The 70,946-nt window shown below is 42.8% G+C and overlaps 1 protein-coding gene and 1 long non-coding RNA gene across 8 annotated transcripts in view; both read left to right on the top strand.

The window, feature by feature from the left end:
• The first annotated feature begins 14,018 nt into the window (after positions 1 to 14,018).
• Positions 14,019 to 53,404, top strand: LOC149123015 (uncharacterized). The gene is made up of 3 exons (XR_016218518.1): positions 14,019 to 14,147; positions 30,734 to 30,834; positions 53,102 to 53,404. It is a non-coding gene; the product is annotated as an uncharacterized LOC149123015 (long non-coding RNA).
• A 15,021-nt stretch (positions 53,405 to 68,425) lies between these two features.
• Positions 68,426 to 70,946, top strand: part of NPAS3 (neuronal PAS domain protein 3) — a 926,676-nt gene continuing 924,155 nt past the window's right edge. For 3 of the 7 annotated variants that reach the window (XM_070053764.2, XM_070053762.2, XM_070053759.2), the window contains exon 1: positions 68,429 to 69,396. In XM_070053764.2, the coding sequence (XP_069909865.1) occupies positions 69,239 to 69,396 (158 nt within the window). In that variant the 5' untranslated portion in view covers positions 68,429 to 69,238. Of the gene's footprint in view, positions 69,397 to 70,946 lie in introns of all 7 variants that reach the window. The other 4 variants (XM_070053763.2, XM_070053761.2, XM_070053760.2 and 1 more) reach the window with 3 other exon arrangements.

The raw sequence follows: 70,946 nt of genomic DNA, 5'->3' as shown, positions 1-70,946 counted from the left end.
TCCGTTCTGGTGCTTGAAAGGCCGGAAGCTTTGTTGTGAAGTTGCGGATACTGGGCAGCGGGCACGTGGTAACCCAGTCCACTACAAGCTACAGTGTGAGGCAAAGCACGTAGAACACACTGCCTAGCACCCGAGGTCATTGTGAGATTGTTTGTGAAAATTAAAAACCAAAAGACACCACTTTCGTTATTAGATATATCGGCTTCCACGACAGAGACAAAAATGACCCAAGAGAGGGTTGTGTGGGCCAGGCTTAGAGCTGTACAAAGGTGCACAGACAGGATGTAGAGACCATGCACCCTCTCCCAGCTGTCACACCCCGTGATAAAGCATCTACACAAAGAAACCACTCTTATTCAAAGCAAGTTTGGAAATACTATTTCAGGAGTCTAACCCTTCTTTAATCATATACTTTGATGGAAGAATGTTCTTATGCACATCAGCTCAGCTCAATTCCTTCCAGAAGGACTGACATCTTAAACTGCACTAAACAATGAATCACCTTGTCAAATAAAGTGCAAAATGGAAAACCTGTTACCAAACTCATCTGATATAATGACATTTACAACAACATGTTTGAGGTGATAAACCGACAATAATAATTATATTTCCTTTAGACTTTGATTGTACTTTGAAAGTTCGATGCAATCATACTTTCTTCCTTCAAGAAAATTTTACACCCCGACATTTAATTTCTGAAACTTCAAACCATCTATGAACATGCAAATCACAGTTGGCATTAAAAGAAGCACTCTCGGCTCCCTTTCGGGAGTCTGGAATAATGATGACGACGATGATGCAAACAATAGCGGAGTCTAGGAGACTTTTCCTGTAATTCAAGGTTGATGGAAGCATTTCAGTTCAGAAATGACAAATAGAGCACTTTACTCTCCCTAACAACCAGATTTTGCTGGTGGACTCTCTGGAGGAGAATAAAAGCACAATCAAGGTCATGCACAATGCCAGATGCAAGGCAGAGCTTTTGCACGTAGTAGGCACTTAATTATTATCGCATGAATAATCTCTTCTGGGAATTTGCAGAATCAGGAGGGCTGAGTCACTCCTCTCAGTGTGGGGTTTTAGTGACCCCACCCCCGGCCCCACGCATGCTGAGATTCCTCCTGATGTGTGCTCCCGGGGCTGAGTTTCTGCACCACGAGGACATCCCTCACTCCCTATAACCCTGCTTGGTGAGCAGGCCCTCCCCAGGTTCCTGGGCAAAGCCTGACTTCACACTGGGGCAGCCAAGCCTGGGATCCTCGCCTGTGCTCCTCGAGTTCAGAGGCCTGTGGGGTTGTGTGGACCAGCATTCGCCATCTATCTTGCTGTTTGTCAGGAGCCCCGGCCACAAGTTTCCAATTGGAACACGGAGATACTTTTGACTGAAATGAGGGTGGGTATGCTATGTTCAGGGACCAGTGAACCAGTTTCTGCTTCAGAACTCCCCAGAGAATTGTATTTGCTGTGATCTCTTCCCAGAATGTTTGCAATTACAAACATCGACTTAGAACCCCAAAATTCAGAGGTTAAGGAATACTATAAACTGGCCCATTCATAAAATTGAGATTTTTATTTTTAGATATAGTTGAAGACACAAGTATTTCAGGTGCTGTACTGCATATAAAAATTGTTTACTTCTGACTGTCTAGGAAGTAGTAACCTTAGATAAAGTGGAGGACATACTATTATTTTTTTTTTAACTTTTATTTGATGAATATAAATTTCCAAAGTACAGAATATGGATTACAATGGCTTCCCCCCCATAACGTCCCTCCAACCCACAACCCTCCCCTTTCCCACTCCCACAGGAAGGTGGTCCTGTTGATAAATGAGTAAATCAGGGTGCTGTGAGGGCATGGGCCACAGTACAGGCAGCAATATTGCCAGCTTTGGTTACTTATGACATGGCAAGAGCTCTATATATCCTGTCTCTAACACCTTGCAAGATGTTTATTGATAAACCCATTCCACAGATGGAGACAAACCACTCTGCCAAGGTCACGCAGCGACAGCGGGCTGAGCCAATATTTGAAGTTAGGCCCATCTCTTCTAAAAGCTGTTATTATTTTCCCACTGCTCTGCCCCACGCTGCTGCTCACTTGAAGTGTGCAGAACCAGTGAGAGTAAAGGGTGTGGAGGCTTAAGGAAAAGATATGAGGAGATAGGCACTTCAGAATCGTTATGGGCAATGGACGTTGGACGTGGTGAGGACAGCTGGCCGAAGATACTAAGATTTTGTTGATTCTAAAAACGAAACTTTTCCACATATGCATGCATATGACTCTAGCAAATTTTTAAAAATTTCTTTTGACCCAAAGTGTAGAATAACACTTGCCCATTCTTTGAAAACAATAAGAGATGATTGGTGGCTACATGCTGAAATGTTATCTTCCCTCTGCTCTAGACATCATTATTTGTAAAATCATTGAGAGGGGAAAATCGACAGACTCCGTATTGTGCAAGACACTGATGCATTCAAATAGCTTTGTCTCTTTCTTAAGAAATCAGGCAAGAAAACTTGGCTAATTAGAGGGCCAGGAGGCCCTTGAAGCCCACATAATGAATTTCAGGAGCAAGGACACATCAGGGTTCATATTCCAGTTAGGGTTTTAACAGCAAAGAAATCAGAGGTTGTCTTCCCATGTGTGGTGTCTTCAGGAACAAGAACAAGAGCTGCATGGAACCTGCAGGAAACACGTCAGAGAGTCTGGGCTAATGTCTGTATTAATTTACCTTTTTGCGGGAACTGGTATTCAACTTTTTCTTTTGAATGAGTCACTGCCTTGCAAAATGAAAAATCTATAAAATGTAACACAGTCTCTATGACAATTAGTGCTGTATGCTCTTTTTAAATCCTCTTTTGGAAACAGAGTTTTTCATGGTTCAGGTGCTGTTCCAATAATTACTTTGAAAAGTTGCCATATTCTTCTGAATTAGTGTTCTTCATTTTTTTCTCCAGGGAAAGAAGCCGAAGACTGAAAACTGCTTCCAGTTATAGCACACTGGATGAAACCACAAAACGTGAGCAGTGACGATCACACTTCTTTTGTGACCCGACTTCCTAAACACATCGCTGCTCGGAATACCTGGGCTTCCTGATTGAGGCACCGAGAAAGCAGGGTGAGAACAGGGGTCAGCGGTGTGCGAAGGCTCTGGAAAATTGGGTCCAAAACATTCACGGATGCTTTTCAGTTGTAGGGCGACTAATTTGATCCACCAAAGTCTGAGCTCAGGCCAGTCACTAATTTGACAAACATCAAACAATTTTTAGGGCATCTGTCGTGTGTCCGACTGGACAGTAACAATAAGACACAAGTCTCTCAAGCCAGAACTCTGGAAGTCAGCTCTAGTTAATAATGTGCCTTCATCTCCCACATTCAAGCCATTAGCTGGCCTCGCTGATTCTGTGCACAAAAGCAGCCATTATTTTCCCCAGTTTTTTGATAAATGTCCAAGCCGCCATCACTTCTTGCCTATGTGGTGGTAGCAGTTGTCCATGCATCCGCCCATCCATCCATCTGTCCATCCATCCATCTGTGATCACTTAAAACACTCAGCAAACTTTTCATTGGACATCCACAGTGTGCCAGGGCGGATGTCACACTACTGAACAAGACAGATGAGCTCCTGATGCCCACGGAGCAGCTGTCTAAAAAAAGAATACAGAAATGATAGTACAACAGAGTTCTGTTGTGGAAGCAATGGTGGTCACAGACGCTATAATTTTTGTTCAGACTTCACACTCAGACAAAATCTGCTGTTTGTCTTGGACTTCAGCCTTTGCAAGCCACTTGCTGAATGTCTGCATCAAGATACTTTTTGGCAATCTCTGCACTTGTCAGTCTATAATGGTTGGGTGATCACATAGGTTTCTAAAATCATTATCAGAGTAACAACATCCGTAGTACGACAAGATATATCATTAAGGTGTATTGTTAATATCTGAACACTTATTTCAAACCCTAGGTAAATATTCTAGATAAAATTTAGGATGAAAAATCTGATTGTGCTTTAAGTTCTATAAGGAATCCCTTAGAAAAAATTATTACAAATGTAATTGCTATAATATATGATGCAAACTGTTCATGTTGCTTATCAACACAATTGTTAAGAATTTTCAATAAAATAAATATGTAAGGCAATAAATTAACAGATAAACAAAAACCCCTTTAATATGTGTATTTAAGTTTTAGTTATCAAATCCCATTAAGGTGGAAATTTGTGACAACATCCTCTTTTGGGTTTCTTTGAGTTTTGTGAAGGTTAATTAAAATCATATTGCCAACTTTCACACCTTCAGATTTAAAAAACCTTGAAAACCTTGCTCAAAACCATGACAAACCACCTTCAGTCCAGACGATAAAGAGCGTGAAGACAAGAGGCTGTCAGAGAAACATCAGGAAAGCAAAAACTATCTTTGTCTTCTATTGAAGTTACCAGGAAGTTGAATAGTCCAGTGGCTGACAATGTCGACAGCTTATTGGGTCTGTGCTGTTTCAGACTTTCGAAATTCACTACTATAATCTTGCATCATAAAATTCTAGAAGTAATCAAATGTATTTATTCCTACGTTAGATTTATTATGTAACCCAGTAAATCATTTTAGAATGAACTAACTACGAACTCTTAGGGATTCGGCATGGGACCACAGACGATACTAGGTGTGCTGAGATCTGCGCCGCAGGTAGGGAGTTAGTTGAATAAGGAGCATGCCAGGCAGAGAGCCAAAGTCAAGCCAAGGTCCCCAGGGAACAACAGTCAATGATCCTGTCTGAGGGGGCAACAGGGAGAGGCTCTTAGGAGGGGCTGGGGGATGGGCAGGATGCAGGTGCTAGGGCAGCCCTCCACGCCTGTCCCTCTCCACGGTCATCCTGCCTGCCCCCAGGCCCAGGCCTTGCCTCCTCAGATGGCCTACTCCTAGAGGAGCTGTCTGTTACCACCCCTCTGCTTCGCATCCTTTCGTGGTTTCCCACAGCACTCAGAACAGAGGCCATCCTCCTGGCCAAGCTGCGGGGCTGGGAAGATCCGTGCCCTGCAGATTGCCTGGGACATCTCAGGACCGTCTGCCTGCAGCAGGTTTGTTCCCAGCCCTTCCTCTCCGCCCCATCCCACAGGCTTGCCTGCTCGGGCAGCCCACTGTCTACCTTATTCCCTTCCCTGGGAGTGTGACATCCTGCTCCTCATTCCTCAGGTCTCAGCCCCACTTCTGAGATCCCTTCTCCCACAACTCCAAAATTGAGTCTCCACCCCCACCCCATGCTGATAGCCCCCTTCAGTTTCTTTTCTTGTCTGTTGACTGTGTTCACCCACTGCACGGAGAGATACTTAAGGGCTGGTGCCATATAGAACTTCCTCACCAGTGTAGCTGCCAATTTCAGCCGGCTGCCTGGCAGTGGTGAGCATTCGATACCTACCCAGTGCACAGACCAGGTAAAAGGACAATAAAGACAACAGCTCTCCTCTCCTGTACAACCCAGGTGAGGAAGTGATAAACAATATGTAAATAATAGGAACACATCAAATGAATAGTTCCCTTCTACAGACAATTTAGTCTATGCCACGTAGCCTATTGTGCCCAATGTTTTCACTCGTGTATTGCCCACAACAAGTCTATAAGCCAGAGAGCCCTGTCCCAGTATATTTCTCAAAATAATGAAGAAACTCAGACAGGAAAAAAGTATGTTGGTCCAAGTCACAGTTTATAAGTGGTAGAAACAGGTGTTGGTCATGGAAAACCTTGAGTTCCACACTGAGAATGAAGATTATTTGCCATCTGGAAGGCACTGAGGGTCTTTGGCAAAGTGAAATAATTCTCAAAACATTTTATCAGTGGGAGTGTTCATTGCCTGGATGACAACAGATCATTTGCACGTTTCAGTCAGTGGAACTTTCATGGAACTGATATTCAGTTTCCCTCCTAGGCTGTGACCAATGACTGAGTTTCTGATTCTGTTCCCTCCATTAAAGAGAATTGGGTTGACTTTTCTAATGCAAATGACTCCTCTGGCACACAAATAATCACAGGAACAATTAAAACTATCAAGTCTTAGACTAAATGTGAAATAAAGTAAAATGTAATTTCTTCTTTGTATAACTATTTTAACCATAAAATCATGGACTGTGCAAAAATTCATGAACGTGAATTTTCAAGGAAGAAAATAGCACAATCACAGTAAACTCTACCTAAATATGTTCTTAACATGTTAGAATTCATACCAAATTTTAAAAATAATTTCGGTGATTCTGTTTTAGTTTGATTCTGTTAAAAAGACACTGGTGCTGCGGCTCACTTGGTTAATCCTCCGCCTGCGGCACCAGCACCCCGGGTTCTGGTCCCAGTCAGGGCGCCGGATTCTGTCCCGGTTGCTCCTCTTCCAGGCCAGCTCTCTGCTGTGGCCCGGGAAGGCAGTGGAGGATGGCCCAAGTGCTTGGACCCTGCACCCGCATGGGAGACCAGGAGAAGCACCTGGCTGCTGGCTTCGGATCAGCGCGGTGCGCCAGCTGTAGCGGCCATTTGGGGGTGAACCAACAGAAGGAAAACCTTTCTCTCTTTCTCTCTCTCTCACTAACTCTGCCTGTCCACAAAATAATAATAATAATAATAACACTGCAAGCTGTCTCCATGTGGCTGCATATATTCTCGTGTAGTGAAGTAACAGATCACATACTTATGTTCTTCTGTCTTCCCAATTATAACAGAAACTCAGGCACGAAAAAAAAAATGTATCCTTGGGCCACACAATAATTTGTGAAAAGGTTATGCAGTTAAACAAGCATTTTGCCAAGATCTGAAAATTTAGCAGGAAAGCATGCAAGCACAAAGAAATTAAATTTCAAGCTGTAAGGGCTGATTTGAAAAAATTGGAAGAGAGGTAAAATTCTCATATAGCTATTTGATTCTTTTTTCCTTAAAGTCCATTTTGATCATTTTCATATGTCATTAAATATTCTTCATGCTTTGTCTAATAAATATATAATACTTTAACTTGGGGCTATGCCATTATTTCCTTAGCAAAGTTTCCTCTTGTGTGGCAAAACTTTTTTCAATTTTTTGGTTTTCTAGCCTCAATAATGCAAAATAAATCCCACTGAGATGAAAATCTTCTTTAATAATCAGCTATTTTTTAGATATAATTTGCTTCCAATATAATAAACCCAATTTTAAGTTTAAAGGAGTTTTTTTAAAGTATATCCTCATGCAACTTCTATTTCAATTAAGATATAAAATATTTCCATTAAAGGGAGGGTTTCTTTGTGTTCCCCATCTCCTTGGCCCAGACAACCATTGATCTGTCACCAATAAGCTGCATGTTCTAGAATTTTGTAGAAGGGGAATCACACGATGTACACAGGCTTTGGGGTCTGGCTTTTCTCACTCAGTGTGTTTTTGACATCCATCCCTGTTGTCATGTGTGAAGTAGTTTGTTGCTTTTTATTGCTGAGTACTGGATCGACCACCAGTTGTTTATTCTTTCTCCCACTGGGATATTTCTGTCGCTTTAGGTTTTTGGCTGCTTTGAATAAAGCTGCTCTGGGCATGTATTTATGTTACCAGGTTTCCAAATGAGATCCTTTCTCTGGAGCAAATACCTAGGAGTGGGATTTCTGAGTCATGTAGCAGGTGGGTGCTTCACATTGTAGGAACCATCAAACTATTTTTCTGAAGTGGTACCCTACTGAACAGTGGGCTGGAGTACACATGCTTCCAGTCCTGGCCGACAACTGGTTTGGTCAGTGTTTGCAACCTTAGCCATCCTAGTTGGTCTGATTTGAAGTGGTATCTCACTGTGGTTTTTAGCTGAATTTCCCTAAAGATTTGCCATGCTGAGTCCTGTCCTATGTTGTTTGTCTTTCGTATGTCTTTGCTAATGTGTCTTTTCCACATTGATGCTTGCCTGTTTTTTTTTTTTTTAATGAGTTAATTGTTTTACTGAGTTTTGGGACTCAAAAGTCCTAGATACAACTCCTTCTGTCAGATACACAAGAATACTTCAAAGAATTCATGGAAAAATTTCCATGTTTGTGATGAAAATATTTTCTCCTGTTTTTTGCTTGTCCCATCATTTCTTAATAGTATAATTTGAATATAGCAAGTTTTTACATATGACACATTTAATTTATGATTTTCTTTTATGACTCGTACTTTGTTATCTTACCCGAGAAATTGTTTTCCCACTCACATTTCCACAACTTGCTAATTTGCCAAGTAAAAATGAATATCTTGCACTTTTTCTGATATTAAAGTATATTCAAACTTTGTAGAACTGCTTTGAGGGCTAAATAAGATTCATGGAAAGCATTTAGTCTGATGACTGGGGCATGTTAACTGTTGAACACATATTCACTTTTATTATGTTTATCAGAAACTTATTTTTTCTCTTTTGTAAATTTCTTCCTCTCTTAGCTTTATTAAGGTATAATTGGCAAATAAACTTTTGTGTGTACACAATGTACGACATGATGTTTTGATATTTGTAAACACCAAGACATAATGGAATCAGGATAACTGACATATGCATCACCTCATGTATATATTTTCTCATGGTGAGAACATTTCAGATCTGCTCTCTTAGTGCTCTGCAAGTGGGCAGTGCATCCTTAGTAACTATACTTACCATGCATCACAGTAGATTTCTGGAATTTATTCATTCCATTTCTCTGAAACTTTGTATCCTTTTCCCAAAAATTTCTGTTCTCTTCCCTTCACTCAGCGGTAGCCAACCACAGTTCTGTCTGCTCTAAGTTGTACAATGCTGTATTCCATGGATAAGTGAGATCACACAATAGTTCTCTTTCTGTGCCTGGCTTATTTCATTTGGTATAATGTCCCCTCTAGGGTCATCCATGTTATTGCAAGTGATGGGATTTTCTTCTTTTCAAAGGCTGAATAGTGTTCCACCATATACATACTCATGTAAGTAAATACACTCATATTTTAAAAATCTTTTTGTCTCTTTTTTAGACATGTGGTTTGAATCCATACTCTCGCTGGTTCAGTTTTGCTTTCATTGTTTAAGTTTGAGAGACCATAGCGCACAAAAATCATTGCCCAACCGGATGTCAAGAAGAGTTGTCCTAATGTTTTTTTCTATTAGTTTTACAGTTTAAGATCTTATTTGTAAGTCTTTAATCCACTTTGGATTGATATTTGCATGTGGTGTGAGATAAGGGTCCAATTTTGTTCAGCACCATTTACTGAATAGACTGTATGTTCCCCACTGTGTGTTCTTATCCATGTCAAAAATCAATGGCTATGAATGGGTGGATTCATTTCTGGGCTCTCTACTCTTACTGATCTATACATGTTATTATATCTGGAACATGCTGTCTTGGGTACTATAGCTTTGTAGTATATTGTAATCAGGTAGTATGATGCCTCCATTTTTGTTCCTTATGTGCAATATTGCTTTGGCTATTCTGAAGTCTCCTGTGGTTTCCTGTACTATTAGGATTTTTGTTCTATTTCTGTGGAAAAAATAGCATTGAAATTTTGATAGAGTGCATTGAATTTTTACACTGATTTGGATAGTATGACCATTTTGACAATTTAATTCTTCCAATCCATGAACACAAGATATTTTTTATGTCTTCTTCAATTTATCCTTTTAAATTTCTTTACACAGAACATTATAAGAATTTTAGAATCAGAAAGCACATTTTTATTGATAACAATCTTCCTCATTAATTGCAATATTTTAATTTGTCTCCTTATATCTCTTTATATTTTCCATTCACCAGCTTTCACTTTTAGAAAGCCCTTATTCATTTGAGATCTGTTCTAGACATAAGAATTTAATGTATGATAAAACTAGCACTGTAAAATGGGGAAACAGGATGAAGAAATCATGTCGAGACCACTTACTATTTTTAAATCTAGAATCTCACTTCACATCATAATTCAAAAGAAATTCTAAGTGATTAAAATCTAAATCTAGGCTGGCGCTGCGGCTCACTAGGCTAATCCCCTGCCTGCAGTGCCAGCACCCTGGGTTCTAGTCCCGGTTAGGGCGCCGGATTCTGTCCAGGTTGCTCCTCTTCCAGTCCAGCTCTCTGCTGTGGCCTGGGAAGGCACTGGAGGATGCCCCAAGTGCTTGTGCCCTGTACCCGCATGGGAGACCAGGAGGAAGCACCTGGCTCCTGGCTTCGGATCAGCGAAGTGTGCTGACCATGGCGACCATTTGGGGGGTGAACCAACGGAAGGAAGACCTGTCTCTCTGTCTCCCTCTCTCACTGTATAACTCTGCCTGTAAAAAAAAAAAAAAAAAAAAAAAAAAAAAAAAAAAAAAAACTAAACCTAACAGTAAGTCCAAAGTAAAATAAGCAGGATGTTGCCACCCATCACCTTCAGTACATTGTGTTGGTTTGAAGTAAGTCACAGGCCCCACCACACTCAAGCGAGAGGTTTGTAAAAGAGCATGGTCACTCAAGGTCACCCTGAGACATACATCGTAACGACTGATGCAAACAACGACAGAGATGACTCTGCAAAATTATTGTGCACCTTGATCCCATTTGCATAAATTGTAGGAATGTAAGCTGATCTCCAGTGCTTTGTTCTCTCCACCTGCCCAAGTGCAGCCTAGCAATTCAGAGGAGTTATTTTGGAGAAAATCTTTAGCCACTGGGTAAGAAAACCACTGGAAAGTACCTCTGTCCTGTATACCCTGCTCCCCGCCACTCATCCCTCACCTCTGCTTCCTAAGGAGTATACTTCCTTCTCAATGAAGGAAACACACACAGACTCTCTCGGCCTCAGGGAACTCTGGCTATAACAGGGGACTACACAAACAGATGCTTTCCTATTGTCATCTCTATAAGGACTTCTTAAACGTCCCTATTGTCATTTGCAAACATTAATAAGCTATCAGGGTGAAATTTTGACTGTGGATTAATCTTTCCCTAGTTGGTGTAACCTGCCAGGTGTGGCTGACACTATGTAGATATTTTATTCCTTCCTTCTTTTTTTTTTTTTTTTAACTCAACCTAACATGTTCTTCATCAAGAGCTAGAACAGAACAAACCTTGGCCATTATATTTGGCTTCTCCTCTTGCTGACACCTGAATAACATGGAAAACATTTCAGGATAAACATGCACAGGAACAACTATGTCTCTGGAAGCTGCACACCCCAGGCGAGTGGCGACACACCACACTTACAGACAAACCAGCTTCCCTGAAGACGGCTGATTATGGCTCAGCACCCAGATCTTACAAAAGTGGGAAGCTTCCAGCGTGCTGCAACCAGAGTCACTCAAACTCTCTGTCCCTCAACTCCAGAGTGTAACTCACAGGTTTGCTACAGTTCCTCAAATTCTTAGGAGCTGCTCCTTTAATGTATATCTGCTAGAAGATCTCATTCAATGGCAGAATGCTACCTGGAAGGGCTCAAACCCTCCCCTAGGTGCACCTGTTGGGCACATCAGAATAGCTTCATTTATTAGTTTACAGGAAACCTTAACAGTAAAAAAATAGTACATAGGTACTATATACATAGGTAAAGATTTGATAAAGATCCCAAAAAGGGTCAGAAATATGGGGTGTGCTAAACAGAATCAGTTAGGTCAATGGAACAAATAAACCCCAAAGTTAGTAGCTTCAGAATGAAGGCCATTTCCTGCTTACACAATAGTCCATGTTGTTCCACCTGTCTTTCAAGGGTCCAGACTGGCCTCAGCAGCTTCATCTTCAACACATGGCATCACAGGTCTACCAATGAGTCACATCTCAACCAGGCAAAAAGGGACAAGGCTTAGGGGAGCACATTTGGAGGGGATTTTGTGGGCCAGTTTTCAAATCACACCATTCCCCACATTCCCTGGCCCCAGCCAACCTTCAAGGAAGCTGTGGATCCTGGAAGGAAAATAGGTTTGGTGAACAACCAGCCATCCACCAGGAGATGAGCCCTGACTAGGCTTAGCTTTGAAGCTGAGATACTTTTATGATACCCTGAGTAACCCATGCAAACCAGATGGAAAGTCCAGGAAGCGGAATTCAGTAAAGTTATCTGTTGTTCTGGAACAAGTTACCATAGGACTTCATGTGTGAAAACAGCAACGAAATGTGTTCTGTGAATCAGGATTTCATGACCTCCTCGGTGTCAGGGCTGTTCTGGCTCAGAGTTTCCCATGAGGTTCCTCCAGACATGGCTTGCAGCTGGAGTCGCCTGCAGGCTTTCTTGAGACTGGAGGATCTCCCCTTAGGGTGGCCATTGGTGGCAGGCTTCAGTTTCTCTCTGTGTGCACCTCCCTACAGGGGTGCTTGAGTGTCCTCATATCATCCTAGCTTCTTCTAGAAAGAACATCTAATGGAACAAGGTAAAAACATCATCGTCCTTTATGTAACCTGGGAAGTCACACGCTGCACCTCTGTAATAATCTGTTGGTCACACAGCCCAGCCACGATTCAACCACAGGGAGGCTGCCCAAAAGTATGAATACCAGGAGGCAAGGGTGATGGGAGGCCATCTCGAAGGCAGGCTATCCAAGGTTACAAAGATCAACCGGAACTAACCCGTAGCCGGCTGTTCTGTTTGTGAAAGTGCACTGCGTTGTTGAGCTGTGCAAACTGGCTGCACCCACTAAAAGCTCAGCAAATCAATCTGGCTCAAAACCTGCATATACCTTGTAGGCACGAATCACTTAATACCTGAAACAAATCACCTAGCAGTTTTTGAAGCAAGCACCAGAAGTTTCCAACCAGCCCATCCCACCCTCCTAGGTCACACACTTATTTCCGCTCACCAGCTGCCTAAGAGCTTAACCTGGAAACCTCATGTTTGTAATTCCTAGCATTCTTCTCCTTGTAATCTCCATTCCTCATTAAGAATTTAAAATATTAAAATGAAGGAGAGATCAGGCCTCATCTTTCTGTTCTTTCCATGGAGATGTAATTATGAATAATCTGCACTTTCTAAGAGGAAACTAATACCTGAGTATTTTACCCTGGCAATGATTAGGTGTTAGATTTACTGACAATAGAGCGATTGTTATGCATGGTACTTATTACAGACCTCACATATGAAATAATTACCTGGGATTTCAAAAGATCCAACACACAGGCATGGTGCCCAGTGGCATTAGCTCTGAACCTAGCATCATTTAGGAGATAACCAGTGACAAGGATGCTCAAGAACAGGTTGCCAAAGGAAACATTTGTCTCAAAATGCTAGCAGATGCTGATAACCTGAACCTTTTGAAGTTGTGTTTTGAAATAGGGTTTTTTTTTTTTTTTTTTTTTTTTAATCTCTAGAATACTTTTACTTGTGTGGGGCAATGTTATGGAACCAGTGGTACCTGGATACCGGAATGAAGCTGGGAGACTTCTACGCTCTTTCCACTCACTGAGCCACTTTAACAAGAGGACAGTGTCCTCCAGAATTCAGCAAGACGAGACATTCTGCAAAAACAAAAAAGTGGTCCTTGATAGTAAATGCATGACTGCTGGGAGAAACCATAACAACCTATTCTCTTCCATCATCAAAGGTGCTAGATTCAGCTGGCCAAACAGGCCACCAAGGGCTGCTGGGAACTGGCTTCTCTGCTCCTGTCTGAACGTGGAGATGGACATGAATGTCCTTGGGTGCTGTCTCCTGAGAATCATTCACACATTTGTAGGGGCAAATTGGCATCAGTGCTACTTTCCCAGTGGGAAATACTATTAGTTTATTTACATTGCTTGGGGAGGGAGAGGGAGATTTCCGACGCTAGCCTGAAGCTGCAGGTGCCGACCATGCAGCATGCCAGTGACGCACTGTGCGGGAATGGCTGCTTCTCCCACAAGGCTGTTCGGCCTGGGCTTCATAACACACAAGCTGACTTGAAGAGAAACTCAGATTCCCGTTTTTTAATTTTCACTGATAAAAAGAAAAATAGTCCTCAAATCTAGATCAAATTAGCGATGTTGCCTCTTCAAAGAAAACACTGAGTCCTGTGCTCTGACTGGTTGGGCACCAGTCAATGGCGTGAGCAGGTGGGACTTCCGGGAGGAGGCGAGGGCGTGAGGGCGGGGCCCTCGTGAGCTGCTTAGCGCCTTAATAAGGCAGGCCAGGCCAGGCAGCGCCTGCATTCCTTCCACGTGTGAGGCAAGGGTGAGGAAACTCCGTCCTCTGTGAGCCGGATGTGGGCCCTCAGGCTGGTGCCTGCAGAACTGTGAGAAATACATTTGTCTTTTAAATATTTAAAGATTTATTTTGTTTATTTGAAAGGCAGAGTTGCAGAGAGAGGGGGAGGAGGTGGTGGTGGTGGAGGAAGCGGGGAGGAGAAAGAGAGAGAGGGGAGAAAGGGGAGAGGGGAAGAGAGAGGGGAGAGAGAGGGGAGGGGGGAGGGGGAGAGGGGAGAGAGAGGAGAAAGAGGAGAATCTTTCACCAGCATGCTCACTCCCCAAATGGCTGCAATAGCTGAGGCTGGGCCAGGAACTCCATCCGGGTCTCCCAAGTGGGTGGTCGGGACCCTAGTGCTTGGACCATCTGCTGCTGCTTCCCCAGGTGCATCAGCAGGAAAGGGAAGTGGAGCAGCTGCCGCAGGAGGCAGCTTAACCTGCAGCACCAGCCCCAGAAATGCATTCGTGTTGTGTTTGAGCCGTCTCTTTATGGTACTTTGCTACTGCAGCCCCCAAAGGAAGAAGCCACTGAGTAAAAGTACTGAAGATTTCCCTTCTGAGTTTAGGTTATTGGCTGAGAAAAGTGTCTTCACCATCTTTCCTCCAAGAACTAAGATGTTTCCAGAAAGCACCAAGTCCGTTTCTGTTGTGCTTGTCCCCATCATAATTTGCTTTTCTGGCCATTTCTCAATGAATACAACTGAATACGTATTTCTTGAAAATTCCCTGGCATTGAAGGCATGTCCATTTGGATGCTCTGCTCTCTAAACTATATTTAGCAGATGGCAAAGAAAAGCAAGTGTCAGGATGCTAGGTTTGTCCTGAAATTTAAGATGAAGATTTGCCTTCACTTGACCAACCTGCTTTTAGCAATGTTTACCTGGAACAAAGTATGATTTTAGTACGCTTGGAAAATGTCGGAGAGGACAGTGGTAAATGTGGATTTGAGTTTCTCACTTCAAAATCTGCTTTCCCACCCCAGCGTGTAGTCCCAGATGATCCAGAAGATGGTTTTTATAAGTCGCCAGAGTTAGTTCCCCATTGTGGGGTAATGGTGGAATGTTTGCTTGCTCTCAGTGTGGGGTGGCTTCCTCTAAGTCTTCCAGAGGAAGTGCCTGTCAGAAAGAACATGTTCATAGCTCTGTAGGCTGGAAAAGCTGTCTCTGTCCAGAAAGAGCCCTCTCCTTCTCCAGACTGCTGGGTTCCAGGCAGGCATGAGACTGGAGGGCCCTACCCCTAGCTCTAAGAACCGTGAGGGCCGCAGGGCGCATGTGCATGTCTTCGCACCGCCATCAGCCTCTGGGATGTGGTCCGCACGATGCTGTTCCTCCCTAGGCTGGAAGAGTACTGTGGACAGGAATTGTTCTTCACGAGCCTTGGGTCCTCCCACTGAACGCACAGTACAGGGCTCATGGCATGTACTCAGTAATGTCTTAATGAAGAAATAAATACAGTTTGTTTTCCAAGTGTGTTTTATATCCTTTGTTGCGTTACTTCTGTTCAAGATCTTAGGCTTTATTTTAGAATTTTAAAAAGCCTTTTCATGAATGGTGATGAGCATTTTTTCTCTGCAAATTTGGATATCCTAATCTGCTTTCGCATTAACATATCAAGTTATTTTTTCATCTTTATAATAGGAAGTTAATTATCAACCTAAAATATTTATGCACGCAGTAGCCATTTCAGTTTAGCTACCTGGAGCATGTATGTGTCATGCAGGCGTGTTTACACAACTGTAACAGTCTTAACTCATAGAAAGGTGGGGTTGATGCTCTCCCCTCTTATCTGAGTAGGTTTATACCTGCTTCTAAAGCAAAGAGGGAGGGAAATGGTGCTGTGGGACTCCAGCGGCAGGTCATCAAAAGACATGCAACCTCTGCCTTGGCCTCAGGGACACTTAGACTTGAAGCCCGGAGTAGCCCTGTCAATAAGTAACACTCCTGATGGCAGTCATGCTGTGACAATACCCAGACCCCATGGGGAGGTCACTTGTAGAAGCGTCAGTGGGGCCCCAGCTGGGCTAGCCTTGGAAGCCTCTGAAATCAGGTATCAAACATGGGAATGAAAAAACGCGGAGTGACTTCAGCCCTCAGCCATTCCACTTGCCCCAGCCTTGGTGTTTTTCTAAATGAGGCCCTAAACATTTTTTAGCAGAAATGAGACATTCCACTTTGCTCCCTACTTAAAGTTCTGACTTCAGTCTGTGCACAAATAAAAATGTTTAGATTTGCCACTAAGTTTGGGGAAGTTTGTTAAGCAGTCATAGATAATTAGAAGGGCATCATCCTACTACCACAAGCCATTTTAACATGACTGTTAAGCCTCTTAACATGACTGTATCCATACCTCTTAATTGGCCTGTACCCATAGATTTCATCCTGATCTCCTGCCTTTCTCTCTTGATCTCTCTGTTCTCCCTTCTAATCATTCTCCACACAGGAGTAAAACTGAAGTGTTTCCTACTATGGTGAAGCAACATTTGACAGTTTATCATGAGCCACAAATATATAAGGATTAATGATAAAATATTGAAAGATAACAAATTTCAATATTGCAAACAACATTAAGTGAAATAACCTTGCAATAAATAAATGAACATCTTCAAGGACCAAAAGCAGGGAGGAAATCCTAGAAAGTGGAGTTAAAGATGTGTGTTTCCAGAGGTCTAAGGCTCACAAACAGGTAGAGAGATGCCTGGAGATGAGATGAGGCAAACAGAAAAATAAGTATCAAAATGGTAGATTTAAAAGCAGTAGTGCTGATAATTACATTAAATGTAACTGGTATAAAAAAATTAAAATGTAGCAATTTTCAGGTTGTTTGATAAAGTAAGACCAAACTAGTTGATGTCTACAAGCAATTTACTTTGTGAAAAGGTAGATTAGAAATAAAATATGATAAACAATTCACATGAAAAGACTATACAGCAAAAAGAATTCTTGAGCCTTTATTGATATTGAAGAAGCCATTTCAAGAACTACTTTGAGAACAAAGAATAGTATTAGGAATACATGGGTATATTTTGTAATGAGAAATATGAATAGCTACTGAGTTTCAAACACAGGCTGCCAAATGATCATAGAACTGAAAGGAAAAATAGAAAATCCACGATTATATTTAGATATTTTGAACCTGTCTCAGTAATTTATAGAGTAGAAAAAGTTAAAAGTATATGGAAGACTTGAACAATAGTATTAGACACAATTAACAAATTTATGGAACATTTTGTCCAACAGTAGTAGAATTCACAATCTTTCTAATTACATGTGGAGCATTCACCAACATAAAATATATCCTGGGGTCAGCGTTGTGGCATAGCTGGTAAAGCCACCACCCGCAGTGCCGGCATCCCATATAGGCGCCGCTTTGAGTCCCAGCTGCTCTACTTCCAATCCAGCTCTCTGCTATGGCCTGGGAAAGCAGTAGAGGATGGCGCAGGTGCTTAGACGCCTGGATTCGGATCGGCCAGCTCCAACCATTCTGGTCATTTGGGGAATGGACCAGTGGATAGAAGAGATCTCTCTATCTCTCTGCCTCTCTGTAACTCTGCCTTTCGAATAAATAAATCTTTAAAAAAATAAAATATATTCTGGGTCCTAAAACTATTTAATAAGTGTGGGGCCCCATGGGCTGGCCAGCCATGGGGCCCCCACGTCAAGGTTTGGCCTGGCAGCTGTTGCCGTTTCGGCAGATGTTTTTTAGTTTTAGTTACCAGGTGCTTTCCAACGGGTGGGGCTTTTCCGGAGGAGCTAAGAGTGCTGTAAACAACAAGATGGCGCTTGCTTCGTGACACCTCATTTGATTGGCCCAAGGACGCGTGTACACTGCGTGAACAAGTATTGGATTGGAGGACTCTGTGCATGGACTTTAGCCCGCTTGTGATTGGTTGGATTTTGTATATAAGCCGTACGCCAAGGAAGGAAGCCCCCTTTTTTTTCTTCTTCCTCCTTCCTTTCTCTCTACCTCTGTTGCTGTTATTTTCTCTCTCATAATAAAAGTCTACAGAAGACTGATTAGCTGCGAGTAGCGTCGTTCCTTTGCAGGCAAGGGAGTGACAAATAAGTTTAAGAGATTTAAAATAACAAATATGTTTAATTATCAATATAAGTAAATAAGAAAATAACAAAAACATGGAAACTTCTAAATAATTGTTGTTAGTTGGGTAATTTTTTTTGTTTTGTTTTTACTTACTACTTATTCGAGAGAGGGAGAGACAGAGAGAAAGGGCTTCCATTAGCTGGTTCACTCCCCAAATGTCTGCAGTGACCAGAGCTGGGCCAGGCCAAAGCCAGGAGCCAGGAGCTTTTTCCAGGTCTCCTGGGTAGGTGCAGGGGTCCAGCAGAGAGCTGGGTCAGAAGAGGAGCAGCTGGGACACAAACTGGTTCCCATACAGGATGCCGGCACTGCAGGCAGATGCTTAGCTTACTATACCACAGTGCCAGCCCCTAGTTGGACAGTTCTGCAGTATGACATAAAATTCTCAGAAAAGGCAATCCACTTGCCCAGTTAGCATGAGTTTAAGTGTTCACTCATTAGTAAACAAGAAAGTGCAAACTAAAACAACTTTGATACACAACTTGGTATCTATAAGATCGAAAAAATGAGCAATCTGCAAATAGCTGCTGGGGGTGAGGGTGTAAGGGTATGAGGTGATAGGAACTCTGACACTGCTGGGGCTGTCAGTTGCTCCATCCCCTTGAAGAGCAATGGGGCCACATCAAAGATGTGTAGAGCCAGCAATTCAGTCTCTAAACTCAGTGCACGTAATCTTGGGAAACTCTTCTAGGTGGGACTTACAAGGATGCTTGTAGCAGCACAGTCTTTATAGGAAAAGCTGGAAATACAGGAAACACATCTAAATTGTATTTTCATTATACTGGAATGTTACAGCATGGTTAATAGAATGGATAAATTCTTTATATATAAATCCACCACAGCAAATGTATATTTTTATAATTGCATATTATAATATTGTGATATTTATGTGCCATGAGATTCATTTTTTAACATGTACAATTCCATGATATTTAATAAATCTATGGAATTTTGCAGCCATTACTACTATCTGATTTTAGGATATTTTCATCACTCCCCAAAGAAACCTGGTACCCATCAGTGGTCAGTCGCTGTTCCTCCCTCCTGGCAGCCCGTGGCAACCCACTAATGGACTCTCCAGGCCCATAGGTTTGCCGATGGTGGATATTGCCTGCAAATGGAATCTATAATATGTGGCCTTCTCCTTATTTCTTTGATGTAGCATAATGTCTTCCAGATTTGTTCATGTCGTAATATATGTCAGTACTCCATTCCTTTTCTTTGCCAAATAGTCGTCCAATCTAAGAATATGCCACATTTAGAACACCCACATAACAGTTGATAGGTATTTGGGTTGTATCTATGTTTTGGCTGTTATGAGTAATTTGGCTATAAATTTTTGTTTACAAGTTTCTGTGTGGAGATATATTTTCAGGTCTCTGAGTATATACCTAAGAGTGCAATTACTAGATTACATGGTAACCTTATGTTCAACTTCTTTTTTTAAAGTTGTCACATTTTTTTGCAAAGTGGCTGTGCTATTTCATGATCCTGCCAACAAATTAGAAGTTTTCCTTCTCCACATGCTTGCCAGTATTTGTTATTGTGTAGTTTATATAGTTCAGCCGTCCTACTGGGGATGAAGTAATATCTCATTGTCATTTTAATTTGTATTTCTGTGATGACTAATGATGGTGAACATCTTGTATTTACTAACTGAAAATTTATGGATTATCTTTGGGAAACTATTCAAATCCTTAGAGAATTTCACAATTGGGTTGTTTGTATTTATGTTGTTGGGTTGAAAGACTTATTTATATATGCTTATTCAAATCCCTTCTCAATTACACTATTGACGAGCACCTCCTCCCATTCTGTGGGTTATCTTCACTTGTTTGATGCTGGCTCCTGATACAGGTTGTTCCTGGTATGCCTTAGCTGTCATGTCTAAGAAACCATTTTCTAACCCAGTGTTGAGAAGATTCACTCCCCTGCTTTCTTCCAAGAGTTTTATATTACTAACACTTCAATTTGTGACCCATTTTGAGTTAATTATGGTTTATGGTGTAACACAGTGGTCCTATTTCATTCATTCGTAGCTGTGGACATCTAGTTTGCCTTGTACTATTTGTGGGAAAGACTCTTCTTTCTGCCATTGAATTGTCTTGGCACCCTTGTTGAAAAGCAGCAGAGCATAAACATGAATTTATTTCTGGGTTCTCAATTCTATTCCATTTGTCTACATCTCTGTCAGTGAAGTCTTTAATGGTTTTCCTCTTTTTAAGATTGTTTTTGGCTAGTCTCAGTCTCTTGCATTTCTGCATAAACTTCAATATCATTGTCAAGTTCTGAAAAAATAAAAAGGCAGCTAGGGTTTTCATAGAGATTACTTTGAATCTGTACCAGTTGAATCAATTTGGAGAATATTGCCATATTAACAGTTTTAAATCTTTCAATCTATAAGCATCCATTCACTTAGCTTTCTAATTCCTTTCAAATTTTTTAATACGTAAGTATTTATTTGAAAGGCAGAGTTAAAGAGAGAGAGAGAGAGAGAGATTCCATCTACTTTTTCACTCCCCTAATGACCACAATAGCCAGAGCTGGGCTGGTCTGAGGCCAGGAGCTTCTTCCAGGTCTCCCACATGGGTACAGGGGTCCAAGCAACTTGTGCCATCTTCTGCTGCTTTCCCAGGTGCATTAGCAGGGAGCTGGATTGGAAGTGGAGTAGCTGGGACTTGAACCAGTGCCGATATGGGGTGCTGTTGTTGCAAGCAGTGGTTGCACCCACTATGACACATTGCCGGCCCCAATCCTTTCAATAATTTCTAGTTTTCAATGTATAGATCTTGTGCATATTTTGTAAAATTTATCCATATGTATTTTATTATCTTTATGCTATAGTAAATGGCATATTTTTTCTTTAATTATCAAGGTGCTGTTCATTACCAACATAAATGCAATTGATTTTTATCTGTGAGTGTTCAAATTGGGCTTGTATTCTGCAGTCTTGATGAACTCTTTTTTTTTTTTTTTTTTTTTTGACAGGCAGAGTAGACAGTGAGAGAGAGAGAGAGAAAGGTCTTCCTTTACTGTTAGTTCACCCTCCAATGGCCACTGCGGCCCGTGCACTGCGCTGATCCGAAGCCAGGAGCCAGGTGCTTCTCCTGGTCTCCCATACGGGTGCAGGGCCCAAGCACTTGGGCCATCCTCCACTGCCTTCCCGGGCCACAGCAGAGAGCTGGACTGGAAGAGGGGCAACTGGAACAGAATCCAGCGCCCTGACCAGGACTAGAACCCAGGCGGAGGATTAGCCAAGTGAGCCACGGCGCCAGTCTTGATGAGCTCTTTTATTAGTTCTGATAGTTGTGTGTATGTGTGTGTGCGTGCACCCATGTGTATGTGTTCTTCACGACTTTTCGTTGAGCCAGATCTAAACAGATATCGCCCTTTTCAGTCTAGCCATCTTCCGCTGCCCCCAGGCTCATTAGCAGGAAGCTGGAGGGGAGGTCGCAAAGCCAGGCCCGTTCTGGCGTGGCATGGCAGCACCACAAGCACAGCTGAACCTGCTGTGCCACAGTGCCAGCCCCCAGGATAAAATACTTTAATAAAATAAGTTCTTCAATGATAATCTGTTACAAGAGATAGAAAGAGCGTTTCCTTTAAACAACTTTGACCTAATCCTTCCCTCAGGCAAGAGAGTTTGCTGGCTTAAAGCAGCGAGAGGTTTAAAAGTTTAGGAGGAGAAAGCACAAATTAATCTCTCAATAAGCTGTCCTTCCAAAGGAAAACAGTAAATGACCAAAGGAGCGAAAGAATGTATCCAGGGCACTAAACTTAACAGTCTGCTCCCAACTGTAACCACTGTTGTCTCAGCCACCATCACTTTCGCATAGCCATTTAAAAAAAAATAATTTATTTAAGAGGCAGAGTTACAGACAGAGAAAGAGAGGTCTTTCATGTGGTGGTTCACTCCCCATGTGTCCGCAGTGGCAGCGCTGGGCCAATCCAAAGCCAGGAGCCAGGAGCTTCTTCCAGGTCTCCCATGTGGATTCAGGGGCCCAAGCACTGTTTGAAGTAAACCTTGTTTGTGCCCTGCACACACCACACATAGGCACTCTCCCAGCGGATGTTACAGTCCTTGCAGTGGTAAGAGCCGTATTTCTGCTCTAGGAACTGGAAGCGCAGGCGCTCCTTGCCCGGCTCCACGACCTTCTCTCGAGCGGTCGTCGTCCATCTTCCACTGCTTTCCGAGGTAATTAGCAGGGAGTTGTTTGGGAAGTGGAGCACCTGGGCCTGGAACCAGCACCCATATGGTGCTTCCCCATGCATAGCCATTTTTTACCTAGTCTTCCAGAGCCTTTCTGTTGCTCTTGGGATAAAGATCAAAAACCTCCACAAGGGATTCAAAGGACTTCATGGTCTAATTGCAGGGGTTCTCAGTGTTGGGCACACATTTGAATCACCTGGGAAAGTTTAACAACATCACTAGAATCTAGTCACATCCCCTAATAATTATACCTATAACCTGAGGCTGGGCCTCAGGCCTCTGCATTTTTTTTTTAAACTCCCCAAGAATAGCCAGGGCTGGCAAACATTGCTTCAAAGTCTGCAGCTACCCAGGTCTTCTCTCCACATACTTCAAAGTGGAATGAGTCTTCCTAGTTTTTGAAACAAGGTCTATCAACCAGCATTCCCGTAGAGAGCTAGAGCCTTGTCCCCATGAATGGCTGACCAGTAATGTTCACATCTCAGTCCAGCTCTCCTGCTCCTGAGCCACTGCACCAGTCTGGTCCCCTGTTCTCTGTTCCCATCACAAGCAATCCAGTTTCTTCAGAGTCCTTAGCATGGTTTGTACTTACCAATCTTGTACGATTCCTTAATGTCTCTCTCCTGTATTGGATCAAAAATTCTGTGAGGATGGAGTGTATTGTGGGATTTGTTCATCATGGTATCCAGAGATTAGGACATATCAGAGAAACAACAAAAATTGGTAGGATGAACATTTAAGTGAACAAATGAATGGGTGAACATAGGAACCCGTGGATATTTTAGTTGGAATATGTGATCACGTAGATAGTATCATAAAGGTAAGAAATAAAGGCATTCTTCAGGCTGGCACTGTGGAAAAGCAGGTAAAGCCACAGCCTGTGACACTGGCAACCCATGTGAGCATTGTTTTTTTATTTCCTTACTGCTCTACTTCTGATCTAATTGCCTGCTAATGGCCTAGGAAAAGCAGTGGAAGATGGCCCAAGTACTTGGGCTCCTGCCACTCATATGAGAAACCTGTAAGAAGCTTCTGACTTTGGTCTGGCCCAGTCCTGGCCATTTTGCCGTTTGGGGAGTGAAATAGCAGATGAAAGATGAAAGATTCTCTCTCTCTTTCTCTCTGTAACTATGACTTTAAAATAAATAAATAAATCTTCCTCCCAGCCCCCCCCCCCCAAAAAGTTACAGTCTTTCCTTTTATTTTTCCCCTTTGTAATAAGGTTTGGAAGACTTTCAAAATATTCGTAGGTGGTAAGAAGCCTAGTTTTCAAATATGTTATGATTTTACCATTTCCACCAAACAACAGTAGTGAATAGTTTCAGAATTTATGGGAAATATTTGATATTTTAATTATTTTAGTTTAATTTTCCAACTTGAGTGAAAAAAGCAGTCTTGGGTAGAAAGAAAAGTCTTGGCATGCCACTGGATGAAGAAACAAATAACTTCTGAAGCCTTGCGACTTGGAAATATGTGTACATAGGTTCAAAAGCCGTTCCTAGACGCGCCGCAAACGTGTTGAAACAAAATTAGTGTCCTCTCCCAGGATTTCTCAGACAATAAAGACAGATTCTGGAATCTCAGCAGGATATTTTGACCATTTCTTTACTCAAAATAATCTCAGTTCAGATGCACCACGGCTGACAGGGAGACCCTCCTTTATTTGAAGTATCCCCTTTTCACTTTTGACTTAGCCAAGGAATACTTCATTGAAAATAACTCTAGACTTTGACTTCCGTATCTTCTGTTCCTATTTCTGTAAAATGTGTTGGACTGATGGACTGTTGTTCATATTTCCAACCCTGAGTATGAGAAGTGCTTAGTTCTGTTTCTCAACAACTTGCAGTTTAAAGGAACTGCCTTGGGGGGCCAACACAGGCCTGTGACGGGCCCCCCACTTGCAACACCAGCGTCCCATATGGCAGTGCCATTTCCAGCCCTGGCTGTTCAGCTTCTCCTCCGGCTTCCTAGCAGTGCACCCAGGAGGGCAACAGAAGGTGTTTCAAGTACTTGGGCTCTGGCCACCCACGTTGGAGACCAAGATGGAGTTCTTGGCTCCTGGCTTCTGCGTGGCCCAGACCTGGCTTTAATGGCCCCCTGGGGAGTGAACCAGTGGATGGAAGATTTCCCTCTCTCTCTCTCTGTCCCTCTGCCTCTCCCTTTAGCTTTGCCTGTCAAATAAATCAAAAAAGAAAGAAAAAGACATTGCCTAGATAATAAAATTCTAATTTATAGATTCAGTCATTATTTGGTTCTTAGGGTATGCTTTTTAGACAATCATATGTGACTTTCCCTACTTGTGTTGCTTATGGTAGTTATATTAGAATGTGTAAGTCACTAATTTTGTTTCCTTTAAACACCCTGGGTGTGTCTGCCATGGTCTTTGCAAACACAAGTGTGTACTGTTATGTGACTGTCCTGCGTTTGAGGGTAAGTGGTAGTTGCGAAATCCCTCAACAGCTGTTCCCAGTATTCTGCTGTGAGCTGTACTGATGAGCGGCACGTGGCGCAGTGCTCACACCAGTCCAGAGGAGAGGCAGGCAGAGGCATGCCCCACACTCCTGACACTGACACTTCTCAGATGGCTTTGTTGGCTTGTCCCCCTCTGGGAGACCATTGAAACTGCTGATTTCTTGGCATTGATAGGTCATTGCAAGTGACAGTTTCGAGACAACTAACTGTTAATTGAGGATATTTCATGTGCCACACACTGAATGGAGACTTACAAAAGCAAAGGTAGATGTGCTCAACTCTTCAGTAATGACAAATAATTATTTCACTTAATTTTCTGTGATGAAGGAATTCAAATTTATCTGCATAGCACTCATTTAGAAGAAGGAAGATCCCATTCGTGGGCTGTGTACAAAATTCCAGGTATTTTATATACATTGACAAATCCAATTCTCTGCCTCTTGGCTTCCCTCTGGGAAGAGAATTATTTTAGTTGCATTTTTATAGATGGGGAAACTGAGGCTCAAGAGGATCAAATCTCTTGTCCGTGAGTGAATGGGCCAACTTCACTAGGCCACTTTGGGGAGAGTCCCTGAAGAGTTAGAGCCCAGAGGGAAGGGTACATCTTTCTGCAAATGGGTGCACCTCTTCCTTGCTGAGGGTCGCTTTGTTAAAGGGTCAAAGCGGAAGCTCACCGAGACTGCTGGGGGCGGGAGGGAGTTGGGAACACCTGCACCTGCGGAGATAGTTTTGCAAATGGGAGGGCAGGGGGACGTTTCAAAATGAGATCACCCTAGTGCCAGATGCTAGGAAGTCACTCACCACTCTTCCTGCTAGCCTAGGAGTTTTTACACAAGCAGTCCTTTGTATTACAAGCATGACACCCAATTTTTTTTTTTTTGCTACTTGTGCAGAGTCACTTAACAAAGAAATGATGCAAATATTTGTCCCCAGGTGCTAAGCCCATTGTATTTCAATCTGAGAGCTGTGAGTATTCGCTTATGAGCCACCTGTAATGGTACCGAGTGTCTTCCCTCAATCTATATTCACATCAGTTCCATTTTCAAATGAGTCAAATGGGAAGCTGAAGTTAGCCAGTCAGCGCTGAACACCTCTGATTTATGGTCAGAAGTATCTTAATAGGATCATTCATTTTCCTTCGCTCGTTCAGAACATCTGATGTTACAAGTTTCTAGAAATGTTCGCGTATCCTCTGGTTCTGCAAAAATACAATCTTTATCTCCAAAAGTGACCTTCAAATGAGCAGGAAATGAAAGCCGGCCGTTCTCTGTCACCTTGCCCGGCTTTATTGATGTGGCATAATGGAAATCTTGAGAGCCAGAAAATCTCAGAATTATTATGATATTTTAATCTTTTTAGGTTAAGTGTAAATGTGAAGGTGTAGGGCAGAAAGCCTTGATTCAGGCCTGGCTTTATGAAGTATCTCTGTCTTGCCCTTTTTCTCCTTGTTCAATTGCTTGAGGCAGGATGTCTCTTCTGCAAGTCCTGCAGAAGAGACAGGCTTCCATGAACTTCTTGCACCTTTGTGAGTGAAATGGAATGGACAACTGTAAGCACCCAACTAACTCCATTCCTCCACCCCTACTCTCCCCACCAGTCTCAGCACCAGCTCCCTTGTTTCTACTCTGGTGTTTTATATGTATTTTTATTTTTTGAAAGACTGTATTTTATTTATTTGAAAGACTGACAGAGAAGGGGAGTGAGAGAGAAAGAAAGAGAGAGAGAGAGAATCTTCCGTCTGCTGGTTTATTCCCCAAATGGCCAGAGCAGTCTAGGCTGGGCCAGGCTAAAGCCAGAAGGCAAGAACTCCATCTGGGCTCCCTACTTGGATGGCAGGAGCCCAAGAACTTGGGCTGTCTTCTGCTTTTTCAGGCTTGTTAGCAGGAAGCTGGATAAGAAGCAGAGCAGTCAGGACTCGAAACGGCACTCTGATACAGAATGCCCATGTTGCAATCCACAGCTCAACTTGCTGTACCGTAGTGCTTTGCCACAATGCTGGCCTCTGTGATATTTTTTTTAAAGATCTGAAAGCCAGGGAACCTAAGTACACTCTGGTTGATAGTTTCCATCCTCACAGAAAAGTGTGTATTGAAAGATGTGCTTTGTTCAGTTTGAAACCGTGTATCTCAGGATACAGAGAGTTCTATGACCGTGTGTGCCAGCTTGCTAAGCAGCATGGGATTGTTAAAGATCTTGCTCAAAAGCTGCAGTCTTGCTGTTATTCTACTACTTGAACATGAGCTCCTAAATCGAAACCATAAGAGTGAACGAGGGCATTTCCTAAAGTTTGTGCAAAACTGAAATGTAAAGATAAATTTGTTTTGGTGCCAAAAATCTGAAATCTATGCATATGAATGATCGTCAATAAGTTCATGGAAAAGGTATATTAAGAAAAAGCTATGCGTGGATTTCAGAGGCTTTGTGCATCCATTTTCCATGAACTTTTTGAAGTGCTCTGTGTGTCTGCCATGTACCTCCCTAGAATTGGTGCTCTAAACTCCTGTGGGATGAACTCGTAGTATTGTCAGCTGCTTGTGCTCCTGAAGCATAAGTCTTTGCTGACTACTTGATCTCAAACTCATTACAAAAATTAGGATCATTTAGTGGATTTATAGAGCTGTTCTAGTCAATATAAAAAATAATCCTCTGACATGATTTCTGTTTTTGCTACAAGATCACCCTCAAATAATTGATTTAACTCTGCACTGAGACAACCAGATTTTTAAAAAGATATATATTTGTGAGACAGAGTGAGAGAGATCTTACATCTCCTAGTTTACTCCCCAAGTTGTCCACAGCAGTCAGGGCCAGGTGAGCCCAAGGCCAGGAGCCTGGAACCCCCTCCTGGTCACCCATGCTGGTGGCAGGATGCCAAGCACAGGAGCCATCCTTCATTGCTCTTAGGGGCCCATTAGCAGGGAGGTGGATGAGAAGCAGAATGACCAGCACCCCGGTCAGGGGTGCTGGCACCGCAAGTGGCAGCTAAGCTGCTGTGCCACAGTGCTAGTCCCAGACCCAGATTGTTTTAAAAAGTCTTCCAGCATATGCTCTTTGGGAGGAGGGGTGAAAGAAAACCCTGTTGATTTTATTTTTAATTGCTAAATTCATAAATTCATGTTGTTAAAAAAAATCAAACAATATGGTCACATATAAAGTGAAAATAAAGGATGCATTTTACTTAGAATTTAATCGATGTCCTCCCAGATCTGATATTAAACAGTAGATGTATAGATAGGATATTCAAGTACATTTAAATATATAATGTATTTCTATCCTAATCGTTGTAATGTGGCTTTGGCTTTATCGTTTCCATCCTTTACCTGAGGGCTGTAGAATAGAATATGGCAATAATACCCAGACTGTCCTGGAACTGGGCTCTGACATCTTCACACCACAGTTGGCCTACACTGAGTGGGTGGAACATCTGACACATTACATTTTAAGGCCTCGAGGAGATATTTTATGATCTGATTTAACAGACCACATACTCTTTCCTTTAGGGAGGCCATAAAATTCCCAGATTATGGGAGCAGATCTTGCGCTCAAGTATTCAATTCTCTATTTTAAGCTTGATTTTTCTTTTATTAAGATATATCAGTGGTACTCTGGTTAAGTTCCCTCCTGTGGCCAAAGACTCCTTTCCTACATAGTTGTTTTTGGAATTGTGTGGTAGTTTCTAAGAAGAAGGACTTTCCATACAAGAAAATGGGCTGAAGAGCATTTTGTGTCGCTCCCCGTCTTCGTGGAAGAACGACACTAAACCCTGCCTAGGCTTCATATCCGAGTCACGGCACCATTATGTCGCTCCCCGTCTTCGTGGAGGAACGACACAGGACCCTGCGCTGTTCTTTTGTCTGCTCGGCCCTCCCTGGGTTTGCTGCTGGTTCTTCCTGGGTTGGCTACCGTCCCTTCCACCTCCGTGGAAGGGCGGTTCCCCCTGCCACATTCCCCACTTCCGCGGGGGAGCGGCACACCACCGGCCGGCTCTCTCGGGGGCTGCTCAGATGTTCCTCAGGTGTTCCTGGTGCATGTTGTCTCTCTCCTCCTTTATAGTCCTCTTCCACCAATCCCAACTCTGCTACCCACACGCCGAGTACGCTGCTCTCCTCCAATCAGGAGCAGGTCCTGCTGTTTATTGGTTGAACTGGAGGCAGCTGTGTAGAAGCTGTTTTTACTCCTCTCCCAGCGCCATATTGTGGGAGAGCAGATGCATAGAATAAGTCTTAATTCCAGTAACAGTCTAGTCCGAGTTGCTCCCCACAATTTTGTTGTCGATGACAGTATCTGGTTGAGTGAATGAGATTGCTAGTATAAAGTGATGAGGTCGAAATGTTTGTGGTGGCTCAGTGCTAGTCCTAAGGCCTGTGGAAAATTTCCTCTGAGTGGAAATGTATCACTCCTAACTGATGGTTAGCTACCAAGAGAAGAGTCTGGTTCAGGGTCCCTTTTATTGACAGAGAAGGGAAGGGAGGTGGTGGCCCTCATACACTAGTGTGGTAGGAAAGTTGGATCTAAGCAGTAGGGGTGAATCCTGGGACCTTTGCTTCTGAAACATTTAACCAACTGAAAGATAAGTCAGGAATGAAAGCAAATTTGGCATTTTCCCCCAGTGGCCACTTCAGCTGAGATGTGCCCCATGGTCGGGTTTCAGAATCTTTTTTTCCTCTGAGTAATTATTATCCTAGGCGAGCTCTTTTCACTCCCATTCCTGGGATTGGAGGCCTGCAGGTGGGAGCAGCCGCACCACAGCGGTTTGTCCACCATGTCTGCGTTTGGTTTCCATCAGCTTGAATCTGAAGGCATCAGGAGCAGGTGCTTGCCTTCCCATCGTGAAACGGCCACTGAAGTCGGTCAGGTGTTTTGAGTTCCCAGAAACAGGGACGTGGTCAAGTTTCGCTTTCTCTCTTCTCCTCTCTTCAAAGCCAGACTCAGTAGTTAGCAGTTTGCCCTTATTCTGCCGAGTCACCCTTTCTCAGGCTGTTAGAGCGGCGGCGGGCAGACACCCGGAGACCATCTTACAGCTCTAGCCTCTGACTTACTGCTGTTTTCTACTTACTGCTCCACTTTCACGATGACAGGAAAACCTTGAGCTGTCACTGTACCCCTGCAACGGTCTCTCACCACGATGACTGGGGTTTTCTTCCTGGATCGTTCCCTCCTGCTCCTGATGGTTAGGAAACACTCTTTGGAACAAATCGAGCAAAAGACTAATGATGCGCAGTTCTTAGTGGGACTGCGCGGAACCCTGTGGCTGCCTGTGCAGAATCCTTGCTCTCTTTGCCTTGTCCGTGCATATCGGTATCCCTTCTGGAGGAGTCATCCCATTTTTCTGGTGGATATTCATGCAGCTCTGAAAGCAAGGGGGATAAAGACAGACTTGGCCTTTCTGTACCTAGAGAGGAACTGCTGTGTCCTTGACTGCGTGACCCAGGAGACCTCGGTTCAAGGCTGATGGCTGCAGGCTGGGAGACTCAGTGGAAACACCAGCTTCTCTGTCCTTCTGTTCTGTCACTGGAAAAACTGTATCTACCTCACACAGCTGCTGTGAAGATCCAATGAAATAATATATGTGGCAGTATTCAAGTATTGTGGATTGGGAGCACAGTACATATAAATACCCAAACTTAATAAGCTTAAAATAAGATTAAAAGAAAGGAGACCAAAGCTTTGGATAGTCAAAAGGACTAGAACTCCCCTACTTGGGCTTTTAAAAGTCACTGATTGGTCTAGTGGTCTTTGAATTGAGACTTATATTTTAGACTGGACCTCTACAAAATGAGGTCTGTTTTATGAGTTATTTTAATGTTTGGTTTTCATAGTGTCGCTGAGGAAGAAGGCATTGGTGTCCTTATTTTACAGATGAGGAAAATGTGACAATGATGCCAGCTGCCCCAGGCCACCTATCTGAAGCTCTCTGGTTCTGACAGCCAGGATATTTGTCTCCGAACGACCAGAGAAAGGTGAGGATTTATGTGGGAAGTTCATCCTGAGAAAGGTTACATGTTCTCAAGTGCACTTCGCTTTTGCATTAACCCTTTGCTTCAGCCCAGAACTGTTATTGATTGAGTCTGAAATTTTGTTCTGTTGTTTCCTTATTAAAATAAATTTCTTTTTAATTGAAAATGAATCTTGATGTGAATGGAAGGGGAAAGGACGCAGGAGAGGGGAGGGTTGCGGGTGGGAGGGAAGTTATGGGGGGGGGAAAGCCATTGTAATCCATAAGCTGTACTTTGGAAATTTATATTCATTAAATAAAAGTTAAAAAAATCTCTTTTAAATAATTTCAATGTCCAAATGCATTGAGAAACAGGACTCATATATACAGAAAGGAAGTCAGATACTTCCTAAGTGCCAAAGTCATCTGAACATTTCGAATTCCTCCCTTTTCCCTTTTATTTTTCTACAAGGATAGACTGCATCAAATATAGTTTTGTAAATTAATTTATTTGAAAAGCAGGGTTACAGAGAAGGAGATCTTCCATCTGCTGGTTCACTCCCCAAATGGCCACAACAACTGGGGCTGGGCCAGGCCAAAGCCAGGAGCTTTTTCTGGGTCTCTCACATGGGTGCAGAGGCCCAAGCACTTGGGCCATCTTGCACTGTTCTTCCAGACCATTACTAGGGAGCTGGATTGGAAGTAGAGCAGCTGGGACTCGAACTGGTGCCCATATGGAATGCTGACACTGTAAGCTGTGGCTTTAATCCACCCGCCCCCAAACATAGTTCTTAATGTGAGGTTTATGGGAATAGTGTGGGAGGTGAAGGCAGGAAGTATTAGAACTGATCCTTTTCCATGGAATCAAGGAAGAATTGAGAGTTAAAAATCTACTGTCTTGCCTACCCAAAAGTTCACACTTAAAGTTTCACTTGGAACAATGCTTTGTCTCATTTTTTTTTTTTTTTTGGACAAGTAAGTTTATTTGTGAACAAAATAATCTATGGGATGAATAAGATGAATAATCTGTGGAGTAGATGTGTCAGGGAATTCAATCACTTCAGACTCTGAAACTTGTATGGAGATTACTTAGCTTACCTTCAGTTTCTCAATCAATATGGCAAAGAACTGACTTGGAACAATAAACCTAGAAGCTCCTACCTTACGAATGGGCTAGTTCTAAGAGTTAGCACTCATGTCAATTGTCTGAAGTTTAGAATTTCTTCCTGGAGATAATTTTAGAAATGTAATTTGGCTCTCTAAAAACCCGACCCATAGGATGGGAGGAACTGTAGCATTATTCCAGGCACACCATGCACCTCAGCTCTCACGTGCTGCCCTGCTGTGGTACACTGGTATTGGGGGAACAGATTCCGAGGACAGAGACTCCTTCAAAAAGCACGTGGGGTGATGTTTTCAAGGTCCAGTGACTTCTCTGTTGGTATGTTTTTAAGAGGAGGCATTCCTGTAAACGAGTTATTCCCCATGTATGATTGGGAAACAAAGAGATGGTACCCAGAAGAACCAGGAGCTTTGGGTTTGCTTCCTCTGATGACTTTTTCTGCATATAAATTGTTCTTAAGTCAAGTATGCGTTACTTGGGGAATCACTGTTGGGATATTTAATCCTCACACTCACAAGCATGGGTATGCAAGTGAATGCGTTGGAAGACTGATCTGCACAAAGGCAGAGTTTTGGAGATTTAGTCCCTCTTGTACACTTAATATTTTCAAAACAGAAATAGTGTCTCAGGACTTGAAAGCAGTCATTAAAAAGCTGTAAGCTCTACAATCTTGAAAAATCAAATTTGAGTTGGGAAATTAATCTTTCATTTTTGATTGAAAAAATTGTATTACTTAGAGTCTTCTAGAAACTTCTTGGTGTTTAAATAAAGGGAAGCATATTCACAATTTAATTTAGATGCTATGAAGATTTACTTTCAGCAGATGGTCCCTAAAGAGGATGAATTAAAATTTACTGGCCTCCAAATGGATATATAAAGTTGAACATTGCTTTATATCATCTTTTAGTAAAAAAGTGAAATGTTAAGGAGTAGCCCAAATATCTGCGTGGAAATAAAGCCTTTCACTCAATCCCAACACCAAGTCTTTATCAAGCACCAAGAATACGATATCCATTACCATAAAGAAAATGGATTCCCTTGGCAGTAATAGCAGAATAAGCGAATTTTATTATTAGATGATGATCCTGTGCTAGATTTGGAATATAGGCCGTTCTATCTATATTGCCTTCCCTCCCAGTCTGCCAGTATGCACAAGCTGGGTTCTTCCAGGGACTAGGGGAAGTGGGGCACATGGCCACATAGGAAGTCATCTTAGCCCACCGTGCAGATCTTTGTGTCTCAGAGTATTAACCAGATTATAGGTCATAATCTGTAAAAGCTCCCCTGCTAGTGCCTTGCTTGACTTCTTTCCAGATGAAATCTCTTCAAACAAATCCTGGATCACAATGATACTCTGTTTTGTGTCTGGAGCCAAAGAGAGGGGAAAAAAATGCATATAGAAAGACAAGCATCCGCCAAGGGTAAAGAGCCAGATTGATGAGGTTCTGCGTTTATCACCTTTGGAAAAAAGATTGTTCCTGTAAAAGAAGCCAATTGCAACATTTAGGATGAAGTAATTCATCTAGTGATTTTTCTTCCATTTGAACTTTTCATTTCCTTGTGCTTTTTTTTTTTTATTGGTGCCCAGTTTGAATGGGTCTAGAAAAGGACATGACTTATTTATTGGCACTAAGAGCTTTTTATAAATTTAATATAATTTATGGATTTTTAATAATCCCCCTAATTGTTTCTTTACATGAGTTGCCACTTTTTTTAAAAGCCAAATTTTCTTTGCTTTATGACAGCAAGTGGCTGGAAGGGAAAATTGGGATTTAAATAAAAAGTCATCCCACTTGGCAGCCCAGAGCCATCCTCTGGCCATCAAACACTGCTGATAGGAAGACCCCATTATTTTTAAGGGGTTCACAGAATGGACAGAATTCGACTGTCTGCATTTGTCCTCTCAGCGTGCAGACAGGATATTTATGGGAAAGCACTTAAAAAAAAAAAAAACACTTCTACTTTCATTGTGAAGGTCCAAAGTAAAGCTGCTCTAATCAAGCTTGCTTGCTACATGCCCTCCATTTTTAAGAATAAGTTGTACAAAGCATTTTGCACCCACAGAATAGCTTTTTAATTCAATGGGTGTTTGCTAGTATCCTTAAGTTTTTTGCATGTAAGTAGCTTAGAACTTGTTGACAGATCCAGTACTCTGCTCCTAGCTTCAGAAAAGCTCCAAGGGCACTAACACAGAGACTAGGAAGTGTCCTCTCTCAGATGGCCACACTGGGGTGCCACCTCTGTGTTACTGTTATCCATCCCAGCCCTTCCCAGCCATACCCTCTATGTTTCTATCAGAGGATAAATTCCAAAGGTTTTATCCCTGTCTTGATCACTTTCATGCAAAGCTCTAAGCCTCCTCCAGCTCTGATCACTGTGGCATCTGGCACCGAGACCAAAAAGCAACAAAAGCCAGGAGTGAGGAGGTCACTGCCCAAGGGCAAGATGCTCTCCTTCCCACTGCACCTCCCAGGTGCTTCCTTTATTGGGAGCTGCCACAGGCTGCTCCCCCCCACCCCACCCCCGCAGTCAGTGCCTCCCTACAACCCTTCTGTGTGTCTACTTCTGCTCTGATAAAAGCTGTTTCCATTCCATCTAACCTTGCTGTTTAATCCTAGTTTTATTGAGATATGATTTACATAAGTTCACCCATTGAAGGTATACAATTTGGTAAACTGATAGTCGTGTACAGTCATGTATCCTCTACAATCAGGATATAGGACAGTCCCATCACCCTGAATAGTCTTCATGTGCCACTTTGTGGTGGGTGCCTTCTGACACCCAACCCTAAGTAATGGCTGATCTGCTTCCCTTCATGGTAGTCATGCCATTTTTAGAATTTTGTATCAGTACTCTACTGGGTATTATTTCATTGAGCTTATTGGTTTTCTGGCTTCAATAGTGTCACTATATGTATTAATATGAGAGGACTTCAAAGTTTGGGGAAAAAAAGAACAAAATGATTATGTGTATTTTCCATATACTTGTTGAAATCCCTATATTTCCTTCCTTCCTTCCTTCCTTCCTTCCTTCCTTCCTTCCTTCCTTCCTTCCTTCCTTCCTATCTTCTTTCCTTTCTTCCTTTCATTCATTCTTTCTCTTTTGTGGAATTGTTTATCTTTTGATTGATTGGCAAATTTATGCAGATTTTGTTTCACATATTCTATCTCCCCTGAGAAGTCAGTTCCTTGAGTTGGGTCTAAAGGTTTTCCCAATTATGCACATCTTCTTTAAATGTAACACAAAAGGTCCAGTTGTGCTCAGGAACCCCATACTCACCAACAAAGGACTTTTGCTTGTGCTATCTCTTTGGGAAATGAGGAAATACCCAAGTGTGGGGAGTTAATGCTGTGTGGAAGGATGCACAGTTCATGCAACATTTGAAAGAACAAAGACACACGGTAGTCCTCTGTCTCCACTGTGGTCTGCCTTGACTCCTGCAGCTTCTGCTCCCACTGCCTTCCTTTCCACCTCCCCGTCTGCCAGGGCTCCCAATCCCTTTACCTGGCAGAAGCCTGCTTCTTCTCATGGTCACTTGGATCACAGGGAAGATGTGACGGGGAACTTCAGCGGGGAGTTGACATGTGAGTCCCATCATGGTTTCTTCACACGTGCTATTGAGTACTAACTTAGTTTTCTACTTTCATCATTGCTCACATGGCACAATCTGGGGATCAAACATGTGAAAAGAATTTGAACTCAGATGTCAATTTGATTAAAAAAAAAACTACTTGATCTGAGTTGGTATAATCTAAAGTAATGACTTCAGTAGTACTTTTCAAAACTTAATATGCGTAAATTCGCCAGAAGTTGTTTGTGAAACATGAGATTCAGGAGCCTCACTTTTATAGATTCTGATTGAGAAGTTTAGGGGTGCAGTGAAAGAATCTGTCACTTTGTATGCACCCAGATGCTTCTGAAGGGAGTGATGTGTAGCTCGGAGAAGTACTGGCATGCAAAAGATCTGACGTAAATGGACGATCAAACTTGTTATTTGACAAACTATGTCCATCAGTAAGGGTTCTTCCAGTTGTAATAGGGACCCAAACCAAACCAAAATGCATGACTTAGAACAGGCTCATATGACTCGGAGGGATGGTGGTATAACTGGCTCAGCAAAATATGACTGCTGCTGCTTTTCGAAGAACATCATCAGAACTTGATCGATCTCCATCTTTTGGATTTGTTTTCTTCTATGTTGTTATCTTTGAGAAGCCTTTACAGAGGAGTTGGTGAGATGGCCACCCGTACTTCTATGCTTGCATGCCACCTACTCCAAACTTCAATGGAAACACAGAAGTCCTACGACTGGGCCTTGTTGGACTTATATCGCAGTCTCATTCCCAAAACACATTCTGCAGTGAATGAGTAGAGAGCTGTGAGCAGTCAAGCCGAGTCAGGTGGCCCCAGCGGGTCTGTGTATGTGTGCAAGTGTGTAAGCATGTGTTTGTGTGGGCTAGAAGACATAGGGTATGGACAGCTCTCACCAAGTCCCGTGAATTGATAATGGGATGGAGTGATTCCACCCTCCAAGCAAAAAATAAAAAGGAAGTAACTAAAGTTGGCTGTAGACAACAGCCCAAGTCTGCTGCACTTTGCAGTTCACATACACATATGCTAGTATTAAAATATTGTTTTCCTCGAATTAGCTATATACATATATAGGCAATCTAGATCGCTACCTTCTCATCATCACATTAAAACCAATTTTTAAAAATATGGGGCTCAGTAAGCATCTGCTAGTTCATGTTTAATGAATACATTTTAGTCTTGATTATGAACATTGCTGTAACCAATCAGCTTTTGGAAAGCTTAGCTGTTCAAGAAAAGAGAGAGGATGCCAAACAAGACCCTGTCCGTGGATTAGCCTTTGGGTGGTTGGGATTATAGTTTGTTGAGTGTTGCTTTGAGATCATAACTAGGGGTACATTTGGCACAAGAGTTAATACCCCACTTGGAATGCCCACATTCCATGCTGGAGTGCCTGGATTGGAGCTCTGCCTCTACTCCCTAGCATTTGGGGAGTGAACTGGCAGATGGGAGCTCTCTGTTTCTCTCTCAAATGGTACAGTTAATTAATTTTAAAAATTCTAGAAAATGCATTAAAAAAGAAATCCATAATTTAAACTGACACCACTAACTAGGATGATGGGATGATGAATAATATTTAGGGGAAAATGTGAAAATGTGTGCTAAAACCTCATCAGTGAGAGGTGAGAGGTACAATAGCAAGCATTAAAAAACAAATAGCAGAAATAATTGAAAGAGCCTGGATAAAGAGGATGAATTCTAAAAGCTGAGTGTACTAATTAAGCCATGACCGTGAAAGTTAGAGGATTCTGGTGTGTGTCATTGTGGGATGGTGAGAGAAGGGTGATGGAATTGAGTAATCAAAACTCTGATCTCCATTAAAAAGGCCAGACCTAGTATTTCTACAGGCAAGAGCTGTACACATATACTCAGTAACAGTTTCATCTGTAATATCCCACTGCTGAATAATTGCATTAAGGTTCATCTGTGAAGAAATTTAAGGCTGAGTAGTACATGAAGAAAATAAAACAATTGTAATATAAAATACATGCAGGAAGTACAGAGCTGATGACCTCAAAGGTGTCTTTTGATCCTAAACAAACATGTCTCCCTTGCAAATTCTTTCTATGCAGTAACTATTTGAGATTTAGTCACATGTCAAACCTGTAGACCCTCTCAGGCCTACCTTCTGTTATGGGTTTGGTAGGACCTGGGGGGGACCTGCTTGTGATTCAACAAGCTCAGGAAGTAACAACAGATGTATTTTTTCTCTTTGTTACAACTCATTCCTAATATCTCTTACCACCTATGTTTTAAATCAAAATGTCTGAAAGTAACAGAATTCAGCTCAAAAGAAATAGGACTGAAGGTATTTCATTGGCTCAAATTTTAAAAGATCAGAGAATATGGCAAAATTGAGTGGTGTTATTATAAAAATATCCCCCAGGAATCTAGTGTTCTGTCAGAATTCTATGCCATTAACAAATATACACATGTATTGTGAAAATTATGTAATTATGGGAGTGAGTTTTGATATAGCGAACTCACTGGCTTTGGAGCCAGTCCTCACTCCACCCCAGATCACAGCTTCCTGGTAATGCATACCTTGGGAGATTTGAGTCACTGCCACCCTCATGGGAGACCTGGATTGAGTTCCTAGCTCCTGGCTTTAGCCTAGCCCTGGCTGCCATGGGTATTTGGGGAGTGAACCAAGAGAAGAAAGATTCTCTCTCTCTCTCTCTCTCTATATATATATATATATATATATACACACACACACACATATATATACGTATATGTATATATATATATGTAATCTCAAATAATCCTAAAAATGTTTTACTTATATAATTATATATAAATGTGTATTAAGTCATTTTCCAAATGGACAGTACAAGCTGTCATTGGGGGTAAATATGTGTTTCTTGACATTTGCTCTTAGATGAACTGACCATGTATCCTACTTAGAGAAAAGCAAGTTCAATGAAACTACAGTAAACTAGATAGCAGGAGAAAGACAAAAGACATGAATGTGAATTGAAGTGACGTTAAGGGCTTGATACAGGGTGACATCAACATGTTGGCAAGAAACAGAGATACACGGCGAGGCTAGACTGTCTGATGTTCTGCCTGGGGTAGAACAAATGAAGATGAAGGCAAATACCAGGCTGCAGCAATAAATACAGCTGTCTACAACGTGCCCCTCATGGTTATTAGTGTATTTATTTTCTGGTACAGAGTGACTTATTTACCATATATGATTCATACTTAACCTTCTTACTTTTCCTCCCCTGCTTTCATCTCTGTCAGCCCTGCTCTTGTTCTGACCTGCCGTCCATTCCAGGAGAATGGCTTTGAAATTTGTGTTGTATAAGAAACTTCTCTGTGTCTTTCAAGTTTCTTTCATCCTCAACTTAAAACTGAAACCTAGCTTTTGCTTGACCATGAAATCTTGCCTATTCCTCACTGGATGGCTTCCTCTTGCAGATAAGGGTCTTGGATTCCTCCAAGACCTTGTGTACCAGGGATTTGCCTTCAGGTAGCGTGTTCTAAAAAGCAACTCTGGAGAACAGGACATGGAACTGAGAAGAGTGGGCTCAGGAAGAACGGGAAGTCAATATAAGTTGTGCTGTGGACAGCTGGAGAACAAGCCTCTGGGTGCCCTGAGGAACATGGAAGGCACTTTGGAATCATTTGCCAAAGGAAGGAGGAGGGTCTCATTTATCTACCAGCTACATGCCAGTCAAACGTTATCCTGATAGTTTTAACTCTCCCTGTTTTTAAATTACACACCAGTGAGTGCCATGTTGCATCATCAGAAAAGCTCTGAGCAGAAGACGAATTGAGTGGTCTGGTTGAGCTGAGATGCTGTCAGGTTCCTTTTGTGTGCACTTGGTTGCTGCAGCAACTCCTGAAGCAACCTGTAGCCAGGGAGGACATGAAGAGAGACACCTGATGCGATATAGACGAAGAGCAATCAATTCCTTAATAACCGCTGCATGCAAGTCTGTCGTCTTATTTTTTGAAGCAAACAAACCTCTTCTGGAGCCCATGATATCTCCCTAACACCACTCTCCTCTTCCAAACTCTTCACTGATGCTGGCACTGGAGCCTTCATCTTCAACACTTCATGCTCTGTCACCATTCTCTATAGTCCTGTACACACGGTGGTGACCTGATAAGCCCCTGGTCTCACAGCTCCACATCTTCTCAGTCAGCCCTCAATGTCACTCACCCCTGGCACAGCCATACCTGTGGTGACATCATCACTCAGCACTTCTTCACTTGTTAGTCTTGAGCACAAGAATTTATTATTACTATTTGGGTTCACAACCTATTCTCTTCCCATCCTCTCTGCTCTTGTCCTTGCTCTAGACTGTGCCTGCCAGTGATTCCCAAACCATCTTCTAGACACTCAAACTTGCTCCCTTACTTAGGCTAGGCTCCTTGAAATGAGCAAACATGTCAGTAGTATGTGAAGTATATTTAAAGTCTCAGGCCTTTTAAACCTTCCATCTCCTTTCTTGGTTCTGTATGTGTGGTTATCATCAAAGGTTGATAGAGCAAATTCTCCAAAATCATGACACCAGAATCATCTGCAGACTCGTACTCTTTCCTCCCTGCTAAGATGGCAACCTGATTTTGTTTATATATCTTTGACTCACTAGACCTGCATATTTTTTATTTGCCTTTTGTGTATTCTCTATCCTTCCAACCCTGATCTTGGAGACGCATTGTCCGTTGGTGGCCTTATTTTCTACCTTACTGAAAAAAGAGAGATTTCAACACGAGTCCCCTCAATTTCTTTTATTTTCACCTCAGAATTTACAGCCATGCTCACTCTCTCTCTTTGTTTCTGTCTCTGAGGAAAAATGAGCCCATCTCCCTGTAGGGATAATTCCTTCTTTAAGGCTATGATATTGAATGCAATGCAGCAAGCTCTGATCTTAGCTCGTTATACAACTATGTCAGCACAACAATGTGCTCACAGCCCCCAAATTTACTTCTTTTGTTTATTTGTCTGAAACACAGGGAAAATACTGTTCTCTATACTTAACCCAGTTTTTAAAAATTTCCTTCAGTCTGTTAAAGCCAAAATGTGTTTAGATTCAAAATTCAGTTAACACATATCAAAATTGAAAGATTCATGTTTTAGGAGGCTCCTTCATGCAAAGAATTGATTTCTAATATGAGTAATTCCCTTAGTTTTTGAGCCACTGTTCATTTGAGAACCATACCTACTATCCTCAAGGTCTTCCACTTGTACGTCATCCACAAGTTTGATTAGGACAACATCTATGTCCTCATTTAGATCATAAATTAGAATTAAGTTCAGCTTTTCTAGACCAAGATGACTGTTAATGGTAACTACGAGGCCACTGTTCTGGCCCCCAATGAGATAGTATCCATCAGTCAATGACATTTAAATCTTTGGAAAACAGTATTCAGTCTGCTTCAATTATTGTGCTAACATTTGAGCTGCATCCCTCTTTCTTGGCAAGAAGATACCAAGGCTGAGTTTGTCAAATGTCCCATTAAAAATATTTTTCCTGCAGTGTTTTTTTTAAAGATTTATTTATTTATTTGAAAGAGTTACAAAGAGAGAAAGAGAGGTCTTCCATCCGCTGAGTCACTCCCCAGATGGCTGCAACGGCCAGAGCTGGGCAGATATGAAGCCAGGAGCCTGAGCTTTTTCCGGGTCTCCCACATAGGTGCGGGGGCCCAAGGACTTGGGCCATCTTCTACTGCTTTCCCAGGCCATAGCAGAGAGCTGGATCAGAAGGAGAGCAGCTGGGAGTCGAACTGGCACCCATATGGGATGCCGGAACTGCAGGCAGCAGATTTTACCCACTAATGCCACTGTGCCGCCCCCAGTGATTCTTTTTATATGCTTGTCTAATCCCAATTATGGCCAGAGAGATGTCAAAGTCACCAAGAATAAATTGAAGTTTTCCAAGCATATGTTTTAAAATGTTTTTAAGGGGCTGGCTCTGTGGCATAGTGGGTAAAGCCACTGCATGCATCACCAGCATCCCATATGGGCACCGATTTGAATCCTGGCTACTCTACTAATGATCCAGCTCTCTGCTAATGCACCTGGGAAAGCAGCAGAAGATGGCCCAAGTGCTTAGGGCCCTGCAACCCACATGGGAGACCCAGATGAAGCCTGTGGCTCCTGGCTTCTGTGTGGTCCAGCACTGGCCATTGTGGCCATCATGGCCATCTGGGGAGTGAACCAGCGAATGGAAGACCTCTCTCTCCCTTTCTCTCCATAACTGACATTCAAAATAAATAAATAAATCTTAAAGAAATGTTTTCAAGTCTGTCTGAGAATGCTGACATTTGGAAATAAAAAAAGATGTGAATATTTAAAAGAAACAAAACATGTCTAAATTATTTTCCTTATTTGCCAACTTAATTCCAATTACAAAGGAGCTGAGGGACAAGTGTTTGGTGTAATGGTTAAGATAGCACTTGGGATGCCTCCACCGGAGTGCCTGGGATGGAATCCTGCAGTCCGGCTTCTTGCTGATGTATGCCCTGGAAGGCAGGAGGTTCCCTGCTATCCACATGGGAGATCTGGGTGAGTTTCTGACTTCAACTTGGCCCACCTGTGCCTATGACAGCTTTTGGCAGTGAACCAGAAGGTACAAGATCTCTGTCAATCTGTCTATCTGACTTTCAAATAAATTTGAAAATAGATCAGTTTTTAAAGTGAGTTGAGGTTAGTATCACTGGGGGGTGCCACAAAGGGACTTCATTCCTGCTGTCTTTCACACACAAGGCAAGCCCTGAGCATAAGTCATGGGGAACGATGTGACTGGGGTCCCCTGGAGTTGTGCAGCTCCGAATGAGGCTGGTGTGGCAATAATAGCCTTGAAGCACCTGTGTATCCTGCTAGTTCCTGGGGATTAAGTTCATAGCCCAGGCTTAAAAACAGAACAAAGGGGCTGGTGCTGTGGCGTAGTGGGAAAAGCCGTCACCTGCACTGCTGCATCCCATATGGGCACCGGTTCGAATCCTGGCTGTTGTACATCCAATCCAGCTCTCTACTATGACCTGGGAAAGCAATAGAAGATGGCCCAAGTCCTTGGGCCCTTGCTCCCATGTGTGAGACCCGGAGGAAGCTCTTGGTTCCTGGCTTCAGGTCGGCATGGTTCCAGCCTTTGTGGCCATCTGGGGAGTGAACCAGAGGATGGAAGATATTTCTCTCTGCCTCTGCCTCTGCCTCTCTGTAACATTGACTTTCAAGTAAACAAATAAAATCTTTATTTAAGAAAAAGAACAAAATAAAACCCCCAACTAACAATTTGCTGGCATCAGAATCAGGCATCAGCCTTTCTTTATTCAGAGGGCTTTTCTTTGATGAGTACTTGTTGAACTTCTGCTAGAAATTATAATTCGGTTATGTAATCAATTTTTAATGATTTATTTATTTGAAAGGATTATGGTTGGGGGGAGAGGGAGGGAGGGAGATTGTGGGAAGATGGGGGGAGAGTCTTCCATCTACTGGTTCACTCCCCATATGGCCATAATGGCAGAGGTTGGGCCAGGCAGAAATCAGGAGTCAGGAGCCAGGTGCTTCTTCTGGGTCTCCCATGCAGGTGCAGGGGCCCAAGCACTTGGGCCATTTTCTGCTGCTTTCCAGGCGCATTAGCAGGGAGCTGGATCAGACTCCAACCAGTACCATGTGGGATGCTGGAGTTGGAGGTGACTTTACCCACGACACTGAAATGCAGGTCCCATGTAATCAGTTTTAAAGCTTAGTAAATGCTTTGTAGGCCAGAGAAAACTCTGAGTAGTGCTAACATTCCGTATGTGTTATTCACTTACACTCAATAAATGCATCTATTGTAGTCAGAATTTCTCTTTTCCAGCACGGTTGGGGGAATACTTCTGTAAAGGGCCAAACAGAAAATATTTTAGGTTTTGCAGTCCTCATATGGTCTTCGTCAACATATTTTACATTTTTTTTTCCCCTAGCAGTTACACATGTTTTAATAGCTGGTCATTTTCTGAACAGTAAGTATTTCCTCACTGATTTCGATGCAGCAAGAACGAAAGTTGTGAATGGCTGAAGCCAGGAGAGAAAGCAGGAAACCGGTTTCGTGGCAGTTTCGATCCACTTTGCAGTTCCTTGCCTCTGTGACTGAGTGCAGATCCTAACCCCTGCTCCGTAGAGAAATTTCCCAACCCTCTGCTTTCTTCCTCAGAACCAGCCCATCAAATCCTAGTCTCTGGGTTTCACACCTGTCCGGGGAGGCTCTCTCTCAGGTTTACTCCTCAATAAACCTGTCCACTCGGGCTGTTGAGCTCCTTCCTCTCCTCGTGCTCCTTCCTTTTTCCTGACAGTTTTGTGTTCTCTTTACTGTTGATACTGGTACATGTGCTTTCTCAAGGGGATTTTAGTTATCAATTCATTAATTCCTCACGATAATATAAAGAAGTAGGTCCTTTTATTGTCCCCGTGTTTTAGATTGGTAAACTGAAGTGTGAGGGTGGGAGGGACAATGTTACCTCACTTGCCGAAGAGCACATGGTGATTCTTCTCTTACAAAGAATTTCTTCAAGCCTGTGTCTTACCCACATTAAAGGTTGCGAGTAAGCAGTAAGGGGATCTAGGGGATTGTTATTCATGTCTATATAAGGCAAAGAGGGCTCTGCCTTTGACAGTATTTTTTCTATATACCACAGAGTGTGACTGCAGACGTGTGTTTTCACTATGTTTTGGAATGATAAACTGATAGGAAAATATTTCAAATGGCATGCCAAAAACGTCTTCACTGTGCATAGAATGGAGAAAGTCCAAGTGCTAGTTTAAATTTCATATTATCTCCCAATCTTCCCAGAGGAATCTGAAAGATGTTATTGTTTAAGTCACGGAGTTCTTCGGAATAGTATTCTCTTTGTAAACAGTTGGCAATCCAGACTCTGGATTTTTCCATTTAATGTTCAAGGGAAGCTCATTTTGAAGATCGTTTTGAATCAGCAGATCTGTCACCCTCTCTTTTAACCTTCGTTTTGCCACTGCTTTCTGGTACCCGCGATTATTGGACTTTCAATGCTAAGCTGCTACTCATCGCTTCTTAACACCACAATTGCCTGTTTACCAACACTTGTATTTTTCCTCCACTTCTGCTCTACGAATAAAATTAGTATTTGTTTTTCTAAAAGCTGTAATTTTTACATTAACCTGTTTTCTTCTTTTAATTGGTGTTTTTCCATCAGACAGGGAAAGGGGGCTGGTGATGGGTATTATTTATTTTGGAAATCCAACTGCAGTGACCCTGTTGTGAAATGAAAGTGTGAAACAGAAACACTCCTCAAGGCTTCTGACACTGGGATGAATCAAGAGGAAGGGGAAGGGGAGGGGAAGAGAAGCAGGAGGGAGGCAAGGGTGGCCCTGGAAGGTCCTCACCAGTTCTGAAGTTAGGGGCCGGGTGACCAAAACTTCCTTCAGATTTAAATACAAAGCCGTATCAGGGCACCCGTGAATCCATGTTGCTAAGAATGCCACCCTCAGCCAGTCTACTGTCACTTAGGAAAGCTGAATGACAGAACGCTTCCTTCGACATGAGCGTGATGCATATTCAAGAGCAAGACCCAGAGCTGAGAAGCAGTGATCCTGCTAAAGCTCCTAGTAGGCAAACAAGGAAGACTACACCCTCCTCGGTAGGCTGCTGTACGCCTACTTCTGTCCCCATTATTTGTCTACTCTTTTTGGATGTGACAAAGCAATTTAATTATTTTTCTCCTGCAAGAAACTTAAAATGCTTTTGAGGAGGGCTCCTCTTATCTTAAGACAGTTTGTATATAAAAAGCAGTAAGAGGTGATAAATCATGAGAGATTTCAAACCTAATATCCCTTTTTTGTTTTAATTGGGACAAAGAAGATGAGCTAGAGAATTAGAAGACTTGGGTGTTATTATATTCAAGGCACTGATCTTAATTCACCTAACAACTTTTAAATCTTCCTTCAAGTTTGAAAAATAATAGTTTTCAATTGTATTGAAAAGGTCTTGCATTTCACACAAATTAAAGTTGAATAAAACATGTGAGCTATCTTGGAAAAATTCAGTTAAAAATCTGGAATTTTTTTGTATTATCACAAATAGTGAGTATTTGAAGTGATTATTACAACCTTTCCCCACCTAGTTTCATGGTTTTAGATCTCTGACAGTGTCATATTTTAAAATTATCTAATTTTAAGGATTGGTTTTCTGCCTCAATGTTGGAATGAATAAAACTGCAGGTTTTCATTAGCATAGTAATCTAATCAATGGGACATACTTCTGCCAGGTTACAATAATTAGAAAACATCATTTACAGTAGAATCAACATTAATTTTCCATAATGTAATAAATTATGATGAGAATAGACTATAGTATACAAGGAGATCGGAGCATGAGGTGTATTTGTATGATGACTTCAACTCTTTGAAAAATGATTTACTTGCCAATTCATTCAAAAATCTAGTTGATCATGGTTTTATGTTCAGGCACAAATATTTCAGAGCCCCTTAACTGGTATTTAGTAAGCAGGGCGTTTTCATATAGTTGCTGTGCTTTCCTGCATTGCAGCAAATCATCTACTGTACAGAAAGGACTGACCTAACCAGAGAAGTAAGCGGCTATAGAAAGGTAGATGGGTGCTTAGAAAGTAAATACATAGATTTATGCAGAAATATTTACTCATAGAGAATGCGAATCATGATTTAGGGACTGGGAAATTAAAAAGAAATTTGTTAAAATCATGTAATTGCAGAAGATGTAGAGAGCTAAGTGAATCTGTAAGCCAACTGGTACAATGAGAACCCAAATCAAGGAGCAGAATGCTGTCAGCTCTCCTGAAGCAACTCTTTTTCCCGCCTTGAGAGCAGCGCTTCTTATCTGCTGAGAGCATGGTGCAATGTTGCCTATTTTGAATCTCTTTATATACATTGACACTGTTTTGTGTCTGAATTCTTTCACTCAGTGTTTTCCTGGTGAGGTTTAACCGTGTTGTATGTAGTTGTGTTCTTTTCATTCTCATCCTATCCAGGCTGTGCCTGGATTTATTTATCTGTTCTACTTTCCATGGCCTCGGGGACCTTTCCTGTTTGGGGTGCAGACGAATGATTTCTCCAGGAGCATTCTTGGGCCTGACTTCCAGCTAGGAGCTATGGGTGGGTTTCTTTTGGGAGGAAAGGCAGGGCCATAGGATATGCACGTGTTCAGACCCCGTGGTTTCCATGCCTGCGGGAGGTAACTGAGAGCTACTCTGGATGGCTGCCATCTTGGTTCCAGCCATTCTAGAGAATGTGTGGTAGTGGCACCACGGTGCTTTAATCGGAGCTTTGCTGATGACCACTGTGGTTAGCGCAGAAGCACACTGCCGCAGCACTCAGATGTTTATTTTATAATTGTGCTGAGGAGGAAATGGCTTCTTTCAGTTTGCACTTTGGCCAAATTCACTCAGCTTGCATATGGCAAACCAGGATTAGAAATGGTAGGTTTGGCTCAGTTAGACGGCATCTAATGATAGAGTTTTATTGTCAAAAGGAAGTTCCGGGTTGTTCCCATCCCAAATGAAGCCCAAATAGTTTGACATCTTAATTACAGCAGGCATTGGGTTACCTTTCTTTTCGTTTGATTGTGAAACACAACTGGCCTAGAGCCCTGAAGTCTGTTCTGAGTTCTACCACTAACCAGTGGGCAGCTGAGACCAGTCACCTGCTTTCTCTGAACAGCTGTTCTTTAACCCTGGAATGACAGTTGCCTGAGCTCAGAAATGTTTTCTCATTTGCTTGTAACCACCCAAAAGACAATTAGGATGAAAGCTACAACTTTTTGTGGTTTGTAAGAAATAGACTGGCACTGCCCTTACCGGCCTGTCCTCCCTCAGTGCAGGTGCTTGGCAGCGGAATCTGGCTCTCGGCAGCCTCGGCCATGTGTGCCGATAAGACACCGTGCGGCTCTTCTCAGTTACCCACTGGCACCTCAACGTAGCCCGTTCCAAATCCAGTGAACCCCTCTTTGCCAGTTCTGCACCGCGTGTCTGCAAACTCACTTGCAAGCCTGCTCTTCTTTCCTACCTCCGTTACTCTCATCATTTTCCAATTTGTGCAAGCTGCCTTCCTCTTCCTTTATTCCACTGCTATTGTCTATGTTTCAGTGCTCATCCATGCCCTTTTCTACTGGAATCTTTCCCACTAATCTACCCACAATCCTGCAGAATTTATCTTTCAGTATTGTGATTTGACAAGCCACAATCTTGTTAGAGCAAGATGAAAACACCTTTGATGGCTCTCTATGGAGAATATAAAATTCAAATTCCATGATAGGGCATTCAAGGTCTTTCAACTCTGACTCCTGCCTACTTTGCAAACCTGAATTTAATTTCTCATCAGTCATTTGGTTTTGTTGCTTTACCTCTACATCCTGCCACTAATTCACCTACTTTCTCCTCATGGTCCATTCTTTGCATGAGACATACACACTCCCATCCACCTTCTAGAAACGATGGACGTAGAATGTCCTTTTCTTGTCCAGCTGTTCAGTTTCTACTGTCTTGTCCATGCAGGCTTCTGTTGTCCTCTCTTCCATTGCTCAGGTCACGTTCGCCTTCTCGTCTCTGTTCACATCATCATCACAAAGTTCTGCAGATTATCTCACGTGGTACGCTAGCTGTTTGTTTATATGCCTATCTTCCTTGCTTCTTTAAGTTCCCCAACGGTGGAGATTAGCTCCATTCATGTCTGTATTGCCTGTTAAACATAGATACTCTGAATATTTCCTTTAGGTACAAATGAATTTGTTGAATTGGAGGAGGCAAGAACAGGTTTTGTTGGTGATGAAATATCAAGATCTACTTTTCTTATGTCTTATTCACATGTTCAAGTTTTGTTCCTTCACTTTCCCTCCCATCAATATGTTTTTTTAACTGGGTGTTTTCAATGATAAGACATTTGTATACACATTAAGGGCCATCCATTTGCAATTATGATGTCATGAATATGAAGATTAGCTTGGGACATCTTGAGAATGAACAATAGGATTTGAAGTGAAGGTGACAGACAAATGTTCTGAAATGAGTTTTATTTTTAAAAATAGGAGCCTGGGGTTGCCAAAAGAAGTATGCATAAGGGAGTGCATTCCCTTCCTTGCCCCTCTTCAGTTTTCGTTCATTTTGCAGCCTGTCAAACTGACTCTTGTTGACCTAAGCAACAGTGAGCATGCAATTGATCAGAATCTTGCTTTTAGAAAAATGAAGATAATACCCCCCAAAATCTGGCAATAGTGAAAGATCCAAATAAGGTTTAAAATTAGAAATAATGTTTAAAATATAATGGCTGTGTAAGACAAAAAAAAACACCTACAAATAAATCTTCTGTGAAAGTCCCAAATGGTTCAGAAGCCCTTTTCTAGAAAATAAAAAGTTATAAAAGAACCAATTACTCATAAACCTATAAATTCTTCACCTTTTCCTTAAGGTGTTTTATGTGGACACAGTCATCATTCAAAAATTTGGTTTTAATTTAACTAAACTTTAAGATCCAGAAGGGTTATTTTTTAAATGCTGCTATCAGAATACATTATAAAAATAAGGCAGCTGCACTTTCAAGACAGATGAGTCTCCTTGAAGTTCTTTGCAATCATTAAGTAAATTACAAGGCACTTGAAAATTTTAATTTTAATTTTCCAAAATGGTTTTTCTCATAGAACATTCGAGATTTTACCAATAAATTCTAAAGAATAGAAATGTGTAGAACACAGGAAAGGGACAGTTTTAGGCAAGCCATTAAGAAAAAAAAAAAAGAATTAATAGAGATTAAATATGTCTCACACTTTGTCCAAAAGGATGTATTTTGATTTTGTTCTTACTTAAGTAATGCTAAATTATAGTATGAAGCCCACAGAAGTAACCATACTTCAATAGCCACATTATCCAGGATTATTGACATTAAACACTAAATTAGCATGAGTTGACTGCTATTGTTTATAAGTTAATTTTTTTTTTTTTCAGTTTCAATGTGTTCTGTGAAGTTAAACATTCTGCAATAGCCCTGTTTCTTTCAAAGGGCACAGGATGTTACCGTAGAAATAGCCATGATCTACAAGCCTGCAGACATAGAATCAAAATGTGATTTGCTACCAAGTGGTGAGCTTAGAGCAGTCTCTAAGCTTTCACTGACTCTTAAATGGACTGGGCAACTGGAGGCTGCGTGAGGTCTTTTCTGATCCTAGTACTGAATGACTCTTCTCTGGGCCCATGTTAATCACGGTTGTGCCTTAGATTTCACCACTCTTCCAGACTCGGCCCTTGTTGTGTTAGGAATCTTGTTGCTGAAAGTGACCCTTCTGGGTTACAATTAAGCCCATGTCCAAGTGCCCTGAGCCAAAGAGGTGCTTTGCTGACTCCATGACTGAGAGCAGCACATCTTGATTGTTGAAATCTGCAGGCTCCCAATGGGTCACCGAAATCCAGGTTCCCAAGTCCTTTTTCTCAGCTCAGCTTTCCTTTGCTCATTCTCAGGCAGGTTGTCTCCACCTGGAGTTCCCTGGCAGCTCCAGGCTTACTTCCCCCTTTCACCAAGCAGAGGGGCTAGGGAGGGGGTTTGCAACGGAAGTCCTCAGTGGCCAGCTCTGAGTCTGCCAGGGTGAGTAAGAGGTGGATGCCAAGGCATTTCCTTGTGAGCAGAGAGGAGAAGCTCAGATAGCAACTGTGCAATTTGGGTCACCTTTTTTGAGATGTGTGTGGCCCTTCTGCTTTTTTCACACCAACTCCTCGGTTAGCGAGAACATTTGTATTCACCTCTGTATCTCCTATCACATCCACCCCTGTTCTTTGACATGGAAGAAATAATTGTTTATTCATTAAATAATTGAGGCAGCCATGGAAATGAAGCTTGCATTTAGCTGGTAGCTTATAGTATGATGCCCACCTTGCTAACTACTTTTCAGCAGCCTCATAATCCAGGATTATTGGACTCCTGTGTGGATGATCTCTTTTGGGAGCTTCTCACTGGGTTGGCTAAGACTGTGTTAGACCATCATGGCAGTCCCAGGCTCTTCTAGTTTGTTCCTCTCACTTTGCTTTCTTTTTTTTTTTTTTTTTTTTTTTTTTTTTTTTTTTTTTTACAGGACAGGCAGAGTGGATAGTGAGAGAGAGAGACAGAGAGAAAGGTCTTCCTTTTGCCGTTGGTTCACCCTCCAATGGCAGCCACGGCTGGCGCACCGCGCTGATCCGAAGGCAGGAGCCAGGTACTTATCCTGGTCTCCCATGGGGTGCAGGGCCCAAGCACTTGGGCCATCCTCCACTGCCTTCCCGGGCCACAGCAGAGAGCTGGCCTGGAAGAGGGGCAACCGGGACAGAATCCGCCCTGACCGGGACTAGAACCCGGTGTGCCGGCACCGCAAGGTGGAGGATTAGCCTAGTGAGCTGCGGCGCCGGCCCTCACTTTGCTTTCACGCTTTCCTATCTGCACCTCACTCTGAAAGCTCTTTCTGTCCAGCCCTGTTTCCTTTCCCTTTCACAGTATCACCCCTGCCAGTAAATCTGGTGCATTCTTTACGCTGTCTAAGCATCCTCTCCTAGTGACCTAACTGATGGTAAGTTGGGCTCAGGGCCTGGGGCTTTCAGCATTCCTCTAGCAGTGAGGTCCCCACTGTGGGCAGTAAGCAGAGCCTGCTGGTCCTGGCACAAGGTGGTAGCCCCACTGCTAAAATCTTGATAGTGGGGAACTGAGGACAACATAGCAATGCAGGGAGACACTCTATGAATTGAGGACTTCGAGAACTGCTGAGTAGGACATGGCTGGGGAATAATGTGTACAGGACCATAAACTTGACTTGTTGCTATGGATGGAATTGAAACCTTGCAAAAGAGAAGTGAAGGCCAACAGCACTTAATACCCTGAAAGCACAAGTCGAGTTGGCCACTTCAACAGCAGTCTTTATCTTCTGCCATGGGAAAGCAAAGGAAGCTGAAAATCAACTTCAGGTCTTAAAATCCATAAGCTTCAGGGAGGCCAGGCTGTGCAACAGAGGCAGGTCCAATGATCAGAGGATTCACTGGGAGAGTCAGGAGGCCTGACTTCTGGGATGGGCACAGCGGAGTAGATTCCCCTGCAGATTTTGGCTCTCCCGACTGCTCTGAACCCAGGGCCTGTGTAGGGAATTCACTCATTCCTGTGAAAAGCTGGAGTTCTCCCCATGTGAGAACACACTACTGGTGCTTCTTCCTTGCATGGCCATGGGCTTACCAGTCTTCCACTGCTTCTCCTGGCTGCCATGTTGATAACTGGGAGGAAGTCTCAGCATAACCTGTGTCTGTGCTGGACCTGACAACAGAGCAAAAATCTTATCTGAAAGTTGCTACAAAATGAGTCAGGCTCTCCCAGCAGACACTGGGGAGGCACCCCGGGGTTGGATTTCCAGATGCTTGATGGAATAGGCCAGAATATCAGAAAGGAGGGCTTACACACAGAAGGGCACTCTCTAGGAATACAAGATTGCACCCTGGCAAGGACTTCGGGCTCATGATCTGTTGTCTTTGATTTACGAAATGTGGTTTTTTTTTTTTTTTCTGATCAAGAAAAGGGTACACAAAATGGTCATATCTCATTGAGATCTAGACAAAATACGTTCACAGCTTTGTCCCTGTGCTCTGTTCATTCTGTCATAATGTAGTCCTAAGAGAGCTGCAACATTCAAACATCCTCCGAGATATTCATCGACTGGGTGATGATATGCTGACCACAGGTGGTGTAAGAGATGCTACCTTATTGATAAGGCACATGAGCTGAAGAGAACAGAAAATAAACCATTGAGTGTTCATGGGTCTGTCATATCAGTGAGGTTCTTAAGGACCTAGCAGTGAGAGACATGCTAATTTTTGCATCTTAGATAGCCAATGCAAAGGAAGGAGCACAATGTCCGCTATGTTTCTTTGAGTTCTGGAGACAACACATTTCATACCCAGGAGCTTGGCTCTGGGCCAAATACCAGGGACAGCTACAGGTGCAGGGCAGGCTGCATGCGCAAGCCGCTGCTCAGACCAGCTGGTCAGGTCAAACCTATGATTTTGTTCAGTGGTGGAAAAAGATACAGTGGAGTTTAGGGCACACCTCAGTTGGAGAATCACATTGTAGGCCCTGGGATTTTAAAAGACGTGCAAGTCACCTGCAGGAGAGAAATGTACACTTTTGAAAACCCAGCGGGACCTGTAGAGGTGACACCAGGAGAACAGAGAGGTGACAAGGGAAATGATGACTGTCGGCTGCAAGAAGGACTTTGTCTTAGAAAGTGAGACCCACTGGAATCCTGGAGGGCTGCTCCTGAACGTGTGTGGGGGAGCGGAGCCACGGGGCACAGATGTGGCTTGTGGCCGCCAGGGACTGCACCGTGGGGATCTGCCTTCAAGAAAGACCTTGCCACTCAGCAGTGGTGCCTTCACGGCATGCTGGAGCTGGGAAAGCAAGGCCGTGCTCACACCGAGCGCCAGGGAGCGGCCACCGTGCAGTTCCTCTGAGACATCCTCCATCTGTTCCACAGTCTCAGGCTCTCCCTGCTCACTTTCCTCTTGCACAAAGCTCAACTCTGTATATCCTGGTCTGCAGGCATTGGTTGCCAAGTCCCACTGCCTTTCTCTTTTACAGGCATCACCACCTCCTCCTTGATTAACCCTCTGCGCTCCTGTCTTCATCACGGTGTTCAGTCCCCAGTCGTGATGACTGAGTACCTTGATCAGATTCTGATGTCGGCTAAGACTCTGCCTTGCCCGCCTGCTCCAAGAACATTTGGCCTTTCTTCCAACTCGGTCCATGGAAATTCTTCACCAGGGCTCTGGACAAGAAAACCAGGAGCGCCAGCACCTTTCACGTTAGCCTCATTTCTGGAAACTTGTAGTGCAGGCTGTAGCTTGGTGGTGAACCTTCGGGAGCCCTTTCTTTACCATTTTTGACATTTTTATGAGAATAAAGTGCAGCCGCCTTTGCTCTTGTCCAGCGATGCCTTAGAATAGGCCTCCATCTGAGGAGCTTCTCATTAGGTGGTGAGAAGGGCATCTACTCCAGGGAAGGGCAGGTGCACAGCTGGGAAGGATGGCTATTGTGTATGTGCAGTTTTCTCCGGCCAAATGTTTCCCATATTATTCTGAAGCTAACGTCTCCAAACATCATTTTGAATTTTTAGTCTCGGTCTCAACGGTAAAAACTTTAAAGGTGTTTTCTTGCACTGCTATGTAACAAGCACTGATTATAAGTGGGATCTGGTTTCCTTTTTTCTTACTCTCTTACTTTTCTCCCTCTGCTTTTAGTCTTTTCCTTTGCTTTTATTAAGCTATCTTCAAGTTCAGAAGGCTGAGAGAAATTTTTCTTTTAAAAAAGAAAGCTTGCCTACCAGCCAGTTTTATATTTTTCCCCAAGCACTCAACAGTCTAATCTTTTTCCCATTTAAAATGAGAATGAGTTTAGCAAGAAATTGACTGGATGTTAGGACAGGAGCTTCGGGAAGCTCTAATCTCAGTGACAGCCTTAACAAACCAATCCGGCTCTCTGGCCTCCTACATATTGAACAGGACCTGTTCTTTCTGGCCCTCCAGGTAGGGAAGCAAGGCTCTTGGACACAATCGGGAGGGCGCCAGTCACCTTTTCTTCGGCTTGCTCCTCTGTGCTTTCCTGATCTTGAGTCTTTGCAATATATTCCCGACACTTGTGGAAGCAGATGAATTCAGAGAAGAGAATTGGACTTTGATTGCCTTTGAAATGTTTGCTCTGGTTTTACTATCAGTGCAGCTCCCAAATTGATGATATGTAGAAATTTCTTGAAATTTTGAGTCTTTAAGGGAAAGTCTTATTGTTTTCCTCTTATACTAGGAACAAAGTAACGACTGATGGCTAGGGGGAGAGGGTTTCTCTCAAAGAAAATGGTATTACTGATTGGTTTATTGGTTAGCAATCATCATGCCCATGGCCCTCCAACCTTAGAGCATGGCATAAACACCTGGGAGGCATTTGGAGCATAACTGGTTGGCCCCATTCTCAGAGGTTTTATTTTATTTAATAGGTGGGGGCTGAGAACTGCATCTCTAACAAATTCCCAGGAGATGCTGAGATGCTAGTCCCAGGCCCCTCTGTGAGAGCCAATGATCAGTGTCATTGCTGTCATTACCCAATGGCAGAAAAAGAACCCTGCAGCTTCTGTAAGCATTACCAAGTGATTTAGAGTGTTGTGACTGTCTGATTTCATAACTGAATGAATTTAATAGGGAAAGTTGAAAAATCCTAGTTTATTTTTTAGGGCAAATAATACTATATGACACCTGCCTTGATAGCTCAGTCTGATTGGTGGTATTACATGCCTGCTTCTTACAGTAAAAGTGCATATGGCTACTTATTCATAAAACAATAACTGGAAACTAAAAAATAAAATCTATGTTCAAAACTCCTATCCTAAATATTAAGTGGCATCTGTAGAATTTATGAAGTTTTTTGTCTCTAAAAGTGGAATAATAAAAATGTACTTCTTAGAGTTGTATTGAGGGTTAAAAGAGCTTGTGCACAGAATGCCTAATAGTACCTAACCAGTAGCAATGATCAAGAAATATTAATTTTTCATTTTCATTTCTTTACCTATTTTAATACCATTAATTTTTTATGAACATATTTTTAAAATATATCTTATGCTGAAAAGCCAGAGAAATAGGCAAGGGGAGATACAAAGTATATTAAATGTAGGATTTTTATAAAATTTTCTTATTTATTTGAAAGGCAGAGAGAGAGACAGACTGATGGACAGATTTCCCATCTACTGGTTCACTTCCCAAATACCTACAACTGCCAGTGCTCTGCCAGGTCAAAGCCAAGAGCCAGGAATTCCATCTGAGGTAGCAGGGAGCCGACTACGTGAGCCATCACCACTGCCTCCCGGGTGCACATGAGCAGGAAGCTAGAATTGGAGTGGAGGAGCCATGACTTGAAGCCAGGCACTCCATTATGGGATGTGGGTGACCCAAACAACAGCATTTTTTTAAAAAGATTTATTCATTTATTTGAAAGGCAGAGAGAAAGAGAGAGAGAGGTCTTCCATTTGCCAGTTCACTCCCCTGATGGCCATAATGACTGGGGCTGGGCCTATCCAAAGCCAAGAGTGAGGAGCTTCTTCTAGGTCTCCCATGTGAGTGCAAGGGCCCAAGGACTTGGGCCGTCTTCTACTGCTTTCCCAGGCCATTGCAGAGAACTGGATCAGAAGTGGAACACCTGGGACTTGAACTGGTGCCCATTTGGGATGCCAGCACTACAGGTGGCAGCTTTACCCACTATGTCACAGCGCCAGCCCACTAAACAGCATCTTAACTGCTCAGCCAAATGCCAACCTGAACTGTGAGATTATTTTTGATTAGATGATACAAGAATTTAAATTGGAGAGTTTTATTTTTGATAAAATAGGATTAGAAAAAAGGAATAATGCCTTCAGTAAAGACCAGGTGTGCCATTTTAGACTATTGTAAGCTCTGTATATTTGGATCACTCTATTCCCAGATCTATGTAATAGCTATTAATAATAGCTTACACCGAGCCGGCGCCGCGGCTCACTAGGCTAATCCTCTGCCTAGCGGCGCCGGCACACCGGGTTCTAGTCCCGGTCGGGGCGCCGGATTCTGTCCCGGTTGCCCCTCTTCCAGGCCAGCTCTCTGCTGTGGCCAGGGAGTGCAGTGGAGGATGGCCCAGGTGCTTGGGCCCTGCACCCCATGGGAGACCAGGAGAAGCACCTGGCTCCTGGCTCCTGCCATCGGATCAGCGCGGTGCGCCGGCCTCAGCGCGCTGGCCGCGGCGGCCATTGGAGGGTGAACCAACGGCAAAGGAAGACCTTTCTCTCTGTCTCTCTCTCTCTCACTGTCCACTCTGCCTGTCAAAAAAAAAAAATAATAATAATAGCTTACACCTAGGAAGGAATATGTTTGTATGTCACACATTGCACTAAATACATTATACTGTTTGCCTAATTTTGTCCTTTTAATAGCCCTTTGAGGTTATCTTTTCTAACTTTTACAGATACTTGTTCAGTGCTAGCTCTCTTATTCCTAATGAAAACTCCACACAAGCAGGGGTCTTTTAAAATAGCCTGTTGTCATGCTGCTGCTTGAAGGCATATTTGGCGTATAGTGGTTGTGCAAGTATTTGTTTAAATATATTCCCGTATTGGGGGCCAGCACTGTGGTATAACGGGTAAAGCCGCCGCCTAAAGTGCTGGCATGCCATTTGGGAGCCAGATTGAGTCCCAGCTGCTCCACTTCCACTCAAGCTCCCTGTTAATGTACCTGGGAAAGCAGCAGAAGATGGCCCAAGTGCTTGGGCTGCTGCACCCATGTTGGAGACTAGATGAAGTTCTTGGCTCCTGACTTCAGACCAGCTGAGCTCTGGCCCTTGCAGCCATTTAGGGAGTGGCCCAGTGGGTGGAATCTCTCTCTCTCTGCCTCCCCCCCCCCCACTCTTCCTCCCTCTCTGACTGTGACTCTGCCTTTTAAATGAATAATAAATCTTTAAAAAATATATTCATGTATCAATAGAAGGATTCCTTCTCTGAGAGGTTAAATAATTCAGCCCAAGTCCTTAGCTAGTATTAAAATCCAGGTGCAGGAAATGTGCATTTAGGCTGGTGAGCATCCCATATCAGATATCTGGGTTTGATTCCTGACTTGGGCTCCTGACTCCAGCTTCCTGCCAGTGTACACCCTGTGAGGCAGCAGGTGATGGCTGAAGGAAAGTGGTTCCTGCCACCCACATGGGAGATGGATTGTGTTATCTCCTGGCGTTGGCTATTGCCCAGCCCTGGCTCTTATGGACATTTTAGGAATGAGCCAGCAGATAGGAGATTCTCTCTCTCTCTCTCTCTCTCTCAAATAAATAATTTTCTTTTAAAAAAAAAATCCAGCAGCTTTAACTGCAGTTTTCCTCTCCTCACTCCTTACATACACTATACAATATGGCCTTTTCTACACTTTTAAAAATACTTGAGGCATTTGTACAATTTCTTTGTTTTAAAAAGACTATTTATTTGAGAGCTGGAATTATAGATAGAGAGAGGGAAAGAGAGAACAAAGTCTTCCCATCTGCTGGTTCACTCCCCAGTTGACCACAATGACTGGAGCTGGGTTGATCCGAAGCCAGGAGCCAGGAGCCTCTTCTGGGTCTCCCACACAGGTGCAGGGGCCCAAGGACTTGGGCCATCTTCCACTGCTTTCCCAGGCTATAGCAGAGAGCTGGATCAGAAGGGGAGCAACCAGAACAGGAACTGGCATGCATACTGGGATGCCAGCCTACAGGCAGAGGCTTAGCCTACCACACCACAGCACTGTCCCCTTAACTTTCAAATTCTAAGAACAGTGTGTATAATATCAAAGTGTAGTTGAAAAATAAACCTGTAATTTTGATAAAAGTTTAAAACAAATACAAGTTGAAGGTAAGAAAGTCTTTGGACCATAGTGATTCTTTCCATCCTATGTTCTAAAGACTTTCTTCTTCTTCTTCTTCTTCTTTTTTTTTTTTTTTGGACAGGCAGAGTGGACAGTGAGAGAGAGAGAGACAGAGAGAAAGGTCTTCCTTCCGTTGGTTCACCCCCCCCCCCCCCAATGGCCGCTGTGGCCAGCACTGCGCCAATCCGAAGCCAGGAGCCAGGTGCTTCTCCTGGTCTCCCATACGGGTGCAGGGCCCAAGCACTTGAGCCATCCTCCACTGCCGTCCCGGGCCACAGCAGAGAGCTGGACTGGAAGAGGGGCAACCGGGACAGAATCTGGCGCCCCAACTAGGACTAGAACCTGGTGTGCCGGCGCTGCAGGCGGAGGATTAGCCTATTGAGCCGTGGCGCCAGCCTCTAAAGACTTTCTTACCTTCAGCCTATATTAGTTTTAAACTTTTATCAAAATTACAGGTTTATTTTTCAACTACATTTTTGATATTACACACAGTTATGTTCCTCAGTTGTATTTATGAGATGCATAAAGTTTGTATACATTAGGTAAAAGTTTTCTGGGGGGTGGGGGTGGGTAGTGTATGGTAGGGAGCATAGGAAGGAGTAAGCTATTCTGAGGACATGGCTTTGGGCACAACCAGACTGTGAATGGAAAGACATCTGAGATCAACAACAGAGCTTCTGATGCTCAAGCTGTTGAATGCATGAAGCCTTTCTCTCTGTGAGAGGTGTGCCTGTGGCCTGAGTGCATCTTTTTTAATCGCACAGAGTATAAACACGGTGGTAGGACACTCTTGATCCTTGGTGTCTTTCCCTCTTATTTTGAATATGAATCAAAGGATAATAGATGACCATATTGAATATTGAGTAAATGATATTTGTCTGCTTCCTGGGTTTAACTTCAGTACCATAAATCAAATTGCAGTTATAATTCACAATATAAAATTTCTTATACTAGAATTCATAGAAATTTTTAATCTTCCTTTCAACAAAGGGAAAAATTCATCCCATTTTACCCTTATGTCTTTTTTCTTTGGCTTCCCTGGTGGTCAGAAATACATCTTTATCTGTTTCATAGGTATAGATTTCTGAATTGTTTTTATTTTTTTACTAATAGATTCCAAATAAGTAACTTGAAAATTATTCCTCATTAATTTCAGTGAAGAATTACTTGGGATATTTTAGATTTAGATTATATGGATTTCTGTTTGTCTCTTAATTTCCGGTGGATTTTTAGAATTGAATGTCCTCTTCTATAATAATAGAACTTTTGATTTTTATCTGGCCACATGGCTCGATCATATTTTCGGCTTCATATCCCAGCGTATCTTACAGCCATTCACAACCATATGATTAAATTTTGCCTAGTAAGATGTGAGGGAAGCACGTGCTACTTCCAAACCCTATTCTTACACAGAAAATAGATGCCCTTCTCTTCCTCATTCATATAATTCAAACTTTCTACCTAACTTATCGATGTGGTTGCGGGTTCTCTTGGACAATATGCACTAATGCAACACTCATGGCATAGTGGAACAACAACATAGAAGGAACCCAAGATGCTGAATGTAGAATGCATCCATTTTGGACCATCACCTTCTAAACTTTTTATAAGGAAGAAATGAATTTTTATCTCATATAAGCAACTATTAATGTGTGTTTCTGTTATAGAAAACTAAGGTAATTTGACATACAGTATATTTTACTTCTATACTGTTCAGTATTTCCTTTTGAAAAAGTTAAAAATCAGCAAGTTATAATAAGTCAACAATTTTAGAAACAAGAACATTTCTAAGTGAAAATATTTTATATCCCTCTTCAAAATCAAACATATTAAAATACAAACATTTTAAATTTGAACAGGTGGTTTATATATCTTCCCATATATAATAATTTAAAATTCTCAGTAAATCCTCCTTACATTTACAGTTCTCATTGAGTGAGACCAAATAAATCACTTTTAAGGCAGAATCATTTTAGTCAAAATAACTAGAACTAAGACAGAATTGTGTTAGCATCTTATCTTTGGGCAAAAGTACAAAGATAATATTTCTCTGACATACAGAGAATCTCTTGATTCCCCTGTGACTCCAATGCTGGAAAATTGTCTCTAGAAAAAAGTCAACCAAGAAGTTGCTTCTAGAATTTTCATCAAGTATATATCTGACAGATTATAATTCTTGAATAAGAGTATATCCATTCCTCTCTAAAATGATTAATTCTTCAGTGATTTGTTATCTCTGTGAGACATTCCTTTGATTAAGAAAGAGTAATAACAAGTAGTGTCTGACTTCAAAAGGTTGAGCTTTTCTTCTGTTTGGGCTGTATCTTGAGCAGCTGTCCAGGGTACTTAAATAAAATTAATTATTGTAAATACTTAACTATCAGATGTTTTTCCCTTTTCTTTTTGAGAAAGTGAAATTGTTTTGCATAATAATCCAAATTGCTTTTCCATTTTGAACCAGACTTTGATATCCTCCTGCATGAGAATAGTGATAAACAATAAATTATTTGTGATTGCTTGTGAAAACCTTGTTAGAAAGACTGTACAACTGTGTTGTCATATATGCTTATGATATGGATGTGACATTAAGTACAGGGTCTAAGGAAATCATAAACTTGGAGGACATTGACTCCAACAGAACTCTAATGCAAAATTTCTCATCTGAATTCCTAGGAGGTGGTCATCTTGTTCTGCTGAAATACATGGGATCTTCAAAGAGTTTGTGGAAATGTGAATTTATGAAAATCTGTGCATGGATTTCTAACTTTTTGTGCCCAAGTAAACTTATTTAATTCATTCTCCCATGAATTTTGACATGTTCCTCCTGTGTCCCAAGTAAGGGAGTTTCAGCATCTTTAGGGGTGGCCATCTGCAGGTACCTGCATGATGTAAAACTTTTTTCCAACCTGACATTGCATATGTACTTCGTCCTGCCATCCTTCTGCAACATCATTCTCACTTTTTTATTCCCTCCCCTTTCTCAGAGAGTAGAGGAGAAATAAAATTTTTGATCCCAGATTTTCCATATTAAGTATCTGAATGGCTTTGCGCAAAACTGTATCCACTTCCTGAATGATAGTATAAGAAAACCAAGTAATTATTTTTGAGTTCTGCATACTTGTACTTAGAAGTACATGCATGTACTTAGGATCCTAAGTACATTAGTAATAATCCATTCATGGTTTTATAGTGAAGCAATACATAACTTCTAAATGCATTTTCACTCTTTTAGAAAACATAGCAAAAAGAGAATGTAAAGGAGAGTATGTCAGTTATAATAGCAATTAGAATTGCCTATTATTAGGGCAGCAGTTCTCAAAGTGAGGACTGAGGACCCTTTTGCTATTTTATCAAGTAAAAAATATTTTACTAGAATACAAAGAATTTATTTACCCTTTTTTGCTGTAGACATTTGCAATGATGGTACAACAACAAAGATAAGGAAAATTGCTGCAGAATTAGGATGAATCAGGGCAGCGACATCAAATAATCCCACTTGTCTCTGTATTCTGCCTCCTGCCATACACACAGAAAGTTGTCAGTTTCACTTAACAATGTTCTTGAGGAAGCAGTAAGAAATATTACCTTTATTAAATCTGGACCCTTAAGCACATATCTTTTAAGTGTTACTTCCGCTAGCAGGGGAAGCACACGCGCAGCACATTGCTGCACGGCCAGTTACAGTGAGCATCTCCAGAGCAGCAACTGGACAATCCCTTCCTTGATTCAAAAGCTGAAGTAGCCAGATTTTTCATGAATTCCCATTTGCACTTGAAAGAATAGCAGACAAACTGCAGTTATTTAGACTTGGATATTTGGTCTATGCCAAATTTCTTGAAAATAACAATGTACTTGTCACTTGAAAGATAGTAACTAAAAACAAAAAAAATGATAACATAACATTTGGTTGCTACCAATAATAATAATATTCAAGTGAAAATGAGAATTTTAGGGAACTTGTAACTGCCATTTTGAGGTTGATGGCTTCCCAGTGCTTAAAGGCTTTGCTGATTAGATTGGTAGTGATATTAACAAATGTAACTTTTCAGTATTGTGTAATGAAGTGTGTCAATATTTATACTATTTCCATAACTCCATCAATATTTTTAAATTGTTGATGTACATTGATACAAAATCATGCATGAACAAAAATTCTACATGTCAATAGATGTTCTTGAGTATACTATGAACCGTTTCTTTTGGTATACTCATGAATACCCATTGATTTGTAGATTTTTGTCCATGCAAGAATAAGGAAGGAGTAGAGAGGTTGGGAGTGTGGGCTGGAGGGATGTAGGGTGGGAAATATCACATGTTCATAACATGAAAATTGTTCATCTTAATAAATAAAAAATTATATTAAAAAATAAGTTTCTTAATATGATCACACACTACAACTAACTTATAAGAAACTACTACTTATTGAGTTTCAGTGTAAAGCAAGGAAAAATATCCACAATTTTAATATCCACAAAAGATATTAAAATTCAATATATCTTTTCTAACTACAAACTGTGAGGCTGAAAGTTCTTCGCATACAATCAAAACAGCATACCATAAAAGGTTGGCCACAGAAGAGATATGGGAATCTACTTTCTACTAAGCCAGATATTAAAGGAGAACTAAAAAAATGTAAAGCATACTATTTTTTTGCTTTTGCTATGGATAAAAGTAACTTCTTTTTTATGAAATTTTGTTAGGTAATAAGTTTATTTTTTAGATATATAATAAAAATTTTAACAGTTTAACTTCAATATTGGTCAGTGGAGTAGATGTAATCCCAATCTGTTTTAGTGGCTCAAAAACTTTAAAGAGATAGAGGAAACTAGAAACAAAATGTTTGTGGTTGGTAGCACATTCTCAGTGACACATTGCAATTATTCCTATCCTCATTGATCCAAGAGATTTGGATCCTTGTTCCCATTAGGGGATCTGCTATCCAAATTGTATTTGTACTTTGTGAAGCTATTTTTTTATACATGTACAATTCCTATATGTGATGGATGCCAGAGTGTACAACCCTTTATGTACAGCAGAACTTCAGGCCTCCAGAAACCTGTTCCTAGCTTCAGGGAACATTTGCAGATCTCTTATTTGGTATTGTTTGGTATCTTTCTTGGCTTTGATTGAAAGAAGTAGCCATAATTCCAGATATATTGTTAGAGAATTTAGAATAAATAACAGTTCAGACTTGTTGACATTCATAAATAGAACATACAAATATTTCATTGAGTTATCATTGAGATTTCTTCCATCTCCATGGAAGAGAACTCAGAAGTGAATTTAGAGATTATTGCATGGGAATGATTACCTTTCTTAGAGTAATCAATGTGAGTCAAGCACTAGATACTTTATGTAATTTGTATCAGTTGCTACAACAATCATTTGATAAAGGTATTACTAATGTTACAGATGAGGGAATTCAGACATAGAGCAAGTCAATAAATTGCTTGAAGTCACTTGGTTTATAAATTGTAGAATCATAGTCAACATAGAGTGCATGATTCTCCGCCCATGCTCTGGACCATGTTCTTATAACTCTCCTCCTTTGCTGTGTCTCTAACTCCCTTCTCCCTCAGTCCACTTTTGTGCTTCTTGCCCCACAAATCAATCCTTATCCTTAGGATATTTTGTTGCAGTTTGTTTCTTTACATATCTACTTCTGCTGATAAACTCTTGGCTCCCTACCAAACCTGACAAATCCATGTTTGCTAGATTGAATTAATACCAGATTGCCAAAGCCAGCTTGCCCTTGACCCCTCACTCAGTGTATAAATAACTTGCCCTTAACCACTTAGTGTGTAACCATCATAAACCATCCAGACCAGTGGTTCTCGAATAAAGTACCTGACCAACTACATCAGCATCATTGAGGAACATGTTAGAAATGCAAATGATTAGCTCCATCTCAGAGTTAGGGAATAAGATCTTGTACAGGTAAAGAGAAATTTGTGTTTTAAACAAACACATTTAGTAATTCTGACGCATGATGAAATCTGCAAACCATCACACTCAGTAAAGGGACATAAAAGTTTAATAAAAATAGAATGGAAACCAGTTATCTGATTTGCTGTGTGATTGCTTAAACAATATCTTATCTTACAGAAAATGAAAACTTCATGTAAAAAACTCATCTCGTATAGTTGTTTTCAAAATGAAAACAACAACAAAACTCCATCCAAAGCAATTAACTACTCCTCAAGTCAGGCACTGTATTAATAACTTTACAATCAGTAAGAAAATTCAACGAAGAGTCCATTGTTTACATGGATATGCTTACCTGGTGGAACCAAATCAAACAGAAACAAAAGTTCCACTTAATACTCTGTGCACTTTTCACTGAAACAAAAACAGGATTGGCTGCTGGACCTGCAGTGCTAGCACCAATTTTATCTCCATGGCTCCATGCAAGTTATGATCATGCCACCAGTAACAGAAGGAGCAAACTAGAACCAACAGTGGGGACTCCTGGAGACTCATAGATTCATTTAAAGTCTTTAAACTTCAAAAGCAAATCACCATCGTGAAAAATTAAGGAAAAGCAACTTTTAAGATTGTTGTTTTCAGATGTTTGTCTTTAATATATGCTTTGAGTATTTTTTTATTTTGCATTTAAATGAATTTATCTTTAGGTGAGACTCGTTTGAGTTGCACATGTTTTGGAGTAATATGTGCCATCCTGTGACTATTTTAACTAAGAAAAACCGTTTGGATATCTTTCCCCATTCACTTGGTTCTCTAAACAATTTTTCTTCCCCAGCTGCCTACTACTGAATTATAACATACAGCTAAAGAATTCTTTCTTCTAACTAAACTGCCTCTTTCTAGCTATATATTTATGAAGTTCTCTGAGAATTAGTTTAGCATAAAGCTTCAGCTATTTCAGTGTTGGACACATGTAGTATTGGTATGAAAAAATCCTCAGAACTCCTCTTACATGTTCTATATGGATATGCATATATTATATATGATGATTTATTACATATTCTTAATTCCTTGTTTGTTTGGTCTTTTGAAATATCAAGAAGGGCTATATTTCTAAGTTTATGGTTTCTTTTCCTCCCCTGATATTATTGTTTTGCTTTTGCTTTTGAATGGACTATGAGATATATTAATAGCAGATAAAATATAACAGTAAGAGTTTGAATTTAATTTGGATTGAGGAATGAAGATGGAAAATTGGTGAAATCAAATATTTAACCCCTCTACGCAATGTGAAATCTTCCTCCCGTGATATGGAGGGACCATGATATTAGCTCAGAGCTCTTCTTACAATGAAGATTGGCCTCTCAGATTGTTGTAAATTAACATATGAATTTGTTTATGGAACAAACTCCCTTATTTGCAGCACAATCACTTCAATAAAAACACCCAACATCAGAGTACAGCACTACTTACACTTATTCATTACATATAGCATATTTATTCTATTCATTTTACGTTTTGCTCTATCTTATCCTGATCTCTGTATCCTATTTTATTTTCCTCCTGTATATCTGATCAGAGTAAAGCAAAAATTAGAATCAAGCTTTGTCATCTCCTCTCTTCTACCTGTCATTGGCAGCTTCTGACAGCCAATAGGGAAAATTCAGTAAAACCTTTTTGGTAAATGGAAATGAATTTTCAAAATAGATATTTTTATCATATGACCAAAAGGCACAGTTGCACTATGACAACAAGGCTGCAGATATAAATATGTAATTGTGATATATACATGTGTGTGTATATCATATGCCTGCATTCAGGTTTAAAACATCATGCAGTTCTTCTCTAAATATCTACATGCACCAAGGCTATGAAATGAGAAAGTATGCTAAGTTGAGCACTAACTGTAGTCTTTTTGGTGGAGTGAATGCTAAGGGCAATTTCTGAATACTGCTAAACAGCTACCAGCATGTCAAGATTTTAACTGAAGGAGCAGAGTAATGAAATCCGAATTACTAATGAGAGAATAAACTTATATTTTGCTCAAGGTCCTTAATGAACATGGAGATAAGCAGATCCAATAAGAAATGTGTCTCTCATGCATGCAAGCCCATCTTCTGACACCATACATGGAAGGATCAAATGCTGAGAGAAAGCAAGCCTGGGCATTCTAAGGCAACCTATTGTGCGTTTTGTCTTTGAGTATTTTTATGTGTTTCTGGTTTAGAAAAGAGAACTTCTGGAGGGCAGGCGCTAGGCTGTTCTCTTAAATATAGGTATTTGAAAGCTTGGAACTTCGAACTTGAATGTGCTCATTAAACTACCTTAATAGTTTACAATTGGGGAGGCTTCAGCCTATACAGCTTTAAATGTCTAACAACAACACTCACTTGTTTCTATTGTGATAATTTTGCCCTTTTAGGCTTCAGAGCAAAAAATTTCACTCCAAAAAGGAAGGGAGATAGGGTTACACATTTTCTGATCAACCACCCTGTGAAATCAGTGAATGAGGTTAACTGTCTTCCAGTCATAGACATGATGCTGAAACAGTCATCCTCTTTGCTTACCAGTAGGACTCGCTGTCAGTTGTGCAGAAAGTCTGTGTGAGGGAAAGGAGTTTTTTGAAAGATGCTGCAGTTTTGGCCAAAGAGGGTTTTTTTTCTCTCCCATCTGCCTCATTTGGGACCTTGGAACTGCCTGACTCTGACCTGGAATACTGTATGACGTCGGCAGAGTTCAAGCGCACAGGGCGGCCTCTGCCCACTGGTTGGCCTAGGCTTCAGTGCTAGGCACACCCGCCACCTGCGATGAGCCAATATTTCAGACACAAAGCAATGGTCTGCATCCGGGTTCGTCTTTGGTTTCATTCATCAGCCTCTTGCTGGGGCTTCCTTTGGCTAACAACAACACTGCAGGCCTGGACCAGGGCAGCCCCAAGGCGCTCCTGATCCTCAGGAGTCCCCGTGATCTCCCATGTCGGGCAACTGGGGAGGCAAGGGTGCCCCCTGAGGGCTCTTCAGACCCCACCCTGAGGGCGAGCTCCCGGAAAGAGGGAGCATTCAGATCCAGGCCCTCAACTCTGCTCGGCTGTGGCCCTCGACGGGGCGGCCCGGCACCACCCAGGCCCCGATGGCGCTCTCGCCCCCGCGTCCAACGGCCTCTCCCTTGACCCTGAACGACCCAGTGTCCCCAAAAGGCAGGCCACGGTCCCGCCAGAACACGCCCCCTTCTCTGGCCGGAGGGAGTCTGGACCCAGGTCAGGGCTTCAGCTACCTCGTGGGATCCCTCGCGCCAGCCACAGATGCTCATTGCTATTCTTTTTCCGTGCAACACGTGGGGGGACCCAGCAGTTTCATATCTCCTGGTATTATCTGCCGTCCAAAGCGTTTTCTTTGAGAGGAAAATGGAAACGCAGCTGCGCCGTGGGCCCGGCCAGCGCGAACCGAGGCTCCCTCCCTCCGCTTGCCCGCGGCGGCCGCTCCGGAAGCTGCCACGGGTTCGGGAAGCTCCGGGGGTCTGCCCTTGCAGGCGCGAGACGCCGCGGGCGACCACCACTCGCCTTTGTGCGTCGCAGCTGCAGCCCGAGAGTCAGCAGGGTGGCAGGGCACGCCCGGATCTGCAGCCCCCAGACCGTGTGCGGGCGGCCCCTGTCACTCTGGACCTCGGCAACTTCTGGCCAATGGGTCCTGGCTCTCCGGGTTCCCCGCGGGCCGGCTGCGCCCCAGGCTCAAAGGGTTAAACCTGTTGGCCAAGGGCCCGGGTGGTGGCGGTCGCCAAGCTTCGCTGAGCCCAACTTGGGTTTGCGCGGAGGGTGCCCGGGCCACTAGTCCCCCGGCTGCGGGGTCCGGGCCTTTGGCGTGCGGGGTGTGGAAAGGAGAACGAGAAGGGGGAAACCCGCAGCAGCTCCGGCAAAGTGGGGGCGCGGGATGGGAACGGAGCCCTAGCCCCGCATCCCACGGGGGTTGCTCCCAACAACCCCCACTCCTCACCCCGCCGCCCGCAACTCCTCTCCCCGCTCATAGGGCGGAAGAAAGGGGAGGAAGTGGGACAGCGGGGATCCCTGGCCGAGGTTGGGGGAAGCGGTGGACTCCCGCCACCCCCACCCAGCAGCGCAGGGAGGAGGAGGAGGAGGAGGAGGAGGAGGAGGAGGAGGAGGAGGAGGAGGATGCGCTGGGAGAGGCTCTCCCAAACCACACGCACCCCGCCGCACCCCCTCAAGCAACGCGGGTGCAAAAATGTGGAGAAGTCGCTGGGGAGACGCGAGGAAATAAACGCACGTGTTTTCTCTTTTTGTTTCCCTGGTGGTTGGAATTGGCAGAGTTGGTCTCAATTGCGGCTGCTAATTTATTCGTTTCCTCGGTCGAAAGGGGCGTATCGGGGTGGGTCGGCGGGGCACACCCGGGTCCCTCTAGCCGGACCGCCGTCCCCACCTTCCAAGCTGGTGCGGTGGGATGGGGGAGACCGAGCCGCCCGCCCAGCAGGAGCGGGAAGAACCCGTTCGGATAACGGAAGCAAACTCTCCTCTGCACAAAAGCGGCTTCTTTTCCCCGCTGCGCTCCGCACAGCATCGCTCCTCACTGAGTATCAAGTTCTCTGGGAGCTCAACTTGGCGCTCGGCAACCCTGGCGCGGCCCGTCGCGCGCAAGGAGGGCACCTAGGGGTCCCGTCTAGGAGGGGCAGCCCTGCGCCCCCATGGCCGTGCACGCGGGCGCCAGTCCAGGTGGCTGAAAGCCGCGAGCCTGCCTGGATGCTGGCTATTTTCTCTAGAGAAAGAAGGGGAGCGAGCGCGCCGTCGTGCACTTTGGGTCGGAAGTGCGAGGCGAGTGTGTGTGTGTCTGTGTGTGTGTGTGTGTGTGTGTGCGCGCGCGCGCAGAGGGGGCGGGAAAGAAATGCACCCTCCACTGACGGTCATTCCCTTGCACCGGCCAAGTCCTCGCCAAGCCTCCCGGTGCATCCTTCCTCCACCACCCCTCCCCTCCCCGCCTCAGCTGGGCTCGCGCGGCGCAGCCTGAGCAGCCAGTGAGAGCAACATCCTGCAAAGAGGGGGGAGCGTCGCTGCCCCCCAAAAGGGAAAAAAGGCCCCACCCTGACACGTTGGGTTGTTAGCAAGTCCCTCGCAAGCCCCCCGCACCTCCTCCCCGCGCTCTCGGCTCCCCCCCCCCGCCCCCCAGCCCGCTGCGCGCACATCAAAGCGCCTCTCCGCCGCGCACAGTGGCCGCGGCTCACTAATGGGATTGCAGGCTGGTGCCTGGCTCCGCTGCTGCCGCCGCCGCCGCCGCTGCTCGCGCTGCTGCTGCTGCCGCCGCCGCCTCCCGCGCCCGAGCCGGAGCCCGAGCCCGAGCCCCGCGCCAGCCCGAGCCCAGAGCCGCCGCGCCCGGGGGCCGAAGCCGCGGCGATGATCCGAATCTTTCCGGATTTCAGCGTGCAGGTGACGGCCGCGGCGGCCGGCGGGGCGGCCGCGGGGGTGCCGGCCGGCGCGGGCATGGGGAGGGCCGGCGCCGCGGCCAACGGCACCCCGCAGAACGTCCAGGGCATCACCTCCTACCAGCAGCGGTGAGTAGTTCCGCCCGGGCTGGGATGGTGCCTCCGCCCCGGGGTGCTGGGTTGGGACTCACTTTGCTCCTCTGTTTGGTGCCTGGCGACACACAGGCAACATTGCCAGGGCTCACTCTGCCTGCTCGCTCGTTCTACAGATGAGGAAGAAAATAATAATAATAATAATATAATTCACAATCCAGACTGAAAAGCACTACAGTGCGCTGGCGAAGTGAAGTCATCCTTCGCCCTCTGCCCGCCCCCTAAATCAGGAGCCTCGGCCCCGAGTAGCGGAGGAGTTGCAGCGAAGTCTGAGACGTCGCACGAGGTGCTTCTGCAAAGTTTGGGATCCCGGTCCCAAATTCCCGCAGAATTTTCTCCATGCCTCTGCCGAGTGCGGACCCGCGCTGATGGACAGCCAGGGGGGCCAACTGATCACCGGAGACTGATTGATCATTTGTTTCCAAACAGACTAGGAACGATTTTCACGTGTAGCGGTAGCCTTGCGATTCTACATAATAGTGTTATCATGTCACCTGTTACTACAGGGAAATACAGCATGAAATCCGAGTCTCTTTGGCGCTGTTAAGTATTCATTTTAAACGCATTATAATGCAAATGCGTGAGATTCGGAGATTCGAGCTAGCAAGCAAATTTCACAAAGTTAGGCTAGGTGGTGTGAAGGAAGTTTTAAAGTATTACTTGTTTGCATTTCTCCGAAGCATATTTGCAGATATCTTTTTAAAAATGCCAGATGTGATACTGAAACAGGAAACATTCTTTGACTCAATTAGGAAGGGAAGGGGGAAATTTTACCACCATCACCAGCCCTAGAACCCTAAAGTTTTTTCCTGAAGAACAACTTTCGATATTCCAAGATTTTATCAAAAATGTAATCCACAAACCTGCGCTGAGAAAAACGAACAATGTAGTGTGAAAGGTGAGCTCAGTTTTCTATGAGATGGAAGAAAAAAGAACATATGAAAGTGTGAAATTAAATATTTGTGTTTCCCAGGTTGCACACGATTAACCATCTGAGAGATCTGCCAATGGCATTTAACTTAAAATATACACAATGCATAATTCAAATAACAGTTCCTGTTTTTACCTTGTATTTCAAACTTCATTGATTTGAGAACCTTTGATTTGAACCAACAGTATTTAAACTGAAAAGGTTAAGATAATCGATCATGCCATATTTTGTGCCTTCTAACCAGTGGCCCAGTGACCAGAGCAGATTTTGCATAACACACTGAGTGTTTTCCAACTTGATGCCCAGTATTGCACATATTCTGTCGAAGACTTCATTATGGGCTCTGCTGATTGTTGGAAGTTTTAAAAAGAGTCTAAGAATAATTCAAAAAGGGACTATTCCTTGGCCAAAGAGATTGTTTTATTGAAATGATTTTAGTCTTGTTTTACTTCAGTGATTACAAGAACCTTTAACACAAAAGCTCTGCGAATCTTTCTAACGTAAAGGACTAGACAAGAGTTAAAGATTTTTTTCCCCCTTTTCATGGCTCAGGTATGTGTGTGTGTGTGTGTGTTTTGTCATTTATAAAACATTT

This window comes from Oryctolagus cuniculus, chromosome 12, assembly GCF_051225735.1.
Source record: "Oryctolagus cuniculus isolate XC-2025 breed Fujian yellow rabbit chromosome 12, ASM5122573v1, whole genome shotgun sequence".
NCBI classification, from domain to species: domain Eukaryota; kingdom Metazoa; phylum Chordata; class Mammalia; order Lagomorpha; family Leporidae; genus Oryctolagus; species Oryctolagus cuniculus.
Note: the sequence above shows the minus strand (reverse complement) of the source record. Positions and strands in the feature narration are given on the sequence as shown.